The sequence below is a fragment of the Lathyrus oleraceus genome, chromosome 4 (genome assembly GCF_024323335.1).
Source record: "Lathyrus oleraceus cultivar Zhongwan6 chromosome 4, CAAS_Psat_ZW6_1.0, whole genome shotgun sequence".
Taxonomy (NCBI): Eukaryota; Viridiplantae; Streptophyta; class Magnoliopsida; order Fabales; family Fabaceae; genus Lathyrus; species Lathyrus oleraceus.
In genome coordinates this window covers 136279625-136351713 of record NC_066582.1, presented here as the reverse complement: position 1 = coordinate 136351713, position 72089 = coordinate 136279625, and the positions used below count along the sequence as shown (strand labels likewise).

Genomic DNA, 72089 nt, shown 5'->3' with positions numbered 1-72089 from the left:
TAAAAATTCATTCTAAGAGGCTTACAAAAACTAGATTACAATCAGCTATTTATAACCTAATCACCCAACTGGATTTGGGCCTTCAGAAAACTGCAGCAGACTTGTTCTTTGCTGTTGCAATCTCAGCAGAAAAATTCTGCTACAAACAAGGTCTTCAAGTTCCTAAACTCTCTCCATATATATCTCCATGTTTAGAGCCTATATATATTCTGATTTAGTCTTCAAGACCTCCACATGGGAGTTAGGATATTCACCAGATATCCTTGCTGATCCCATGACATATACTGAATTAATTAATTCAGTTTCCTACCCATGTGCGATGTCACAGACCTGATGTCGTGACATCGTACATGACATGTTGGTCCAGATGTTGAATTTCTTCAACCCAACATATTAAAACAACAGAGATGATTACATTATTTGTTTTCTAAAATTAATGCCAATCCTAAGGAATCAACACAAGACATGACTATGTTTTTTGCATACACGTGTGATCTAACAAACCCTTAGTTATATGGATCAACAATTACCACTGTCTACAAGAAGGCCATGGTGAAAAAGATCAGATGAAACTTGGTAAACAATGGAAATTTCAACAAATGTGCCCCTTCCCACTGCTTCTATAGCTGCGATGGTTGATCCATCTAAGGAACCGATGATAATGAAGACGTACTGAATTAGAAAATAGTTAGACATGGGATACATGATATCATGTATCAAGTTTATCAATAACTTGTTGACATTGGAATACATATGAGGAATGCACCTTTTCCCCAACAAGAATTCAAAGACCTGTTGTGGACATTTCAATTCAAATGTCTTGGGTCAATTTCCCATATGTATCAGTTGATTACACAACATACTCGTTACAACTCGACGTACTACTACCCCCAATGGGTTTGATGATACCTAGACCATTTGTTTGTTACATTAGTGAACTCACGTGGATCACGAATCCATATTACGAATGTAATACACCCGTGGTATTTAAAACTTGTACAAAAAGGAATGTAGAAATTAACCAAGAGTGTCTATGAGGGAATCCTTAACATCAACTTTAATTCCAACAGGGTCTTCCAAACCCCAAATAAAATATAGTACCCACTATCTATAGTAAAGGCTAGACCTCCTAGATAGTACTAGTTGGATCCTAATATCATAGCTAATACAATCAAGAGGTATTTTGTGATTTAATAATTTCCTATGAATAAGCCTATGTATAGGAAGTTTTTCTTAAGTGGGTGAATAAATTGATGTCTCTTCCTATAAGTTACATGAATCTAAACTTTTCTACTTTTTTAAGGGTAATATGGAAAGTAAAGTGTAGATAATATTGGAAGGTTTATTCCCAAATGATACAAGGAAAGAAGAATGAATTTCATAAACTATAACTTTTCTCTTTACTTATGTGGTATTCTTCTCTCCCACCAAGCTCAATACAAACATGAGAAACATCGAGACGTGTTTCTAAGACAGGTTTAATTGGCATTATGCTCAGGTTACAACAACCAGTCTAATAAACCTGAAACAACACGTGGATGAATTGGTAGCTGAATTCATCAAGAGGTTAAAAAAGGTTGGAAAATGCTCAATTCAATTTCATGACGTCGAATATGAATCATATGACCTCAACGACATGCATTAACAATTAAAAGAGAAATTAAATATACATACATGTCAAGCTTCCTGATAAGGGGATGACATAAACGACTATTGATGATTGTATTTCCCTAACCATGAATGTAGTTATAAAATATTTATCAGAGACTATAGCAATCATGCGGCTGAGAGGGATAAGCAAAGGGTGAATCAAGTATGGAAACTGATGACTTCTCAGTAAATGTACTAATAATGTCGTAGTAATAAAAAGATCGAATCCACAGGGGCTGCTATTTAACAAGATAATATTGTGTAATGAATAGAAGATAATAAATTAGGGAGGTTTCGAGTTTTAATTTCGAAAAGAGAATAACGCGTTCTATCAATATTACAAAAGCGGTCATATTTTGTATAGAATCCCTTATTTCTCTACTATTGATCTTTGGTGTATTACATGAATGATATCGTCACTATAATTCCACGAGAAAAAAAAATCGTTATACCCAATCCCTTGGTGTATAGATCACTAATATATACTCAAAGTTTTCTATCCCTAGTCCACCAGCGTAAGCACAATTAGGCAATGCAATAGAATGTTAATTCCTAAGCCATAACTCGAGGTCTCTTATCCTATTCAACCAGCGTAAGTACAACAATCGTCCTAGGTCCAACACATACACTAACGGTCAGTATTCCCTATGTGCCAAATTTAGATTAAAAGAGTATCTCACATAAAAAAACGTTAAGAATAATGTGCAATTGAATAGAGTTATAATTCAAATTATTCATGCAATAGAAAATCAAACATGTGTCCTAATAATATTAAATAGGTTCATCAAACACAACCTAACCTAAAGAGAATTAGCTATTCATGGTGCAAATTATAATACCAAATATAAATAAGAATGTCGCATGAGAAAGCCTTGAAGAGTTGGCCTCCAATGGCTTCAAATGCTTTCCAAATATGCCTTATAGTGTTGTAAACCCTTCCTTCACATGTAAAATTTCAGAACCCTTAAAAAAGTACCAAACTTCTCTTTTTAAAGCCTTCATAATGGATCAGAAACGCGTTAGAAAAAGCACCAAAAAAGTATCATTGCGTGTGTTATAACCAGCATCGCATGCATGATGGTGACTTTACTTTTCTATCATGTGCGTGATGCTGCACATGATTATTCCAGTAGCTGCACGCTTTTGCTCATTTTTTCACCTAATTTTCACTAAGCCATTATTTTTTCCTACTTAGTCATTTTTGCATCTTTCTTTGGCCTTTATTCTTCATTTTTGCTCCTCTTTAACTTGTTTTGATCCGTTTCTTCGACCGAAAACATGCAACGACAGAGTGTCATCACAACTCCAAACTTGAATCGTTGCTTGTCCTCAAGTAACAACAGAAAAACGAATTGCAATAATAACAAATGAACATGACAAATTATGTTACCCAATCATCATTCTAGTTCCCAACTTCAATTAATCCAATTTGGAAAAGTTCTTCAACCACAACAAGTACTCAACTTGTCTCTCAACTCACTAATTTTTCACTCGAATTGACAGAGTAATCACATAATCAACATACAAAAGTATTTTACCATAAGTTTGTAAAATTTCTAATAAAATCAATTAAAGTCATCTAAACACACACTTTTGGAGGTCTTTCAAGGTTGTAATTGGGCTTATGTCGTGGTAGGATACTTTGGGATAGTAGGCTTAAATATTTGGAGTTAGGTACATAGTCTTCCTTATTTTATCATATTCCTTTTCATATCAACTTTTGCTTAATTTCTTTGGTACTAGAGATTAATATTTTATGGTCCTAAACATTGCGTTTTTCATTTTTTTTGAAGAAGTTGCTTTGACTTCTTGATTTTTCTCATTTTTATTTTTGAATATTTGACTAAAATCTCTAGTACACCAACCCTAAACTTAAACTTTTCTCACTTTCAAGAGCAACCCCAGACTTATTCTTTTGTGTATGATCAATGAACTAAATTTTCTACCTAACTCCAAAGAGAGGGTGGAAAGATTTAATCTTTCAAGTCAATGGCTAATTATGTGGCTATGTCACAGAAAGAAAGGGCTTAGACTCAAAGTGGTTAGCAAAGGATATAAACATGATATATGAGTTAATTTGAAAAGGCTTAGAGTTGACCACAAACAAGTACCTCAGTGTGTATTTATCAAACCAATAGATTAAATCAAAAATAATGCAAATTCTAGAAAATAGCAATTGTACGGATACTCTCACAAGAAGGAAAAGTAAACAATGGAATATTTAGCTCAAACCTTACTAGTTAAGGTATCTAAAGTTACTTGGTTGTTCATTTCTTCCTCAACTCTCAATCCGCAAGGAAATTTATTGATGATCACCTTTGCTTTTGATCATGCTTATGATTCATCCGTCCACTGCTAAAATTGCAATTTTGAAAATATGAAAGAAACAACAACAAAAACTTGTTTATTAAAGACAAACATAAATTTATTAGTACAAAGGGGGACCAAGTATTGTAGCTAATACTCTATATTGACTTGAGATATTTACTTATTAGATGTAAAAGGGAATTGCATAAATTAATACGAATTCTGAAAAACTCAAAATTAACATGTCATTGGAGAGGAAAAAGTCTTGCACGTCTTTCATGGTGTTGTTGATGTCTTGGTTCTGTCTGGTCCACTCTGCCCTCGTCTGATTGTTGATGATGCTTGAGAGGAGTGGCTTCGTTTTGGACCCATTTCCTGAAACAAAAACAGCAACACTATAAAGTTCAAAGAGATTAGAAAAAATAGGATTAGAGAGAATTTTTAGTCTCTCTTTCTTCTTTCAATCCCTTTCTCAAGTCTTTGTCCTACTGCTCCTAAATGTGACATGCTACAAAACAAAAATAATTAATTAAAATAAATTTAAATTTAAATTTCACAAATGAAATAAAAATGCATCTGATGGGTTGCCTCCCATTAAGCGCTACTTTAAGGTCCTAAACTCGACCTTTCGTTTTTTGTGTTATAGTGACATATATGACACAAAAACACATCATCGTTCTTCTTCCTTTTGTTTGGTAGGAATTCCATCACTGTCAGGAATTGAAATTTTTTCTTCCATATTCTCTTCATCTTGATAGTATTGAATAAGGCATCAATCTCATCCAATACTTTATCTATTTCTCCTCTTTTATCAGCCTTGTTGTTAGAATTAGGGATATTCTTTTGTTGAAGATCTTGTTGTTGGATATCTACTTCTAGATAAATTATTGGATTTGGAGTTTCATCTAAAACTATACAATCCTCATATTGCATTCTTTCTCTTTTCCCAAATACTTGTTTCACCTTTGTTTCTTTTATTCTTGCTTTTATTTCTTTATCAGGTGTTGTCCACTTTTCTTCTTCTTTCTCCTTTCCAACTCCTCCTTCATCAACTTCCTTGCATTCTTGTTTGAATTCTCTTTCAATTTCCTTATCTCTGGGACTATTTAAAATTTTACCATCGAACTCCCCACTAGAGCTAAGTTTTAGTGCTAGTTGTCTAGATACTAAACCAAGTTGCATAGCTAAGTTCTCGAAGGATGCTCCATTTTACTTCGCACAATTTATTGATGCCTATTGATTTTCTCAAAATTGAGTTGAGTTATATTTATAAATTGAGTCAAGGTTTCTTCAGTTTAAGATGATGAATCCTCCTCCCATGAATGCTCAGTGTTGATGTAAGTTTCTAGCTCTAAATAATTTCTCTCATTTTTTTGAAGTAGAGTTTTTACTGCAAGTTCCTTTGAATAAGCTTCAAACATTGACAAGCTAGCATAGATTTCATTTTACATGTCTGTATTCACCTCGCTTACAACATAAAAAGAAGAATACCTTAGTAGCACTGCACTAGATCAAAAAAATTACAAAAGAATAAAAATAAAAAATATAAATGAAGATTAAAATTAAAAATAAATAAAAACAAAATAAGCAAAATGTTGCACATGCGTTTCCTTGTTGAAATTATCAACAGTCCCTGACAACGGTGTCAAAAACTTGATGACTTCTCGGCAAGTTTATCGATAATGCCGCAGTTGATCTGAGTCGTGACTGTATATAAAATATAGTTGATCGGATACTTGACTGCAAGTGCACAACCTAGTCGTTTAGTTTTAAAAGATATCGAACCCACAAGGATCGATGGTCAAACTAATGTTGTCGATGTTACTATGTTTAGCTAAGGCGATGATTTTTAGAGCTTCGGTTCAACAAAAATTAAATCTAAAGAAAATTAAGTTTTTAAGAAAATATTAATGAAGGGATATCAGTATGCAACGCATTAATTGTCAGAGATTCGATAAGTCACCGATGTATATTTTAATTACCAAATACCTTTCAGTAGAAAATACTCATTTAAAAGGCTTTATCTCTTACTCTCGTGATTGTTGACTCAGACTATACTTTTAAGTCAGAATGTACGCTCTCGCTGTCCCATTTGAAGTTAAAAATACTTTTTGAAAATAAATAAGTTCTAATTGCTTTTAAAGTGCTCTCGATGTTTTTAAAATCAATGCCTAGTCTTTACTATCCAGTTCGACCCTCATGCTCTCGCGATTGTCGATTCTAACCTTAGTTAATTTCCCACTCTCATGGCAAAGCCGTATTAAATAGCTTCTCACTCTCCTGACAAAGTTAATTAAATTCAAATTAAAAACCACATCCAGAAAGGTTATTTGAGAAAAGAAGTTTACCCTGATTATTATTAAATCCCGTCTAATTAAATTGTTTACATACCGATACCGGTAGTTTAGCCGGACATATTAAATAATGCAAACACAGACGAACAAAAACAATTTAACAATAAACCAAACATGATTATTTAATAATAAAACAATAATAATTGAATAAAAAAACCTGGAACTTTGATTAATTGAATAGGCTGAATCTTGAAGTACTTGAGCAGTCCTCCACAGGTCGGTAGGATTCTGCTTCTTCGAAACAAATGCTTAAACTAAACTAACTAAATTGCAGTAGTTCCCCAATATAGGAAACTACTACTTTTGGCTAAGTGAAAAACGGAAAGGAAAAAGGAAAAATCAAAGCTCTGAACGAAAGGTAAACAAATTGCAATCAAAGAAAATAATGCTTGCTGAAGAAAAATAACGTGAAAACAAAATTGCAGGAGCGAAAAAAGGCAGAGAGATCGGATGAGAGAGAGAGAGAGATCCCCGGAAGTTTCCAACTTCCATTCTTTTATAATCCCTCTTGGTCTTCGTGCTTGAGAAAAGTTAGGAGGACTTAGTTGAGTGAGGGATTCACGGGAAGGTGGTTTAAGGAACGAAGACTGGGTTGAGTTGAGGGCGACATGGACCACTTCTGTTTGAAACCCATGACGTTGATTTTGCATACGTGACGGTCGTGATGGACTTGTGGCTTTCGTCACACTTAAGGGTGGCGTGACGATCGTGATGGTGTGTGACGGTCGTCATGTTCACAAAGTTCATATTTTCTGCTGTTTCTTCTTCTTTTCCTTCCTTTTCTAAAATTTGCTCATTTAAGCATGGGAATTGAAATACCTGCAAAAATAACTTGAACACTTGCGGAATAATCGGAATATAAATGAAAATGGTACAATTTTTGAATGTAAATCAAGGCAAATATACGATACATTTTCGCGTTATCAAACTCCTCTATACTTGAATCTTTTCTTGTCCTCAAGCAAATAATCAGTATAAAATTCGAAACACTAGTTAAACGCGAATACATGATACATTTCCAATTCGTACGTGGTTGTTAGGTATTTCGTTAGAACGACAGATACTCAAGTAAAACACTAAAGATACAGTAACGACACAAGCAACAATCATTAACATAAATCTCTCTTCTATACAAACCAGTTCGAATCATGCTATTATAACTCAACCTAATGCTTCTTGTTTCTATTTCACCCAGTTTCATTCTAGCGCAAACACATTAAGCCCTTTGCCTTTACACGCACTTAGTGAAGTAGCCAGTTAGTGACTTTGATCCTTTTTTAGCACGGGGTCTAGTACACGAGTGTGGTAACCCTTTATATATCTCAATTGAAGGTTGTGGGGGATCGAACCGTAGTTCGCCCTACCGAGTCCAGTACCAGGTACCTCTGAACCAACCGACAACGAGTTTTTTTCTTTCCTTTTGAATATCTTGCAACCGTTTGTATGGTGCATTTTCAATTTCACAATAGCAAAAGCATTAAGGATCTTTTCAATTTATAGGTGATAACACGAAATTATATCATATTTTAGGACTTAATTCCACTAAACAGTAAGGATTCCTTCCCACACTTAGACCGAGCATTGTCCTCAATGCGACAAAATAAAGTGAGAAAAAAGGAGAAACAGGAGGATCACTACTCTTCGCCACGACGTTGGGCTCTACGTGCTCTAGCTCTTGCTCGTGCAGGTTCACTTCCACCATGCTGGTTAGGATCCAAACCCACATGCTGAGTGTATTCCTGGATGGCATCAACACGATGTGACAAGACACGCATTTCTTCGGATAGTTTCGCCATCCCTTGGTCATGCCAGTTTGCATAGTCATGCTGGTGTCTTTGTATTTGCTGGATCACTTGCATCATTTCAGTTTGGCGCTCTTCCGTCCTTTGGTTATGTCGCAACATCTCATCATAGATGTCTTCCATGGTGGCAGATTGGCGCTTATTTCTTTGTTGGTTTCGAGAAGATGTCTCTGCACCATGCTCAAGAGGTGGCTATGGGATCTCAGCAGGTATAGGCTGGGGCACTTGTCGGTCCAAATCTTCTTCAATTTCATCAGCTCCATTATTATTAGGATCTTCTTCAATAGGCTCAGGAGCATTCAGATCAAAAGTCCAATTTTCCATGTTCTGCGGATCTGTATGATTCCTGTTGGGAAAAATAACGCATCGAACTATCTTGTTCTGAACCACAGGGTGATATCTCCCATCGTCTTTGATTTTGATAAGGTGCGAGGAGCGGCAATAGTCGGTATTAAGGAACTCGGCCGACAAGGAAGGTAAGTTAGCAAGCCTATCTCCCATATTCAGGCCCAATGTTATGGAAGTGATGATTCCTCCAAAATAGAATGTTGTGTTTCCTCTCATGCAGTTAGCCTGGATGTTGGCCAATAAGAACGTGGTAGCATTGAACGCCACCGGAGTGAACACACAGCGAAGGAAGAAAATCTCCTTAGAGTTTACTTTATGGTTGTTGACTCTTCCGAAGACCGTGTGTCCTAAAACTCGATGGAAATATCTGATAGTCGGGTTATGAATGTATGTTGCGTTGAGTGCATCCCAGCTTGTGACGTTAACATTGATAAGACTGTGCCATACTCCAAACGCTATTTCAGGCCATCCGTCAGGGATACGACAGTGAACTCCATCTCCATGTCGGAAACCAAGTATTTGGGCTATTTGTGTTTGGTTCCAAGAATACTCAGTGCCGAACATTCTGAATGTGGCGAGCCCGGTGAGAAACTGAGTTGCAGCGGGAGGTGTTATGTAGGAGAATGAACTCAAGAATTTCAGGGTCAAAGCTTCATATGTTGGTTGTGGGTTGGTGCAGAGCTGCGTTAAACCAGAGATGTTCAGCATCCATCCCACGCCATCTAAAAGCCTCAACTCCTCCAGACAATCATTATCAACGTACCTCGTGGGTTGAATTGAGCGTTGATAGTACCCGAGGTAGTTGTCTCTTTTCCGTTCACCGGCCTCTCCCTCTCTGAATATGGTAGTTGAAAGGTTGGGAGAAGGTCTCTCTTGACGGGCCATGGTGTATGCAAATTGAGATTAGGAATAGAAGAAGTGGGTTTTGTTTGAGATTAGGGTTTCGTGAGTTATAGAAAACACACTTGTTTCTGTTTAAATAGGAAGTGATGGAAGGGGTTAATGGAGAAATAAATGGGTGTGAGTGGGACGGTTATGGTGTGGGTGGATGGTTAAGGAAACAAAAACGACTAGACGAGGAAAAAGAAAAGGATAGTGCGCCTTTGTTTTAATTATAACAGAGAACACGCATTCTGGAGGCGTGACACGTAACAGTCGTGACGTTCATGTGACGAGCGTCACATGCCAACAGTCATATTTTTGCCTAGGAAAATGGAAAAGCTGAATGCATGCTTTATGACCACTGACATTAATTTCTAACTGTTTGTATGTTATGAGTAAATCATAATGTCAGTATCATAGCAAAAATAGATATTATAATAACTAGAAGAATTTAAAGACAGTAACAGTATAGAAATAGAGTAACAAAAAAATAGCAGCAGTATTAGATGCCCAAAAGTGCTTAATTGAGCTATCATATGTGGGCATCTTTCACTCTATTTCCCTGCTAAAATTGTCAAAATCACCTTGGTTTTTGATGAAATGCATTACATTGATAAACAAGCTTGGTGCCTTTGATTTGTGTGTTATTGTGCAGAAAGAAGGCATGAAATAATTGAAATTGAAGACACAAGAAAGTTGGCAAAGGAACCAAAGCAAACAAGCATTCATCAGCCTGCTCGCTAGGCGAGGGCTGTGGCGAAGCACTGGTTCGCTAGGCGAGCGCCAAGCGAAAAGCTCCAGTAAATTGTCAATAAATTCGCCAGGCGAGCTGACAGCGAAGGTGGTAGCGAGTTCGTTCTGTTTTGGTGAAAAGCGCATCCAGCACTCACTCGCTAGGCGAAGCTCTAGCGAGTCCCCAGCGAGCATTCCAGTAGAAAAACCTCTCAACCTCGCTGGGGCGAAGGTTGAAGCGTGTCCTTCGCTGGGCGAAGGTATGTTCGCTAGGCGAACATGACAGTTCAGCTGACCCTGTTTCTCTGGGCGCAGGTGCCTTATGTGCCCATATTAGACCCTCTCTAGGCGAGCCATTCTGCTCGCCTAGCGAGCATGACAGCCCAGCAGAGGTCTATAAGTAGCAGGTGCCACTTTTGAGCACCATACCTAGTTTTACCTCATTTTTCCACTTTTGTACTTTTGTTAGATATTTTTACAACATTGTTCTTGGGAGCTTTTATGCCCTAATTTTCATTTCTCTTCATCTTAGAACCATCTTCTACAAAAAGAAGGTGGATTCCCATCCAACTTCGATTATCCGACTTGGATGTTGATCAACCTTCTTTCCTTACTTGCCGACCAAGCTACCATGAAAATGAGTAGCTAAGTCATCCATTTGTCAAGGTTAGATGTAGGTGATTACTAGCTTTGTGTGTAAATGTAAGGAGTTTATAAGATTGTTGACCGAGCAAATACATGCAAAGTGATCATTGAAACCTAACTTTGGCAATATTTCTCATTTATTCAAACCAAAACTTTTACCGCAATTTATTACTTTTTATGCAAGATAACTTGATTAAAACCAAAACCCTATTGTTACATTGAGCTAAGATTAATACAACCATCGAACGGCGGTGATATCTTACAATCCCTGTGGATACGATAACAAAAACCCGACACGAAATATACACTTTCAACAAAATGGCGCCGTTGCCGGGGATTGTAAATTGATATTGCGAGCATCGCAATGGTTGTTTAAGTTTTAGCTTGTGAATTTTTGACTTGTGCTTGTAATTTGTTTGGTTTAGTGTGCAGCTTACGTTTTATGCGAGGGCAAATCCCTGTGGACGAACTTCTTTTTGATCCTGAGATCGAGAGAACCGCAAGGAGGCTCAATAGCAAAACGAGACGTAGGAGGCAACAGGCTAGACAACGCCAAGAGCAAGGAGAAAGTTCTTCAACCACAAATCCACCACCATTCATACCAAACATGGAGCCACAACCACCACCACCTATTTCTACTCCATGCATCAATAGTCCAAGGAACACCGCTCAGTTTGCCAACCACACAGGAAGGCAAGCTGAGATGAAAACGGGAACTCTGAATTTATTATATGGGAGTCCATTCACCGGAATGGACCATGAAGACCCATTTGCTTTTCTCACAAAATTTTATGAGATAGCATTGGCTGCCGGAGTGGATCAGGCTCAGGAGCTTCCGTTGTTCAGACGATTATTTCCCCACGCTTTGCTCGGTAAAGCAAAGGATTGGTACCTAGATCAAACACCAGCCGTAATGACAGACTGGAACGTGTTAGAAGAGAAATTCATCGAAAGATTCTTCTCCCATAACCGGTTCATGGAATCCAAGACGGCCATCTCGGTGTTTTCACAAGGAACCAGTGAATCTTTGAATGAAGCGTGGGAAAGATTCAAGTCCATGCTTCGGAAATGTAAAGGGCATGGATTTGATGAAATGACTCAAATCCATATCTTCAGAAATGGACTTCAACCAAACTGCAAAACGTTGTTGGATGCTACCTCGGGTGGCTCTTTATTGTCAAAAAGTGCCAAAGAAGCCACGAACATTATAAATCGAATGGCTTTGAATGATCTTCAGAGTCAAAGTCGAGGAAATTCTTTGAAGAAGGCGGGAGTGCTTGAGCTAGGGACGAATGATGCCATCCTTGCCCAAAACAAGCTCATCTCACAACAAGTGGAACTCTTAACGCAACAAATCAAAGAGTTAAGAGAACCGTCAAAAGCTAAACAAATAGCTTGTTGTGAACTTTGTAAAGGTGAACATGACACCGGATTTTGTCCACCTCCCGGTTTTGACGAAGTAAACTACATGGCCAATCAAAGGGACTATCAACCGAGACAACAACAACAACAACAACCTTATCAACCGCACCCTCAAAATCAACAACAACAATTCCAAGGGAACCAAGGGTTCCAACCTAGGAGTAACTATTACCATAACCAAGGTTATGGAGGTGGTTCTTCTAGCCGTCAAAACCCTCCCCAAAATCCTTATCAACCTCAACCTCAACAACCGCCGGTCGTAACTTCTAAATTGGAAGAGACATTGACGCAATTCATGCAAATGTCAATGGCTAACCAAAAGAGCAATGACGCGGCCATAAAAAATCTTGAGACTCAAGTTGGGCAACTTGCCAAGCAACTCGCGGAACAACAAACCGGTCCTTCCTTTTCGGCAAACACGCAAACAAATCCTAATGCACATTGTAAGGCGATCATGACGAGAAGTGGGAGGGAGTTGGGTAGTGAGAATAAAAAAAGAGTTGAGAGTGAACAAAGAGAGAAAGAGAAAGAAATTGAGGAGGAAATATTGGAGGAAAATGTTGATGGTGAAGTAGGAGAGTGGAGTGAGGGTGAAGAAGTTGAAAAGAATAAACATAATGGTGAAGTTGAAAAAGAAAAAAGTGTGGAGATGGAAAAAAATACAAGTGATGAGGTAATAAGGGAGGTAGTGAAAAAGCCTAGATGGAAGAGTGCTAGAATTGCAAAGGGAAAGGAGGTAGTGAGCGCTACTCCAATCCAAAATCTTCCTTATCCTCATGCTCCGTCCAAAAGGGAGAATGAACGGCATTACGCCCGGTTCATGGATATTTTTAAACAGTTGCAAATCAACATTCCGTTTGCCGAAGCCTTGGAACAAATGCCTAAGTATGCCAAATTCATGAAGGACATACTAACCAAAAAGCGGAGGTATACGGAACCGGAGACCATCGTCCTTGATGCGAGCTGTAGTGCCATTATTCAAAGGACGCTTCCTAAGAAAGAGGTTGATCCGGGAAGAGTTACATTGCCGGTTAAAATTGGTGACGTGTATGTCGGGAAGGGACTTATTGACTTGGGGTCGAGCATTAATCTTATACCTTTGTCAATTATCAAGAGGCTTGGCAACATTGAGATTAAGTTCATCCGAATGACGCTGCAATTGGCGGATAAGTCGACGATCCATCCTCATGGCGTAGCCCAAGATGTTTTGGTGAAGGTCGACAAATTCTTTTTCCCGGTTGATTTTATTGTTATTGATATGGAGGAAGATGATGATGCTCCGCTCATCTTGGGCCGACCTTTCATGAAGACCGCGCGAATGATGATAGATGTTGATGACGGTTTAATGAAGGTGAGAGTTCAAAATGAGGAAGTGACATTCGATCTATTCGAGGCAATGAAGCATTCCAAAGATAGAAATGATAGCTTTCGCATCGATGTGATCGAAGACGCTATTATGGAGGTTTCAAAGCATATTCATGAGATATCTCCTATGGAGTTAGCTCTTGACGACTCATTGGAGGTTTTCACTGTTGAAGAAGAGCTAGCTCTTGAGGAATGCTTAAAGGAACTTGATAGTTTCGACGACCTACAACCATGGGAAGTAGAGGAGGAAAACTTGAAGAAGGAGGTCATTGACGAAAAAGCGCCAATTGAATTAAAAGTGTTACCTTCGACTTTGAAGTATGTGTTTCTAGATGAGACCGAGGCAAAGCCGGTCATCATAAGCAACCTTTTGACAAAAGAAGAAGAAGCCCGTCTAATCATTGTGCTAAAAACCAATCAAGAAGCTATGGGTTGGACTCTTTCCGATCTAAAAGGAATTAGTCCATCCTATTGTATGCACAAGATTTTGATGGAGGAGGATTTTAAGCCGGTGGCTCAACCACAACGCCGCTTAAATCCTACGATGAAGGAGGTTGTAAGAAAGGAAGTGGTGAAGCTATTGGATGCGGGAATGATTTACCCGATCTCGGATAGTCCGTGGGTTAGTCCTGTGCACGTTGTTCCGAAGAAGAGTGGAATCACCGTAATCCGAAATGACAAAGGCGAATTGATCCTGACTAAAGTTGCCACGGGGTGGAGAATGTGTATTGATTATCGGCGGTTGAATACCGCGACTCGAAAGGACCATTTTCCACTCCCATTTATGGATCAAATGCTCGAAAGACTATCGGGCCAACAATACTATTGTTTTTTGGACGGCTACTCCGGGTATAACCAAATTGCGGTTGACCCGGTTGATCATGAGAAGACGGCTTTCACGTGTCCGTTTGGAGTGTTCGCATACCGAAAAATGCCCTTTGGGCTGTGCAATGCACCGGCGACCTTCCAACGATGTGTCGAAGCCATTTTTGCCGATCTAATAGAGAAAACAATGGAAGTCTTCATGGATGACTTCTCGGTATTTGGTGGGACGTTTAGTCTATGCTTGGCAAATTTGAAGACGGTGTTGGAAAGATGTGTGAAAACCAATTTGGTGCTTAATTGGGAGAAGTGTCACTTCATGGTGACCGAGGGGATCGTGCTAGGCCACAAAGTCTCTAGAAGGGGGCTTGAAGTGGATAGAGCTAAGGTTGAAGTAATTGAAAAATTACCCCTCCGGTGAATGTGAAGGGCATCCGTAGCTTTTTGGGGCACGCGGGGTTCTACCGGCGCTTTATCAAGGACTTCTCAAAGGTGGCTAAGCCTTTAAGCAATTTGCTCGCCAAGGACCAGGTATTTCTCTTCACCGAAGATTGTTTGCAAGCTTTTGAGGTTTTAAAAGAAAAATTGGTTACCGCTCCAATAATAGTCGCTCCCGATTGGAATGAAAATTTTGAACTAATGTGTGACGCGAGTGACTATGCTGTTGGAGTGGTACTTGGCCAAAGAAAAGACAAAACTTTCCATGCGATACATTATGCGAGTAAGGTTCTTAACGAGGCTCAAATAAATTATGCCACAACGGAAAAAGAACTACTTGCAATAGTGTATGCGCTAGAGAAGTTTAGGTCTTATCTTATAGGGTCTAAAGTCGTTATGTATACCGACCACGCGGCGATTAAATATCTGCTAACCAAACCGGATTCGAAGCAAAGGCTCATCCGTTGGATCCTCTTGTTACAAGAATTCGATGTGGAAATCAAAGACAAGAAGGGGTCGGAAAACTTGGTAGCGGATCATTTATCCCGATTAGTGAACGTGGAGGTTACCGCGTCTGAAAAGGAAATCCGGGAAGAATTTCCTGATGAAAAATTGTTTAAGGTTCAAGTTAGGCCGTGGTTTGCAGACTTTGCGAACCACAAGGCTAGTGGTTTTGTGCCTGCCGACCTAACTTCGAACCAAAAAAGGAAGTTCCTTTCGGATGCGAAGTATTATGTTTGGGATGACCCATACTTGTTTAAGTTGGGTAGTGATAACCTATTAAGGAGATGCGTAACTGGTGATGAAGCCCAGAGCATCCTTTGGCATTGTCACAACTCGCCTTATGGCGGACATTATAATGGGGTTAGAACGGCCACTAAAATTCTTCAATCGGGATTTTATTGGCCAACTATTTTCAAAGACGCACATACCCATGCGCAAAGTTGTGACAGTTGTCAAAGAAGCGGTGGGATAGGTAAGAGAGATGAGATGCCTCTCCAAAATATCCAAGAAGTGGAAGTATTTGATTGTTGGGGCATAGATTTTGTAGGACCTTTCCCACCCTCTTATGGGAATGAGTACATGCTTGTCACTGTTGATTATGTCTCTAAGTGGGTTGAGGCGATCGCCTCACCTCGGGCGGATGCCAAAACGGTGATAAATTTTTTGAAGAAAAACATATTCTCCCGTTTCGGAACCCCCCGAGTGTTGATAAGTGATGGAGGGTCACACTTTTGTAATGCACCTTTGGAAACTATTTTAAAACATTACGGTGTATCGCATAGGGTGACAACTCCGTACCACCCTCAGGCTAACGGGCAAGCTGAGGTCTCTAATCGAGAGATTAAGAGAATCCTCGAAAAAACCGTGTCTAATTCAAAAAAGGAGTGGTCCCAAAAATTGGACGAAGCATTATGGGCCTACCGTACGGCCTTTAAAGCTCCAATTGGCCTAACTCCCTTTCAATTGGTATTTGGTAAAACTTGCCATTTGCCGGTTGAATTGGAGCACAAGGCCTTGTGGGCCCTAAAGTTTTTAAATTTTGAACATGAGTTGGCCGGTAACAAAAGGAAAGTGCAACTACTAGAGTTGGAGGAGATGCGCAATGCCGCATACCACTCAAGTTGGTTGTACAAGGAAAAGGCAAAGAAGTATCACGACAAGAAGCTCCGTAACAAAGAATTTGTGCCCGGACAATTGGTCCTATTGTTCAACTCCCGGTTGAAATTGTTTCCCGGGAAGTTGAAATCAAAATGGTCGGGGCCATTTCGGGTGAAAGAAGTAAAGGAATATGGGGCTATTGTCATTGAAGACATAGACCAGAAAGATAGTTGGACAGTGAATGGCCAACGATTGAAAATTTATCTCGGCGGTCATGTGGATCGCGAGAGCTGTGCTCTACCGCTCGATGCTCCTCTGTGAGCATCGCACCGTCGAGCTTAACCGACGTTAAACAAGCGCTTGTTGGCAGGCACCCCAACATTGTAAGTATTTACTGTTTTTGTGTTGTGTTGTGTTGGGTTACCTTATGATAAAACTGTTCTGGATAAACTTGCAAGTGCTGCATTTGAAAAAAGCACTTGCTGTCATGCTCGCTAGCATCTCGCTAGGCGAGGCAGAGCGAGCAGGTTCGCAAGCTGCTCGCTAGGCGAGGCAGCAGCGAGCGCTGCATGACAGTTTGTATTTAAATCTCAGCAGGGCAACCATTTTGCCCCAAACTCAAAAAATTTCTGTACGGCTCTGCTGAGGAATTTTTGATAAGCTCTTCACACTCTCTCATTTGCATCTCTATCACCAACACTTGCTCTATTCGGTCATTTGCAAACTCTACTCTCTTCACATTTCCGAATCCGTGTAACTAAGGTTTGCCTTACTACATTTTTCTTGTTGTTTGAATTCTAAATTTCCAATATGAATAGCAATTAGGATGAGTGGAGTATGGGAAACTTTAGCTTTGCATGTGGTATTTAGGGTTTTGCAAATTGGGATTTTAGGTTTAGGAATTGGGGATTTTTAGGTTTTGCATGCAAATAGGTAATCCCCAATAGCATAGAACGATTATTTGCTTGAGAAATCATTAGGTTCTAATGTGGGAACCAATTGAGTATGGGTTTTGGGGGAGAATCTCTGAACATGCTGAAAAACCCCAAAACCCGTAAGGTTCGTTAGCACTCGCTAGGCGAGCCTGGGGCGAGCGTTCGCTGCCACTTCGCTAGGCGAAGCAGCAGCGAGCATGGCAGTCTTTTAAATTATGCTTTGATGTCTAATCTGTTTGTTTGGTGTGTGTTGTTTCCTCTCATATTTTGCAGAATGGAGTCAAGGTCTGGAGCGGGTAAGAAAAGAAAGGGAGCGACTACTTCTCGGACAGTGCCTATCCAGTTTGACCAAGACAAGTTTGTCGGCCCGAAGCAGGCTGCCAGATACATCGCTCTGGAGAAGCGGAAAATACTTCCAGAGAAGCGATTTCTAATCAACCCACAGGGCACTTACAGAAATTTTGCCGGGTTGATTGACGCGAAGAATTGGGATCGGTTGATTAATCCCTTAGAGCATTACGACATAGCTACAGTGCGTGAATTTTATGCTAACGCCTGCCCGATGACGACGAGCCCTTTACTTGGGTATCTAAAGTGGCCGGGCGTCCAATTGCATTTGATCGGGATGCCATCAACCGAATCCTTGGGGAACCGCTCCAGCTGGGAGCTGAAGAGAGAGACCAATACCACACAGACCTACGGCTTCACCGTGATGTTCCTGCCATTACTGCCGCCCTGCTTTTACCAGGGAAATCGGTTGAGCTGAACCCATCTGGGGTTCCAATGAGGTATCACCGGGAGGACATGACTCCCATGGCTCAACTGATACTGCTCTTGGTTTTGACCAACATCCAGCCTAAATCACACACCTCTACTGTGCCTATCCCAGTGGCACATTTGGTCCATTCCATCCTCACCAATGTCGAGATCGATGTGGCGAGGATCATCGCAAATGAGCTGAAGTCCGTGGTCGAGAGCGGGCTTAAGTCGGGGGCTCGTGTTAATTGTCCCCTAGCTTTCCCGTGTTTGATCATGAGTTTATGCGTTCAGGCAAGGGTGAGACTTCCGTCTCGTGGGCAGGTAAGGATCCCGTCACCTATCGATGATCGGTATGTGGCCAAATATTGTAGAGTAAAGACTACCGGTGGCAGTACAGCCTCGGGAAGTACTCGGGCTTCTGATGGTCCTGGTACTTCTACTCCTAGACTTGATCCGTACGTTCGAGTTGTGTGCAATTACAGTTTGGAATGGATGGCGGCATCCCAGAGAGCCATGTTGGATATGCACGACTCTATGCAGCGGTTGCAGCTGCAAGGAAGTGGTGCCCATGCTTTGATGACGCATGAGCAGTTTCTGCTTCACTCCAACTGGCCTGTGGACACGCCAGTGTATAGTGAGGGGGTGGACGCTGATGCTGATGATGATGATGTTGATGATGAGGCTACCGGTTCTGAGGCCGGTAGCGAGGAGGAGTCCAGAGCCCTTAGTGGGTTAAGTTTTTGTATTTTTTTTAGTTTTTATGTCATTTCTATTTGTATTTTCGGATTTTGTATCTTGATTTTGGTGTTGTACTATTGGGGTGTTTTGTCCCCCATGAACAAATTTATATTTTCAGTTAATGTTATTTATTTATGTTTTTAATTTTGTGTGTTTAATAAATTTTTGGTTGATTGAGTGGCAAACCCTTCTAGATTGGTTGCTCCTCAAGAAGTACCCAATGAAGGTGCATCCGAGCTTGGATGGCAATGATAAGAATAAACAAGTGAATGAAGCTAAGGTACATGGTTACCTTCAGCTAGAATTTTAGAATGCATTAGGAACTCTACTCTTTTTGGTAAATTGAATATTGTCTTTTTGCAACATAATTGAATGAATGTTTCATCTAGAACTTAAAACCACAAATTGTGAGGAAACCTCCATTGTACACTCAAATGCTGGATTCTAATAAGTTTTGTTGATTCATGAGATTCATGCTTTGTCTTTTATTATTGTGAAATTGTGGAAGCAATTAGAAATGATCAAGGCACTTGTTTTCTTTTGAGCACAACTACATCCAAAAACAACTTACCTGTGAGCAGAGAGAGTATTTGTTAACCCCTTTGAGCTTAAACAGTTGAATCTCGGCTTGAAATAAAGCGAGATCTCAAAAATCTTTTTTTTACAACCCGGAAAATCTTGATTATTGTTCTTTTGCCGTAAAAAGTTAAGAGCATTCACTTAGGGTGAGTAAGAAATAAGTTGGGGAGAACGAAAAAGAATCGGTAAGTACCACAACTCTTGAAAAAGAAAAGAAAAACCGAGCAAGCATAGAAAAATATATGTATAGAAAATATAGAAAAGAAACATCTGTTTTGTATATATGATGTGAAAGAAAAGAACAAAAATAAAAAGAATGAAAATGAATGCTTGCTTGGAAGAAAAATACTGAAAAATAAAAATTGAGTTGTGGAATATGTGTTGTGAAGGTTTCAAATAAGAAACAAATGAAACAAAGTCGAGTAGTGTGAATAATACTGTTAATGTCTCTTTTGCATCGGCACTTTCGTTTCAATGGCCTTAGAAATGACCCTTGTTTGTTAACCTAACCAAGCTTCAACCGAAAAGCCCTTAGTGATCTTTATGCTTCCACAGTACCATTTATAATTGTTAGACATTGTATGAATCTATTTGATTTCTTCATTGTTTGTTAGAGAGTGAGATTAATCCCGCGGTTGCAAACGCGTAAAATCTTCATTCCTTATTCGAAGAGGAGAGATAGGATGATTCATTCAGAATAGTACTGTTGTAGATAGATAAATATTTTGCATTGCTATTTAAGTTTTAGTTCTTGTGTATTATTTTATTCAAACCGTTGGAAACTTGTATTTGCTGATTTCGCTTGTGTTTGAGCCGTTTATCCAACTTCGGAGAAACCATTTTCTTAAAGCAAATCCTCTTGTCCTTCAAGAGGCATACTTTGCTTGAGGACAAGCAAGAATCTAGTTGGGGAGAGTTGTTAGATGCCCAAAAGTGCTTAATTGAGCTATCATATGTGGGCATCTTTCACTCTATTTCCCTGCTAAAATTGTCAAAATCACCTTGGTTTTTGATGAAATGCATTACATTGATAAACAAGCTTGGTGCCTTTGATTTGTGTGTTATTGTGCAGAAAGAAGGCATGAAATAATTGAAATTGAAGACACAAGAAAGTTGGCAAAGGAACCAAAGCAAACAAGCATTCATCAGCCTGCTCGCTAGGCGAGGGCTGTGGCGAAGCACTGGTTCGCTAGGCGAGCGCCAAGCGAAAAGCTCCAGTAAATTGTCAATAAATTCGCCAGGCGAGCTGACAGCGAAGGTGGTAGCGAGTTCGTTCTGTTTTGGTGAAAAGCGCATCCAGCACTCACTCGCTAGGCGAAGCTCTGGCGAGTCCCCAGCGAGCATTCCAGTAGCGAAACCTCTCAACCTCGCTGGGGCGAAGGTTGAAGCGTGTCCTTCGCTGGGCGAAGGTATGTTCGCTAGGCGAACATGACAGTTCAGCTGACCCTGTTTCTCTGGGCGCAGGTGCCTTATGTGCCCATATTAGACCCTCGCTAGGCGAGCCATTCTGCTCGCCTAGCGAGCATGACAGCCCAGCAGAGGTCTATAAGTAGCAGGTGCCACTTTTGAGCACCATACCTAGTTTTACCTCATTTTTCCACTTTAAATCACCTTGGTTTTTGATGAAATGCATTACATTGATAAACAAGCTTGGTGCCTTTGATTTGTGTGTTATTGTGCAGAAAGAAGGCATGAAATAATTGAAATTGAAGACACAAGAAAGTTGGCAAAGGAACCAAAGCAAACAAGCATTCATCAGCCTGCTCGCTAGGCGAGGGCTGTGGCGAAGCACTGGTTCGCTAGGCGAGCGCCAAGCGAAAAGCTCCAGTAAATTGTCAATAAATTCGCCAGGCGAGCTGACAGCGAAGGTGGTAGCGAGTTCGTTCTGTTTTGGTGAAAAGCGCAGCCAGCACTCACTCGCTAGGCGAAGCTCTAGCGAGTCCCCAGCGAGCATTCCAGTAGCAAAACCTATCAACCTCGCTGGGGCGAAGGTTGAAGCGTGTCCTTCGCTGGGCGAAGGTATGTTCGCTAGGCGAACATGACAGTTCAGCTGACCCTGTTTCTCTGGGCGCAGGTGCCTTATGTGCCCATATTAGACCCTCGCTAGGCGAGCCATTCTGCTCGCCTAGCGAGCATGACAGCCCAGCAGAGGTCTATAAGTAGCAGGTGCCACTTTTGAGCACCATACCTAGTTTTACCTCATTTTTCCACTTTTGTACTTTTGTTAGATATTTTTACAGCATTGTTCTTGGGAGCTTTTATGCCCTAATTTTCATTTCTCTTCATCTTAGAACCATCTTCTACAAAAAGAAGGTGGATTCCCATCCAACTTCGATTATCCGACTTGGATGTTGATCAACCTTCTTTCCTTACTTGCCGACCAAGCTACCATGAAAATGAGTAGCTAAGTCATCCATTTGTCAAGGTTAGATGTAGGTGATTACTAGCTTTGTGTGTAAATGTAAGGATCCTCATATGTAAACTCTTTAATGGTAAATATATGATGAAAACTTTGTTTCTATTTAAAACTCTTTGTGTTGGTTTATGATCGAGAGATGTTTACCGACTCTTGACCTAGGTTTTCATCCAAACTTGTTTGTTAGCTAGAGATAGTAATGAATGATTTTGTTCACCATAAGGTTGAACCAAAAAAGTTGTCATTTTGATAGATTGTGTTCGAGAGAAACAATGGATCAAAATGGCAAAACTCACAATGTGTGTTCGAGAGAAACATATTGAGAGGACTTTGTGAAATGATTTATCATCTAAAGGAGTTTATAAGATTGTTGACCGAGCAAATACATGCAAAGTGATCATTGAAACCTAACTTTGGCAATATTTCTCATTTATTCAAACCAAAACTTTTACCGCAATTTATTACTTTTTATGCAAGATAACTTGATTAAAACCAAAACCCTATTGTTACATTGAGCTAAGATTAATACAACCATCGAACGGCGGTGATATCTTACAATCCCTGTGGATACGATAACAAAAACCCGACACGAAATATACACTTTCAACAAGCAGTATGGAAACAAAATAACAAGACAGTAACAACAATAAAAGTAACAAAATTGAACAGAATTGATCATAGAAAAAAAATTCATAAAAGTAAGGAATAACAATTGTCATTTATATTAAATGTAAAGACTAAAGTTAAAAGTAACAGTAAGCATTAAAATAATAATAGCAGTAAAGTGCTCCCTCCCCACACTAAAACAAAGCAGTGTCCTCATTGCTTTAATGTGAGTAGGAAAATTCAGTGATCGATGTATTTAGCCACGGTACTGTCCCAAAGAAGCTACAGCCTGGTTCAAGTGATCAAACTATTCGACGGTGACATCCATTAAGCCTAAGACATCAAGGCGCATGCTTTTTAGTTCATCTTTCACATTAGTAATTTCAGTACGGAAACCATCCAAACGGGTAAGAATTGTGGTCAGATTTTCGGCATAAGATGGAATTTCTGGTTCATTCAGATTATAGTAGTTTGGAGGGGTTTCAGGGTCAGATTCATCAACAGAGATAGGGTCATCAAAATACTCATAAATAGGTGGTGTCTCAGGAGGTGATGGTGGAGCAATGTGATTTTCATCTAAATCATATAGCCAATTGTTACGGTCATGAACACTCGTTCTCTCATGGTTTGGTAAGGTAAATAGCTGGACAACTTCATTATTAATTAGGTAGTCAAAAGCGTCTGGTCCAAGGTTTCCTAAAATTCTTCGTTCGAAGCAAAAGTCAATATCCATGGGTCGGATGGGTCCAAAAGGTGTACACTTGTTAAGTGGGTGTCTAAGTCCAATAGCATCAACTATCATGGTTACTAGGTCGCCTATTAGGATTGGGGCACGATTGTCCTGTGCAAGGTAAACAAATATTTCCATCATGAATGTTACAACATTTACATGTCGGCCTTGGTCGACACAGAGTAAGATGAAAAGTCCATCGATTGACACTAAGGTGTTGTTCTCTTCTTTTCCAAATAGGGTGTGGGCTAGTATTTTTTGGAAGTAGCGGATAGCAGGGTTGTGTATCGCATCAGAGTGCATATGGTGCGGGTCAGGGTGGTGATCTCCAGTTAAACTACCCCAAAAGTAATCCAAGTCAATGTCATTGATTAATTCCTCCTAGCGGGTAGTGAATACAAATGGGCCACTAGGAAATCCTAGAAGGTCAGCAAGGTCTCTACGGTTATAAGTGAAATCAATACCAAACAGCCTAAAGGAAATCAACCCTTTGTTGAGTCTGTAACCATGCTCGGGTATGTAAATTAGGGAGCTAATGAATTCTAGGGTAAGCTCACGGTATGTGACATACCTTCTCTTAGTAGCAGTATTCTCCCAACCTAGTTGGTTAAACAAAAACAAGATACTATTGTGGATACCTAGCCTATCCATGGCAGGTCCATCATAATATATGGATAAATCCATATCCTTCTAAGCTAAATAATCATAACGCCTTCTCTGAACTCTGTCTCTGAAAACTGTATCTACTTGTTGCATGATGAAAATTAGTTACTAACTAGTTTTAAGTTTGCCTGTTAATCAGTAGCCAATATTACTAAGTTAGTAACGAAAAACAACAAGTACATTACTGCATAGAATCAAGGAAAGGGAGCAAAAATAAAAGTAATAATAAAAGAAAGAAAACCTATAAAATGCAAAACATAAAAATAACAAAATCAATAACAAATTAAAAAGAGGCGGGTTGTCTCCCACCAAGCACTTTGTTTAATATCGTAAGTTCGACAATAACGTCGCGATATATCAGTTTTGGGGTTGAGCGGACAGCTCTATAAGTCTTAGACAATTTGAATAGTCTCTATTGTCAATATTATGATAATTCTTTAATCTCTTCCCGTTTACAATGAACGATTCACTATTTCTACCCTTGATTTCTATCGCACCGCTTCTAAAAACTTTAGTAATTTCGAAAGGACCTGACCACCTAGATTTAAGTTTTCCCGGAAAAAGCTTAAGTCTTGAATTAAATAGTAACACTACGTCGCCGACATTAAAGTCTTTCTTATATATGCGTTTATCGTGCCATTTTTTAGTTCGTTCTTTGTATATCTTGGCATTCTCATAGGCGTCTAGTCTAAGTTCTTCCAATTCGTGAATGTCTAGAATTCACTTCTCGCCTGCGGAAGTATAATTTAGATTTAGGGTCTTAATTTCCCAATAAACTTTGTGTTCTAACTCTAAAGGGAGATGACATGATTTACCATAAACTAATTTAAAGGGTGTGGTCCCTATTGGGGTCTTGTAGGCTGTCCTATATGCCCATAGAGCTTCATTTAGTTTAGATGACCAGTCTTTTCAAGATATTCCGACAGTCTTTTCTAGAATTTGTTTGATCTCTCTATTCAAAACTTCGACTTTCCCACTGGTTTGTGGGTGATAAGGTGTTGCTACACGGTGTCGGACTCCATACTTCAGAAGAAGTTTTCCAAAGATATTTGATATGAAATGGGAGCCACCGTCACTAATTACTAGTTTTGGCACACCGAATCTAGGAAAGATTATGTTCTTGAACATCTTAATCACTACTCGTGTGTCATTTGTCGGAGAAGCTACAGCCTTGATCCATTTGGAAACATAATCGACAGCTACGAGTATGTACTTATTACCAAAAAAAGACGGAAATGGTCCCATGAAGTCAATCCCCCACACATCAAAGACTTCCACTTCTAAGATGCCTGTTTGTGGCATTTCGTCGCGTCTTGAAACGTTACCAGTGCGTTGTCACAAGTCGTAATTTATAACCGCATTGTGGACATCTTTCCATAGAGTAGGCCAAAAGAAGCCAGATTGTAAGATCTTAGCACAATTTTTTTAAGTGCTTGCGTGCCCACCATAGGGAGTAGAATGGCAATGAGAGATTATATCATTTATTTCATCCTCAGGAACACATCGACGGAAAATGCCGTCGGCACCTCTCTTGAAAAGCAGAGGTTCATCCCACTAGTACTGTTTTAGATCATGAAATAATTTCTTCTTTTGTTGGTATGATAGGTCCGGTGGAAGTGCTCCAGCAGCTAGGTAGTTGACAAAGTCAGCATACCATGGCAGAGTTATATTCGTATGAATTTATTCCACGGATTCTTCTATTTCGGTATCATTTAAGGTTAGCCCAGACATGTCGCTTTCCATTTGGGCTATAAGTCGTTCGTAAGGGAAATCATCATTGATTGGAACTTGTTCAGGCTTATTCCCTTCGATGCGTGATAAGTGGTCTGCTACTACGTTCTCAGTATCTTTATTATCTTTTATTTCTAAATCAAATTCTTGTAAGAGTAAGATCCATCTTAAGAGTCTTGGTTTGGAATCCTTCTTACTTAGCAAGTATCTAATAGCAGCGTGATCAGTATAGATGATGATTTTCGCTCCTACTAAGTAAGAACGGAATTTGTCTAAAGCGAACACAACAGCTAGAAGTTCCTTTTCAGTGGTGGCGTAGTTCATTTGGGTATGATCTAAGGTTCTACTTGCGTAGTTCACATGAAGTTTTTTATGCTTCCTTTGTCCTAGCATCGCGCCTACAACATAGTCACTCGCATCACACATGATTTCGAATGGTAATCTCCAGTCAGGTGGTTACATGATAGGTGCGGTGATTAAAGCTATTTTTAATTGTTCAAATGCTGTTAAAAATTTCTATTCAAAGATAAAGTCAGCGTCTTTCATTAATAAACCAGTCAGTGGTTTGGTAATTTTCGAGAAATCTTTGATAAAGCGTCGGTAGAAACCGGCGTGTCCTAAGAAGCTTCGTATTTCTCACATGATTTTCAGAGGTTGAAGATTTTCTATAATTTTGATTTTAGCTTTGTCTACTTCAATTCCTTTATCAGATAATACGTGTCCTAGCACGATTCCTTGTTAGACCATGAAATAGCATTTCTCCCAATTCAATATGAGATTCACCTTTACGCATCTTTCAAGTACCATTTCAAGGTTTGATAGACATCCTTCAAAGCTCTGCTCACAAATAGAAAAATTGTCCATAAAGACTTCCATAATGTCGTCTATAAAGTCAGTGAAGATTGACATCATGCATCTTTGGAATGTTGCGGGAGCGTTGCATAGTCCAAATGGCATTCGTCGATAAGCAAATGTACCATAAGGGCATGTGAAGGTTATTTTCTCTTGGTCGTCAGGATGGATAGGAATTTGAAAGAATCCTGAATAACCGTCTAGATAGCAGAAGTGGGAATGCTTAGCCAATCGTTCAAGCATTTGATCAATGAAAGGCAGAGGAAAATGATCCTTTTGAGTGGCTTTGTTCAGTTTCCTATAGTCAATGCACATTCTACTTCCGGTCACAGCTCTTTGTGCTATAGATTCTCCCTTCTCATTCTTAACAACTGTAACACCCCTTTTCTTGGGTACTACATGAACGGGGCTAACCCATTCGGAGATCGAATATATGATTCCTGCATCTAATAACTTTTTTACTTCATCCTTGACTACAACACTTAAGATTGGGTTGATCCTTCTCTGGTGTTCTCTAGAGGTTTTACAATCTTCCTCTAGCATAATGCGATGCATACAGATAAAAGGACTTATTCCTTTTAGATCAACGATGTTGTAGCGTAACGCAGTTGGATATTTTCTTAAGACATCTAGTAACTTTTCAATTTCAATCTGTCCTAAGTCTGCGTTTACTATTACTGGTCTTTTGAGATCAGTGTCTAGGAATTCGTATCTTAGGTTCTTGGGTAGTGTTTTTAATTCTAAGTATGGTTTCTTCGGGCATGGCATGTGATTGGGTGTAAGTGCTAAGCATTTGCTTAGACTGTCATTTTGGTATGGTTCACGCCAATTATCATCTTCAAATATTGGAGGGATTTGGATTTTCATTATATCAAAATATGTGGTTTCTTGCATCTCCATCTCTCTTACGCACTCATCTATGACATCAAGTAGATAACAATTATCATATATAGCTGGCGCTTGTAAGAATTGTGTCAAGATGAATTCAACTTTTTCTTCTCCAACATCGAATGTTAGCTTGCCTCTTTTCACATCTATTATGGCTCCGGCGGTAGCTAAGAATGGCCTTCCTAATATAATAGGTGTAGTGACATCTTCTTTGATGTCCATGATTATGAAGTCGGTAGGAATGTAGAATTGTCCTACACGTACTGGAACATTCTCTAGTATACCAACAGGATATTTGATTGAGCGGTTAGCTAGTTGAACATACATCTTTATTGGTCTTAGTTCTCCCATGTTTAGCCTTTTACAGATGGATAAGGGCATTACACTAATGCTGGCTCCTAAGTGGCATAGAGCTTTGTTTATGACGAACTTTCCAATGACATATGGTATGGAGAAACTACCCGGGTCTTTCAGTTTGGGAGGCATGTTGTTTTGGATTATTGCGCTACACTCAGCAATAAGTGTAATTGTTTCGTTATCCTCGATCTTTTTCTTATTGGATAGGATCTATTTAAGAAACTTGGCATATGAGGGCATTTGTGTGATAGCTTATGTAAAGGGTATTGTGATATTCAGTTGCTTCAGAAGTTCAACAAATTTCTTAAATTGCCCTGCAGTTTTAGAATTTACGAATCTTTGAGGATACGGAATGGGTGGTTTATAAGTTAGTGGAGGTACATAAGGTTTTTCTTTCTCTTCGGCCTGTTGGGTATTATCTTCCTTCTCCTTCGGTTCACTTACCTTCTCAGTTGTTGTTTTGTCAGGTTTTTGGTACATGGCAGGATTTTGAAGTCTTGGATCTACGGGTCCGTCTAGTTCTTTTCCACTTCTCAATATAACGACATTTGCATGTCCTTTTGGATTAGGTTGTGGTTGTCTAGGAAATGTGCCAGCAGGAGCAGCAGTAGATGATTGTTATTGAGCCACTTGTGAAATCTGTGTTTCAAGCATTTTGTTGTGGGTGGCTAAAGCGTCTACTTTGTTTGGTACTGATTTCGTACATTCCACCTTTTGTTTGGGACTTTTCTACTGGAGTTCTTTCACCTCCCCATTGGCAATGGTTTTGGGCCATGTTTTCAATGAGTTGATAGGCTTCGTTGTATGGCTTGTCCATAAGTGCACCGCCCGTGGCAGCGTCTACTATCAATCTTATGTTGTACGTTGGGACATGTGTGAATGATCACCCAGTCTTCGAGACCGTGATGTGGACACATCCTCATCATGTCTTTGTATCTCTCCCACGCGTCGTAGAGAGATTCTGCATATTTTTATCAAAATCCGTTTATTTGAGCTCTCAGCATAGCAGTTTTGCTCGGCGAAAAATATTGGGCTAAGAAAACGTTCTTCAATTCTTCCCATGTAGTGACTGAGTTGGATGGCAAGGATTGTAACCAAGCCCAAGCTCTGTCTCTTAGAGAGAAAGGAAAAAGACGTAGTCTTATCGCATCTTGAGATACACTATTCACCTTCACAGTATCTGCATACTGCACAAACTTTGTCAAATGTTCATTAGGATCGTCCGTTGGATTTCCAGCAAATTGATGTTGTTGGACAGCTGATAACAATGAGGGTTTCAACTCGAAATCGTTTCGATCAATAGCAGGGGAAGCAATGTTGTTGTGAGGTTCTTGTTGGGACGGGGTAGCGTAGAACTTAAGAGGATGATTCTGATGTCCCACTGCAACCATGGTTGGTTCTTTAACTAGTTCAGTAGTAGGAATGATGATAGCAGGAATATTGTACCTTCGTTGGTACTCTAGTACTCGGGGTCTTAAATATAAGAAATGCTCTAATTCTGCGATTGGTAGTACTAAGTTTTCGCCTTGTGAGCGAGTACTTGGCATAGAATCGAGAAATAAGGGAAAGGAAATTAGTTTTTGCCTTAGTCTATACTACGCAATGAAAGAATCGCACTATTTGACTAAATCGTTCCCCGACAACGGTGCCAAAAACTTGATTTGAGTCGTGACTGTATATAAAATATAGTTGATCGATCACCATTTGCACTTAGTTTTCATCATCCATCCAGCATGAATCTTCAAGAATCGGTAACACTTTGTTCTTTCTTTTAGTTGATTTCCTAAGTTTTATCGCATTTCATAATTTCCTTCTTGTTTTATGTTGTATTAGTGGTTCATCTCTTTTTGTCGCATTTTATGCATTTCCGTGGTAGTTCTATTTGGTTTCCAGGTCCAACAATAAGCCCGAAAGATGCGTAAGGGAAGAACGGGAGTCAAAGACAGTGTGCAAAGCAAAATAAGGCAAAAACAGGGTGCTGACACGGGTGTCCGTGTCAGTTGACACGGCCCGTGTCAGCCTGTGCAGGAGTGGAGAGTAAGGGAGCAGAAAATAGGGGGATGACACGGGTGCCCCTGTCAGCTGACACGGCCCGTTTCAGCAAAGGCTGAAGGCAAAGAGTTAACAGAGAGCCAACACGGGCGCCCGTGTTGGCCAATTCGCCCCTTTTGCTGATTTTTATTGTTTAAGTCTCTATGTAAGTCCGGAGGGCAGTCTTGGTATTTCACTATGCTTTTAGATGATTTAGAACTATTTAGTCCATTATTGGTAAAGAGAAAAGATATATTTTTTGGATCGTACGAAGAAGAGACAGAAAAGAGAAGAGAGCTTCCAAGGAGTTTGGAGAAGAAGAGATTTTCAAGATCGGAAGAGATTGAAGATCAACCTTCATCACCAAAGAATTATAATGTCTCTATTTTGTAATTTATTTTCTTTGAATACTATGAGAAGCTAAACCCTCCAAGGCTAGGGGGTGTCCCTGAACTGCTACTGTATGAACAATATTTCTATGTTTTCATGATCATCAATGTTGTTATTAATTCACATTATTATACAAAGTTCTTAAAGCTTTATTGTATCGGGCAAATGGAATTTTGATCTATGGTTAAGGTTTAGATTGGACAAACCACCTTATCGCTTGTTGTATAATAATACTTCGGTATAATCGCTTAGGAATAAGGATCATACCGGAGTAGTCGTTAATTCTTGTTCAATTTCGTATTTCTTAACGTCATTTTGAATAGCTAAGGTATTAGGATTGAAATTAACTGTTAATGGTTTTCGGCTAAGGAATTAGAGAAAACAAACCTTGAGAATCGGCTTTGAATAATTACAACGTAGATATCGTATAATGTGGAAGTAGTGAAGTACAAAGCAATTCATACATCTTGCCCTAGCATGCTTTCTCATATCGATTAACTGATTTTTATACGCTTTGTGTAATTTATTCTCGTCTTATCATTTCGAAAACAATCAACAAACCCCCTTTGATCTTTTGTTCATTGGAATTATTGTAAAGACTTGTACTTAATACGCAGTCCTCGAGATCGATACTCGGGATAACTCCCATTTTATTACTACATCAGTGCAAATAGTACACTTGTTATTTTACTGATCAATAGTCTATCGGATACTTGACTGCAAGTGCACAGTCTAGTCGTTTAGTTTTAAAAGATATCGAACCCACATGGACCGATGGTCAAACTAATGCTATCGATGTTACTATGTTTAGCTAAGGCGATGATTTTTAGAGGTTCGGTTCAACAAAAATTAGATCTAAAGAAAATTAAGTTTTTAAGAAAATATTAATGAAGGGATATCAGTATGCAACGCATTAATTGTCAAGGATTCGATAAGTCACTGGTGTATATTTTAATTACCAAATACCTTTCAGTAGACAATACTCATTTAAAAGACTTTATCTCACACTCTCGTGATTATTGACTCGGACTATACTTTTAAGTCAGAATGTACACTCTCCTGTCCCATTTGAAGTTAAAAATACTTTTTGAAAATAAGTAAGTTCTAATTTCTTTTAAAGTGCTATCGCTGTTTTTAAAATCAATGCCTAGCCTTTACTATCCAGTTCGACCCTCACGCTCTCACGATTGTCGGTTCTAACCTTAGCTAATTTCCCACTCTCGTGGCAAAACCGTATTAAATAGATTCTTACTCTCGTGACAAAGTTAATTAAATTCAAATTAAAAACCACAGCCAGAAAGATTATTTGAGAAAAGAAGTTTACCCCGATTATTATTAAATCTCGTCTAATTAAATTGTTTACATACCGATACCGGTAGTTTAGCCAGACATGTTAAATAATTAAACACAGACGAACAGAAACAATTTAAAAATAAAGCAAACATGATTATTTAATAATAAAGCAATAATAATAATTGAATAAAAAAAACCTGGAACTTTGATTAATTGAATAGGCTAAATCTTGAAGTACTTGAGCAGTCCTCCATAGGTCGGTAGGATTCTGCTTCTTCGAAACAAATGCTTAAACTAAACTAACTAAGTTGCATAGTTCCCCAATATAGGAAACTACTACTTTTGGCTAAGTGAAAAACGGAAAGGAAAAAGGAAATATCAAAGCCTTGAATGAAAGGTAAACAAATTGCAGTCAAAGAAAATAATGCTTGCTGAAGAAAAATAACGTGAAAACAAAATTGCAGGAGCGAAAAAAGGCATAGAGATCGAATGAGAGAGATAGATCCCCGAAAGTTTCCAACTTTCATTCTTTTATAATCCCTCTTGGTCTTCGTGCTTGAGAAAAGTAAGGAGGACTTAGTTGAGTGAGGGATTCACGGGAAGGTGGTTTAAGGAGCGTAGACTGGGTTGAGTTGAGGGCGACGTGGACCACTTCTGTTTGAAACCCATTACGCTGATTTTGCATACGTGACGGTCGTGATGGACTTGTGGCGTTCGTCACACTTAAGGGTGGCGTGACGATCATGATGGTGTGTGACGGTCGTCATGTTCACAAAGTTCATATTTTCTGTTGTTTCTCTTCTGTTTCTTCTTCTTTTCCTTCCTTTTCTACACTTTGCTCATTTGAGAATAGGAATTGAAATACCTGCAAAAATAACTTGAACACTTGCGGAATAATCGGAATATAAATGAAAACGGTACGATTTTTGAATGTAAATCAAGGCAAATATACGATACATTTTCGCATTATCAGCAGTAATAAAAAAGATCGAATCGACAAGGACTTCCATTTAACAAGATAATATTGTGCAATGCATAGAAAATACTAAATTGGGGGGGGGGGGGGGGTAGAGTTTTAATTTTGAAAAAGAGAATAAAGTGTTATGTCAATAATACGAAAGCGGCCAGGTTTTGTATAAAATCCTCTATTTCTCTACTGTTGGTGTTCGATGTATTACATAAATGATATCGTCACTATAACTCCAAGGCAAATTAATAAAACTGTTATACTGAATCCCTTGGTGTATAGCTCACTAATCTATACTCTGAGTTTTCTATCCCTAGTCAACAAGCGTAAGCACAATTAGGCAATGCAATAGAACTTTAATTCCTGAGCCACTACTCAAGATCTACTATCCCTATTCAACTGGCGTAAGCACAACAATTTCCCTAGGTCCAACACATATACTAATGGTCAGTATTCCCCATGTGCCCAAATTTAGATTAAAAGAGTATCTCAAATAAAAAACCTTAAGAACAAAGTGTTCCCTATATGTCCCAACAATATTAAAATAGGTTAATCAAACACAACCTAACCTAAAGAGAATTAGATACTCATAGTGAAAATTACAATAACAAATAAAAATAAGAAGAATCCTCATTCCTTAACTGCTCCCAATCAAGAGAATCCTCTAACAGGACGTCCAAAGGTCACCCCAATGCAAGCTGATGTGCACGACTCCATGTCAAACATTTCTCTCAGTCAAACAAAAATTCTATCCCTCAAGAGACTACATAAGTTGCGGAGTCTGTCAATGGATACCATGTTGGATCCCTCCTCAAATTCTCCACTGGCTGATACTCGCAATGATGCCATCAATCTTTTCACCCAACAACTAAAAGCTAACATCTTTGAAGCTGACCTTCTTGCTGCTATGGAAGAAGATGTCAACCTTGGAAATGACATTCAGAAGCTGCTACCTGAACTCAACAAACAACGGGCATATGATGCCTTGCTTAAGTTTCTCTTTGAATTTGAGTCCTTCTTCGGTTAAGTTTGCAGGGACATTGATCTCAAGCGCTCGACCACTTCCAACCTTCAAAGTGTGACGAGTGCCATTGCAGTGGCTTGGGAAGCAAGCGATGTGGATTCCAAGAAGGTTGGTCAACTTGAAGCACAACTCCAAGAATACTATGCGAGATCCTATTCGATTGACAAAAAGATTACTTAGCATCGTGCCAAGATCCTGGAACTCTCTAACGAGATTAATAACCTGGAGAAAGAGAAAGCTGAATTGGCCTTGGGATAGTCAGTCCCTACAAAGGAAATGATTGATTCCTAAGCCATAAAAGGAGTCAAACACGCTGAAATTGTGCTTAAACTAGGGCTGGAGATCCCTCATCTGAAAGAAATTCACAATCGCCTCTGTGTTAAGCTCGACCTCTCCAAGTCCAAGCTGGAAGAATTTAAAGCACAATTTCCCATTTGACTTGTATTTTTGTTGATCTCTTTTTGCCCTTCACTATTTTGTAATGACTTTGCCATTCTCACACTTTTAATACCATTGTGCCGACTTTATTAGAAAATTATTCTTGTTTAATTCGAATTTCTTGTAGCATAGGCCTATACCATTTAAGGTACTTACCATTTACCCTTAGAATTCGTTTCTTTAAGGCTAATTCTTCAATCTCGTAAGCGTTGTTTGAAAAAACTTGAAGTATTCAAAATGGCCCCTCCCAATTTGTCGACCACTTGCCTAGGGTTCGATCTCTCTGATCCATAGGCAGAGTAACTTTCCAAACGTAATATCCACTTGAAAATTCCTTGGACTTAACCTTTTTATTATAGGCTTTGGCAACTCGTTCTTTTAGTCTTATCAACATATTCAACACTGCCAGCCTCTCTTAGTCTAAATCAACCATCTCATCTAACATCATCCCCCAATATCGATATGATGGAATTTCGTGTTGGCGTTGAACCCGGACTGATTGTAAATAAATCTCTATAGGCAAAACAGCTTCATGCCCATAAGTCAATCGAAATGGAGTTGTGGTTGTTGGCTCTTTGAGAGACGTACGACATGCCATAGGACTTGGTCTAATGTTCGATCCCAATTCTTTGGCCTCTTCCCAACATGTTTCTTGATCAAACTAATAATGGTTTTGTTAGCAGATTCGACCTGCCCTTTCTCCTGAGCATAATAGGGTGTTGAAGTTAATAATTTAATCCCTATTTCTGATGCAAACTCTTGCATATTTCGACCAGTAAACACTAACCCTTGGTCTATGGTAATAGTCCCAGGAACTCCAAATCTGTAAATAATGTTCCTTTCAATGAACTCAATTATAGCCTCTTGATCACTCTTCACTAAAGGTATTGCTTCTACCCACTTAGTAAAGTAATCAATACCGACCAATATATACTTTTGGCTTTTAGAGGGCGCAAGTCGAATTTCACCAATCAGATCTAAAGCTCATCCTTTAAACAACCAAGGCTTAACTATTGCATGCAACTCGCTTGTAGGGACATGTTGTATGCCTGAATGGACTTGGCATTCCTGGCAACATTTAGCGAAGCCAATGCAATCCTTCAGCATCGTAGGCCAGTAAACACCCTGGAGACATAATAACCATTTCATTTTGTGCCCCACTTGGTGAGAACCACATGCCCCAGTATGGGTGTTGGAAATAACCAAATACACCTCCTCTTCACCAAGGCATTTGAGTAACACTCCCTCAAGGGCCTTTTTAAATAACTCATTACACATAATTACATAATTTAAAGATCTATATTTTACCTTTCGATCTGTTAACCCGACAGGGTTCTTCAAGTAGTAAACCACATGTTTCCTCCAATCAGTATTGGATGGATTTTCAACGGTGCAAATCTTAAAGATCTCTAAGTAATTCTATTACTTCTAACCTCATATTTAGATCAATGTTGGCGCTGATATAAGTCGGCCTTCTAGTCGATCCGTGACCTAAATTTATTTCCTCCAATGGATCTTGAGGTTGCATCTTCGTAGTAGACGCCACCGATCCTTATCAAAACCTAAAGGCTCGTCATCATAGACACAATCAAACACGTGGCTCTTTGACGAACCGTGGTTCGATATTTATTAGATCATCCACGTCGAACACTTCTATTTCATTGGCCTCAATAGCCATGTATGGTACCTCAGCTTCCAAAGCCGTTTGGAGTTTGTTCTCTGCCATGTTGGGCGTGATTTGATCTAATGGGTTAAACTCAGTCATCATCACCAAGTTCGTTTCCCCCTGTTTTTCGGATTGCATCTAAGTCATATAACTTCTCTCCCATAATTTCTTGCCCCCAGGTAAACCCATGGGTTAGGTGAAGGTTCAAAGAGAAAAGTTCCTCCTCAAGAGGCACGTAAGCCAACTCTGTCGGTGCGCATGGCACTATATTTTCCAGGTTCCTGTCAAAATTTCTCTTGTCTACATGGTTAACTTCATCCATGTAGTAGCCTTGGTCTGCTTCGACGTTTTCAACTATACCATCTTCGCGCCAAATTGCTATTATTTGGTGTAGGGATGAAGGGACTGCCCCTATTCCATGTATCCACCCTCTTCCTAATAGTAAATTGTAACTAGCCATTGAAGCCATTACCATGAAAACCGTAGGTCGAGTAATGGATCCTACTGTTACATCCACCTGAATGACCCCCATGGTTTGGCCAGTCTTCCTTTCATAGTTAGAAAGGGCCATATTGTGGGGCCTGAGGTTAGTATCATACTTCCTTACTTCTTCCAGCAAGAAATATGGAATCAAGTTTACCGCTGCCCCAATGTCCACCAATATTTTATTCACGGTGGTATTTAATACCTAAGCCCTTATGAAAAGAGGCTTTAGGTGGTTCTTCATCCCTTCATGGGGTCTCTCAAAGAATTCATTATGCTCTTCGATACACACATTATCACAAAATAACAGGCTGGCTTGTGCTTTGACAGCTTCTCTTCCTCATAATCTTCATTCTCAGCAACCTCAATCACGCGGTCGTACTCATAAGGGAGTACAGAAACCACATTGCATAAGACGTCGAAATATCCTTCCGACCTAGAATCAAAGTTGTATGTTATCAAATCATCTTTACTTTCCTGCTCATCTTCCTTGTCCCTTCCTTTCGTCAGGCTTATCTTAGTTGAGAACAACTTTCTTCCTACTGGTTTTTTCATCTGATCAGTCGTTGGCTTCTAGTGTTGCTTAGTTTCACTCGACTCAGTAACATCTCTTTCTTCTTTCTTCTTCCTTTGAAACCTTCACCACTGTGTCCTCGTCATGGGATTCTTTCCCTTATAATTAGCACTGGGCCTGTAAGAGCACCTTTTTGACATTTCGAATTTTTTTTATAGATCATAGAAGATCCTCGACCAATATCGAAATTCCTCCACTTCAAGTTCCTGTCATGCTCTCCTCAAACAGGTTTAGTCCATTTCTCCTGAGGTTTGGCTGTAGGCTTGTTAGTATTGGGCCTAGCCTTTTGAAGTCCAGGCGTCAGTTCCTTTCTCTCTAGCACTCCTCTCTTGTTGAAGTAGTACTGAGGCCTGACCTTCTTCTTATTTTCCTTCTCCTCGGCTTTTTAAGCACTCTCAATCTTTTTAGCAGCCCTCTTATCAAACACACTGCTGCAACGAGGGCATATAATCACCTCGGAGTCGTCAGTTTGACACCTGTATAGGAATCCCACGACACTTTCACCAACTTTGGGAAAGACAACTTCAATTTGATTGTCACTCTCTTCAAATTCATCCATGTTGAAATATTTAGTGATTTCAACCATGTTAACAACTGCAAGCTCCACGTAACTAGCATTTACAACCTGCAATGGGTCAAAATCAATCTTCATGGGAGCTTTTCCCTTAGCAAATTTAAGTTTGCCTTCATTCACTGCATTATGCACAATATCCCTGAAAAGAAAACATTGTGAAGTTTTATGTCCTAAGAAATTGTGATACTTACAAAATCCTAGTTTCTTTCTTTGTTCTAATGGTGACACTTTTGCACCCGGAGGCACCAGTACCTAGCCATATGAAACTAACAAATCTAAAATCTCATCACATTTGGTCACGTCGAAGGTGTAAGTTTGCTTAGGGAATTTATCATATTCTTTAGGCTCTGCAGGATTCTTCCCATTTGTAGGTGTAAGCAACTTACACACATATGGGAGACCTGGCTTTAACTCAGCCACGTTAACCTCAGACTCTTCGACATGACTAAAATTGACCTCAGACACTATGTCTTAGTCTTCCATGTCAACATAAGATATTCGCTCCTTTTTAGCCTTACTCAATCTGGCCTTCTCGACCTTCAATCTTTCTACCTGTCTAACTCTGTGTGCCAACTGGGCCATATCTCTTAAATATTCAGTGTCTAATTTCTTCCTAATGGAATAATCTATCCCTCCAGCAGCCATTTCGACAAGCTCATGTTTAGGAACTTGGGTGAAGCACCTCGTTTTTTAGTAAACAAAACCGATTCAGGTAATCATCAATTAACTCAGTGAACTTTCGCTCGACGCTTGACAATTCCTTCAAGCTAATCTTAGATTGTCCCATGTATAACTAATCATGGAATAACCTCTCTATATGTGCCCAATCATGGATTGAATGAGGAGGTAAAATGGTAAACCATGTGAAATCATTCTTTGTTAGAGAACTAAGGAAGTATCCCATCCCTAGGTTCTCACTGTTAGCAATGTCACCTGCGTCAGTCAGATAACGAGAAATGTGTTTGACAGTAGATTCGTTTGTGTCACCAGTGGATTTTGTAAATTTAGGGACTTTCCATCCCCTTTGTAATTCAATTTGTAACACATAATCTGATAGGGGAGATATATAGGTTAGCCTTCTTAAGATGGTTCTGTTGGCGAAGTCTTGGATGAATCTTTCTTCTTGTTGTTGAGAGGTAAAAGCATCAGAGAAAGGACTAGAGGTAAATATCATCCTTCTAGGAGCCATGATGATGATTTTGAAGGAATAATCTCACACACACAACTAGAGAGAAGTTAAAATATGCAATGCAAAAGAGTAAGGAATGATTACCTATTTATAACGATGATTCTATGGAATTTGAGCGTGTAAATATTTCAGAAATCAATGGAGATTATGCATATTCAAAATTAGATCAAAATCATTCCAAAAGTAGTGTCCCAATCGATTGGCTTAGGGCTCTAATTAGTTGGGTGATCAAAATTTCCAAAATATTAAGCAAGTTTTATCAATGTGAGGATCTGATTAACTTGGAGAGAAGATTTCACTCATATTGGATTTGAAAAGATGCACGCCAAGCTGCTCCAATGGATTTCCTCAAGGCTTCATTTGATTGGGCTTACGTAAGTCAGCTTTCTTGGTGCTTTTTGGGCCTTGTGCTATATTTTCTTTGGCTTTTTCAATTTTTTACACCCTACACAACTTGTTTGCACCTCTTTTCTATAAACAACTAAAAACTCAACCATGGGGTTAGAAAAACTATTTTAATTGATGAGAACAAATTAAATTCACTATTTTAAAGGATTAATTGTAGTTTTTCGATCATTTCAACTTTAAAACAGCGATTTACCTCAATTATTAAGAGGTACTGATAAAAACTTCACTTCTTTAAGGGAACACCAACACATTGTGGTGTGTCATTATATATAGATAGTTAGATGCGAGAGTTGGTTAAACAACGAGATAGATATGTCCACCATAAGCATATCTACTCAACTTACTATGAGGTTAGCTAATCACTGAAGATCAGAGATGTTGAGATATCCGCAGCGAAAACTTTGCTTTGATCACCATCATTGATTAAATTCACAAACCATTGTATATAATGAGTATGATTTTTTTTCACAACTTCCTTTAATATGCGTTAAAGCTTCGAGCTACAAAGCATTATAGTAAAACATATCAGGGTTTCACCTTTGGTTCCCAAATTTTCTTAGGTCTAGGTGTGTTAGTGCTTCTAGAAGGTATAGAGTTATCACCTTTAGACCTTTTCAACTTATAAAATTAAAAGGATTTTAAGTGGCCAAATCTATTGAAATGTGAACATTTATAAACATGATGATTCATCTTCTTCCTAATTATCTTTTTTTTATGTGTTTTATCGGATTTAAACCCTAATCAACTTTTATTTAAGGAAGACCTTAAGATTTTATTTTCCCATAGTAAATTTACCTAGGGATTCTTTCATGAGAATTTGTCACTTCCTTTTTCAACGAGACACAAGTCTCACATGTTTCTGCTAAGTTTCTAATATTAGCCATTTCTAACTTAAGTGTTTTATTGTTTTCTTCGAGAAACTCCAGGCACTCCTTAAGTTATAATTTACATTTCTTAATCTTATAATTTTCTTCAATTAATATAGCACTTATTTTAAGCAACTGCTTGTAAGATGGCTTTGTTACCTCATAATCATCTTCCTCATGAGATACTTTCAAGCAAACTTTATTCGAAAAGGATTATACTACGGTTCTCCCTGAGGTTGACTCTTCTTCATTTGTGGAGGCTTCATTTTCTCTTATCATTTTGAAGGTTCCACTTGATGGGGCTTCTTTCTCTTGGTATCCTTTAACTGACGAATTTCCTTCATTTGATATTGAATTCTCCGAAGATCATTCAACTACTGAGTAATGTTCTTTCAAAGGATATCACATGAGTTGTTTTGAAGGTGTTTGATGAAGTTGTTGAATATTCTTCAGTCTTTGAGCTTATAACTTCATCTTTAAGTAATTGAACTAATTAGTTCAATTTTCTATGATATCATCATTCTTTGATTTTTCTTGAAATTCATAAACACTCACATCTCTTAATTTAAGAATTTGATTAAATTTCCAATTCTTAACTCTTAGATATTGGTTAGTAACGAATGATCCAATATAATTTATAACCTTACTAGATCTAGAAAAACATTTATGAATAAAACCATTTTCAAAAATGTTTTTAACAATTAGCAACAAAAGGTAAATATGCGGAAAACAAAAAGTTAAAGGTAAAATAAATGACACCAGAGATTTATATATGTTCAATCAAGAATACTTAATTATATCTTCAAGGTTTGATCTTGAGAGTATCTAGTAATTCTTATGAGGTTTTAGTAGGTTAAACTCCTAAATCCCCTTATATAAGAAAAATTGAAGTTGCAGACTAACTGTCAACCAAACAACGAGTAATGAAGAAAAACAGTTAGTCTTCCTTCCAAACACGAATTTGAAGTAGTTAGTCCCCGAGCTAAACCGAGATTTTCTACAGACTTATCTCAAACCAAGGTGAGCTTTTGACTAGGCTGAACTCACGAACCGAGTCGGGTTTTGATCAGGCTGATCAAGAACCAAGATGAGATTTTAAATCAGTCTTATCTCGAACCAAAGCGAGCTTTTAATTGGAATGAACTCAAGAACCTAATATAGATTTAGAATCGAGTTGATCTCGGACCAAAGTAAGCTTTTAAATGGAATGGGCTTACGAATCGAACTGACAACTTTAAAACTAAATCCACAAACCAAAGATTTTAAAGGGTTTAGCCTTGAACCAAACAAACACTCCCTTAAGAATAAATTATTCAACCAAGATAAAAACATCCTTGGTGAATTTACAATAACACCCTTTCTAGAATAAAAAAATTGTCACCAAACAAAAAGACTTTCATAAAGCACTATGCCTAAATTAATGTGATAAAGACTGACGTTTCTGGATATGAAAATATGAAAGGAGATGTGTAGCGGGGTATTCGTTACCATTAGAGATATTGACTAAATCCAAGGTAAACCATACAAGTCGAGTCGCCACTGCACTTCTATTTATCCAAAGGAATGGTTAGAAAGCGAACAAAAACCTAAAAGTTTTAACAAAAACTAGTAAAAGAAACAGAGATCTGGGTAAGGGGGTTGGTTATGCAATGGGAAGGTGTTAGGCACCCAAAACATCCTAGGTACTCCTAGGGAGCCCTTTTCATACTTGTTGTAAAGGTTGTTGTTTTGTGAAAATTTGTTTTGTGCAAACATGATGGAAGAGATGAGAAAAGAATATACAAGTTATTTACATTTTGTGTTTGAATGGATGAACCCATTGCCTACGTACCATCTTAAAAAAGATTAGGATCAAAACCTCGTAGTTCGGGGTAAAAATCTCAAAAGTGAGTTGGTGAATTGATTGGTCCAAAAGCCTTAAGGTCTTTTGTTATCAAAGGGAGAAAACTCAACCAAGCCACAAATCCACCATGTGAGGATAACTTCAACATGCTAGTGAGGGGTTAACCCTATAATAAGCATGGAAGACTCATTGTCCATCACTAAGGATATAGGTGAGTATTACATCTACCACAAGGATAACTCAAACCTAATAGCTAAAGGTTATGAAAAATTTGATTAAGGAAGTGGCCATTGGAACCACAAGAGGCATTTGAATGGGTTATATTTACCAATTAGAAGTATATACAAAAGTGGTCAAAGTTGACTTAAAGATTCAATTCAAGAATAAGTATTATGAAAAGAAAGTTTGGAAATCAAAAGCATAAGGCTTAGGTTTCTAATGTTTGAAAACAATAGTTAAATGTTTGCACAAAAAGTTTGGCTTGGGTTAGAGTGGAGAGAAGAAGAAGAAGGGCTAAGGTCCTAAGTAATGCAAAAAAATGTGAGGGATAAAGAAACAGAACCACAATGGAGTTCCTCTCTTGAGATCATATAGATGATCCAAGTAGCTCCTATCCTTTGTAATAAGCAATCACAATAAAGCATAAGCAATCATCAAACAAGCCTCTTAAGAGATCTTCAATGTGTCTTGTATCTTTCACTTTGGATGAACATAGCAATGGTCCTTCAATTTGAGCTCATAGAATCCCCTAGCACAGAAGCACACATATCAAAAGTTTCATGAAGTAAACCAAGAATGGACAAGAGTGAGTTTAGAGCTTTGGTCCCTTTAATCCATCTTCATCATTAAGGTCCATTTACTCCAATTTTGCATAAGGAAAGTCCTAGAATCTAAGTCCAATTCTCCATTCTTTGCATAGGGAAAGTCCTAGAAACTAAGTCCATTTCTTTGCATTTGGTTTACAACAATCAAAACAAACACAAGCATAATAATATATACACAATTATGTGCTCAAGTGAGCAAAAGGCAAATGGCATTAACATAAACATGTGCTCAAATGAGCAAAAAGAAAAGCAAATGGATAATATGTGCAAGAATAGTAAATTGCATAAAAGTAAAGAGCAAAAAGTAAACGTTAGTTGTTAGTGGTTAATAGTTAGTGTGCCATAAGGCAAATTTAGCGCTATGTTAAGCAATCGTAATTGGACTTATGTAGAAGTCACAACTATCTAAGGCCGGTCAATAATAATGTAGGCACCAAACACAAGTTAGGAGTCTTGATTAGTGAACCAAGTCCCAACAACTTGTCATGCCAAAAAGAAGAAGAAAATTGATCTTGTATTGGTTTAAGCCTTTTGCATGATTTAGGAAACAACCTATCCTTAATGCAAAGCCATTCACTTGATCAATTGATCAAGATGAATTAGGTTTGGATCAAGGAAGATTAAGTCTCCCTAATCAATGCTAACTTATCAACCTTCAACTCATTGATCAAAAAGAAAAAAAAGAAGAAGAAAAAGGAGATGAATAAGAGAAATGAAAATGGCAAAATTAAAGTGCATTAAATGAAGTAACATGTACCAACCCACATATGTTGACTAATGGCATTGAAAGTCAAGGTCAAACAATCAAAAACAGAAGTGAGATGAAGATTGGAAGTCAAGAAATGAACAAAATATTTTTTGGCATTTTTAATATTAAATAAACTTGAATTAAAAAATAAAAGAAAATGTCAAACTTCAAAATCACTTCAAATCAACTTTGAAAGGTCCAAGTGATTTATCCTAAGTTCAACAAGGTCAAACAAAGTTTGACAAAAAATTTCAGCATTTTTAAAAGTCAGAAACTATTTTTAATCAATTAAAAATGAATAAAAATAACCTAATTGAACTAAAATCTCAAATCAATTAAAAAATTGATGAGAATATTTTTCAAGGATTCATCATCATTCAAATAGGTTAGGAAAATATTTTTGTATTTTTTGAATATCAAAAACTATTTAAAATGAATTAAAAATAACCAGAAAAGAGAAAATTCACAAAAAATATCAAATGACAAAATAAAAAATATTAAAAATCAGAAATAGAAACTAGAAATTATTTGGAGACTAATGTAATTGGTCCCATAATTTTTGGATTAAAAATGAGAGAGATATTGATTTTTGAAATAAAATGGAATTAAAGAAAATAAAATGGAAATTAATAAAATCAGAAAAAGCCTGGCGCGTTGGATGAGATTCATTAAATGATGTGGCACATCAGATGGCTCACAGGCGCGCGCGTACCAAACACACTAGTCAACTGAAGCGCAGGGTGCATTAAAAAAAGTCATAACAACTGAAGGTCCAGATTAGATCTGGAAAAGAGGTCACACGGTCCAGATTTGATCTGGAGTTGGGACGGCCACCGGAGCCACCGTCTTCTCCGGTGAGACCTCCAGTTCCGGTGAGAATTGCAGACATGGCAATCTCAACCAAATGGAGCGATCTATATACCAATCGAAAGAGGAAGTGATGTACATCACTCCTATACCATGCACTTCCACTCTAGATCCCTATAAATGGAGAAATCAGAGCTGGAAGTATGATGGTGTTCATCATGAACTTCATGTTTTTGCAAAATTGAAAGCATAAATCAAATGCCTCTATTGAGAGGACTTCAGCCAGACCAATGAGCACAAGAAATAAGCAAGGACCAAAGAGTTTCAAAGAGAAAGAGTTCTGTTATCCACCTTTGAAATGCAGGTCTTGAGAGCACGATTCTTCACAACCAAAGCTTGCAATGAGATCTAGTGATGAAGAGGAAGCAAGGCTGAGGAATTATAGGTCTGAAAATCAACCAAGGTAGTTGAAATTCAGATCTGAATTTTTTAGAGAAAAGTAAAAATTCCTTTAGTGATGGTTATGGAGAGAATTCTGCAGCATTTCAGGTTGAATCAGGGTCAAGAATGAGAGCTTACATGCCATGTATTTATAGCCAAAGCCATGCTGAAAGTGTGATTTCAAATTTGCATGAATGGAAATGGCCTCCATGCATGGGCCTGTACAGGCGCATGGAGGGCCCAATTCCACTTGATTTGCCAAAATGAGATTACAAATGAATGAAATGGACGTGCAACATAGATGTAATCAGCTCATGCATGGCAATTGAATCAAGTTTCCCAAAAATGCACTAAAAGTTCTCCTCTTCGAAAATGATATTTGCCAAATCCAAATATGGTCATGTGAGTAATGGTTGAAAAGGTCTTGATGTAAGGAACAATTGTTATGTTGGGAAAAAATCCATTTGAAGTGTGGAAATTTATGAAATTTGAGTTTAAAGTGCAAGGTGCATGACATGTCAAAGCAAGGTTTCCAAATTTGGCCAATTTTCAAGCCCCTTTGTTTTGATGATGCAAGCCTCAAATGAAAAAACCTTCAACATCAAAGTTGTAGATCGTTTCAAGAAAATCAAAATGGACTTAAATTTTGCATCATTTGGATTTTTTATGAAGAAGTTATGGGCACTTGAAGTTGGACTTTTTTGACTTTTAATGCCTTTGGTCAAAAAGGACCTATAATGTCTTGCATTATCACATGTATTTCCTTTGAGATTTTGAAATTTTATCCAACATAACATTTGAATTACACATCTTTAGCTTTCCAATGCATTTGATCCCACCTAAAAATCATAAAAAATGAATGAGTTATGTCCTTGGGAAATTGACCCAAAATTAGGGTTTCAGTCAAAATAACCTATAATGTCTTAGAATGGATGATGATCTTCCAAGCTTCAAATCAATTTTTTATGAACATGAAAGTTGTTCATATTGTCCTTACGAACATTTTTGATTTTGGAATCATCCCCATTTGACCAACACATTAAAAGTTAGGTGTCAGTGCATTTCAAAGTAATTAGATGAATTGACTGATCAACTTCTCAAGTCCACAACTCATACCTTGATGAATTGATGATTGAGAATGCTCAAATAAGTTCAAATATGCATGAAATGATGATTTATAGAACTTCCCTTGATTGTATTTGACCATGGGCTGAGGTTGCTTCATGAGCAAGGCATTGTGGTGCACAGATGAATTAGGGTTTCTCTGGGGAACAAACATCAAATCCTTTGACTTGCTTTGATAAAAATGATAAATTGAGATACTAGGGAGGCATATTTCATGAATGAGAGCTTTGGGACCCATTACCATGCTTGCTTTCATCTTCTCTTGGCTATGTCTTTGCTCAAAGGATCTCCTAGAAGCTTTTGATCTTGTGATTGCTCAAGCTACAAACAAAAGATGTTAGTGACATATTTTTGTGCTTTCGGGTTAGTAAACAAAATAAGAAAAGCAATGATATACAATTCAAGCATGCTTGGTGATCCCAAACCACTCATAAGGAGTCCCACCCAAAGGCAAGGGGAATCAAGATGCTTATGATCCTTGAGGCTATGCAAATGCAATGTTATGATGTCATGAGGGATCTTAGGGCCAAAATTGGGGTCTTACAAGATGCCTCTAATTATGGGCAAAAGATTGAAACTAAAAAGGAAGAATCCATGGGCCAAAATTTATGTGTCAATCGATTAGCTTCTTGCCTTAATCTATTGGAAGCACAAAATTAAACGATTATAAATATTTATAAAGGAAATAATGGATACAAAATTGTTTCCCTTCATTAAGACGCTTATTAATCGTTTAAGGAAAAGATATATGCTAACCCAATCGATGGGGTATGAGTGTCGATCGATTGGACAATACAAAATCTTTTCCTAAACTTTTTGACAGGTCCTGAAACAACTGACACGACTCTAAAATATTTTTAGGGATGTTTTCTTAAGAAATAGAAGCCTACAAACTTGTTATAGTGTGCGTGTGTGTGTGTGTGTGTGTGTGTGTGTGTTTGTGTATGTGTGTATGTGTGTGTGTTATTTAGCCGTCTAACTTACGAAAAAACCTAGTGTTTTTACAAACACAGTTCACTAAGACACGATTGGGCGAACTTTCACACTTCCTCTCTTTCACACTTTCAAACTTCAAGACTTTCCAAGTAATCCAATCATATAGATACTTGTTTGAATTTTCTTGGAGATGAGACTTGAGATTTCTTCAAGTTGAATGCCATCATTAAAGGATGTTTGCAGTGATCACCAAACTCTAGTTCGTGTGCTTGTATCTTTAACCGCTTGTCATACTTAAATCCTCTTAGGTTGTAAAGGTTGTTGTGCAAGTTGGCATACAAGATATCATACAGGTTGCATCATGAAAAGCTCCTTCTAGTTGCCATCATTAAAAGCATATTATAAAGAGCTTTTTGAACTACTTCTTTGAATAACGTGCAAAATATGGTTCCGCACATCTTACCCTTCCACAAATGGTAAATAGTATCATTCAAGCTCACCATCTTTATATTCAAACCATCTCCTAAATAAGAGTCCTGATGCCAATCAAATGAGAATTACACAAAATCACAATAAAAACAACATGCAGCGAATATATAATTCCTAACTTGCAATAATTTTTTAGGAGCAATAAGAAAGCAAATATAACAATTGAAAGCGGAAAAAGAACACTAAATATTTAATGTGAAAAACCACTCAAATGATAAATATCACAAATTGTCTGAACCAAAGAAATAACTTCCCTATAATAAAATGAGGTTACAAGAGAGTATAAAAAATAATACATAAATTGTGCCAACAACCCAACAAAACAACAAAACTTATAATTTGAAAATGAGAAGATAAAATATTCTCCAAAAATAAATTTAGTGCCGTACTAACTTAATACATCTCTACTCATACTATGTTTCAATGTAAACGGTAAAAAAATTGTTGCGCTACGTTTCACCTTCTATTCTAAAGTTAACCCGATCCAATAGTCAACGATTTTAGAATTTTTTTTTGCTAAAGACGGGAGAATAAGTTTTTTTAATTTTTTTCTCATTAATGGATGATATTTCTTTTCATTTTTCTCTATACTCTATCCTTAGAATGATCATCTCCGCTTATAAGTGGGACATAAATGTGCTAACATATTTAGGTTAGGTAGTAAGAGAGAATAATACCTAAGGAAAAACATTCAAGGGATGTTCTGAGGGTGAGTGTGTGTTTATTTCATTCCTTGTTAATATTGAGGTTCAGTGTTGTTTAACGGAAGGGTGTGTATTGTATTGCATACTGGTATTGTTATGAAGGCCATATACTGTTTTTAGTATTTCAGCTAGACTTGATAATGGGTACAGAGTGTAATGTTATTAAATTGATAGGGGTGGTTCTTTAAATGTAGCGAAAGATGAAAGCTAATTGCTAAACTTTTATTGTATATGTTGTAATATGTTTTTGGCTAATTCTCTTTGAATATATTATGGTTGAAATTTGGGTGTGACTAAAAAAAGTACATATTTATCATTCAACTTTCTAGCAAAGCAACTAAACACGTCTTTTCTAATTTTTCCATCTCAAAAAATAGTCTTCCCCTATACATATCCATTTGGTTTTGTCGTCGTGTTGATAGTTTCAACTTTTTGTCTCAGCCTTCTACTTTTCGTCACCCACTTTTTGTCGGCTATTATTACTTTTTGAAAATCATTAATCATGCTATATATAGTAGTATAGTATATTAAAGAAAAGAAAAACTCTGGCACCAAAAAACTCATGACTCATATATATTATAAAAACGTAAAAGAAAATTCGGATACAAATGCAACCAGGCCTAAACGAATTGATCCCAAAAGCATCGAAACACACACAAACTCTCTAGCTAGTCATGAACACTTCCATGCATGCTATCGCCAGATACATTTTCCTATTCCATATGTATGTTATATATAGAGAGGGAGAGTGTGGTAGATCAAAAATGGTTCCACAAACTTTGTCCCATAGTGTAATATTGATCATATGAGTAATCAGAGGGTGGTGGGTTTATTCTGGGAGGTGAAAGCATCATTCCCTCCGCCATTGCTACCATCAAACTTGGCATGGAGAATATAGCTTCTTCATCAAGAAACTGATCCGTTTGATACGAAGGATTAACTTCAAAACCAGCACCATTGCTGAATTCAGTGTTCATGAGTTCGGCTGCAGCAGTGGCAGCATTGCGTATGTCATCGGAAGAATTGGACGCCGGCACTGGATACATGCTAGACCTGTCAGGAAAGTTTAGCACTGCGTCCCGACCTTTGAGAGCCAAAGCCGCAACGTCATACGCTGCAGCTGCCATATCAGGGGTGGGGAATGTGCCCAGCCATATGCGGTTTGTCTTTCGGGGCTCACGGATTTCAGTCACCCATTTTCCTCCACGGCTTCGAATTCCGTGGTATATTGGGTGTCTTTTGGAAGAAGAAGCAGACATGGTTGTTTGAAATAATGAAACTTGTAGAGAAAAGGGTTAAGTGTATTATTAATATAAGAATAATGGAAATGATTGAATGAACTAAGAAGAGGAGAATGGTTTGAATAAAGATAGTGAAGATAGTAAGAGTAGATATATGCATGAGGTTGAGTAGGAGAATGCGCGCAATAAAGGAGAAACCGTGGCCAGTTCGTGGAGCAACTGAGTGGTGCTTTTTTGTTTGTACAGCAAAATGGTGGCGATTGGTTATGTATAATGACAAATGGGAACTGTATCGGGTATACTATTATTTTTAACAACCAATAGACAACTCATTAAACGAAATCGTACAATTTCTCTCAAGGCTAAATGCAATTAATTGATGTAGATGATAGCCACGGTTTGTAACTCTTTGACTTTACTCTCATGCTTTATTAGTTCGTTATTGATTATTTTTTGGCTTATAGTATGTAGATAAAATTGCACGACTGTGATACTTGACACCCGAATTTGATGTCAATACCTATACTGTATATACATAGTAAATAGTGTTTTTTATAAATAAAAGATATATTATTTTAAATATATATATATATATATATATATATATATATATATATATATATATATATAATATATATATATATATATATATATATAATATATATATATATATATATATATATATATATATATATATATATATATATAAATAAATTATAATATAAATACAAAATTGTATCATTAACTAACTTCACTATTGAATTAACTAAAAAAAGAGTATGTTATTAATTATTTATTTTACTTATAATTTATTAAGGAATTTTAATACTTTAATAACCAATAAAATATATAATATTAACGTAGTTCAGTTCTGTCATTAACTTATGAAATATAATGACCGTGAACTGACATGCATGGGAATAATGTATGTGAACAGTGCATGGACCGTGAATTTTAATAGTAAAAGAAAGTTGATTAATAGAATGATGAAGTTGCTTGATAAACGTCAAGATATTAAAAATAAAAAATATTAATAAAATAAAGTTGGTTAATTAAAAATAAAAAGTTGGTTAATAAAGTGATGAATTTGATTAATAAATATTTATTTATTAAAAATAATTTTTAGTAGTAAAACAAAGTTGGTTAATAAAATGTAAAATGTTGGTTAATAAAATTATGAAATTGGTTATTCACAATTTTATATTGGTACCCATTTATCTATATAAAAAATATATTTTATAAAAAAATTATTTATTATTATAATATTTCAGTGTTCAGCGTATTGATGAACAGTGTAAAAGTCAATGTAAAAATATCATTTCTCATTGTGATATTTGGACCAAAAATACAGTTAAATTATTTTTTTACTATTCGGATGTCAAATTGACTACATGATATCAATTTTAATTCTATTTAAAATTAAAAATAATTAAAATATAAGTTGAAATTGGTAGAATTACAATTTGAAGGTTAGTCGAGGGTTCCTAAGTTATGGCAAGGTCCGACAAACACCGTCATTGTTGTAAATATAATCCAAGTTAGTTACTTGGTCTGACCCAAACCCAAAAGTTAGTTAGAGTTCGGCATGTATATAAATAGATATAGCTTGTAATTCAATTGTACACTATTTTATTCATTCAATAGTAATAATTTTGTTTTCTCTATTCTTCTCCCTCTCTTTCGACACAAACTCTTCTCTCACACAAGTGTCTCACGCACTAACAAATTGGTGTATTTTGAAGAATCACACGTTGATGATCGTGTTTTTGGGATTGTGGGTTGTTAATTGATCGCTGCAAAGATGAACGACAATAATGGTGATGTTCCAAACTCTCTTCCGGTTCTTGACAACAAGAATTGGATTCGGTGGAATAAAAAAATATAATCGTTGTTTGGCTTCCATGAAACTTTTGAAGTTGTTACTAATGGCGTTCTTGTGCTTGCTGCAAATGCAACTGATGCTTAAAGAATCAGCCACAAGGATGCCAAGAAGAAAGATTGTAAGATATTATTCTGCATTCAATCGGCGGTAGACTCGACGAATTTTGATCGGAATTCTTATGTTGAATCAGCAAATGAGGCATGGGATGTTCTAGTGAAGTATTATGAATGCGGTGAGACAGTTAAAGGTGTCACGCTGCAAGCGCTTCGACGGCAGTACAAATTACTACAAATGGGAGAATACGAAAAAGATTGCAGGTTATGTTGCTAAGATGCAAAATCTTGTTCATCTCATGAAAGGTTGTGGTGAAACCATAATTGATAAGATGATAGTTGAGAAGGTAATGCGTACGCTAACCTTTCACTTTGATCTCATTATCGTTGCTATTCAAGAATCCAACAATCTTGAAACACTCAAGTTGGAAGATTTGTTTGGTTCGTTGGAGGCGCAGGAGTTGAGAATTGTTGAAAGAAATGGCGTTCAAGATTTGATACAGGCACTACAGGCTCAAACATGGAAGAAGTGTGGTGGTTCTAACAAGTTTAGTGGCCAAACTCAGAGTAAGAAGCCTTTGTCGAACCCTCAGAAGCATAAGGTCGATTTTGGATCCTCCAAAAGAGGAGCAGGAACTTCGACTAATAAAGAAGAAAAGAAAGGTGTGTAGTGTTACAGTTGTGAAAATGGGGTCACTTGGCCAAGCATTATTTGTTCAGAAAAGACAAGGGAGCGACAAAAGGCAAGGATGAAGGAGAAAACCTTGGACGTCAAGATTCAGATGATTACGAAGATTTTGTGTTTATGATTGTCGTTGCAGAAGAACATGTCGACTCCAAGATCTGGTTCCTAGACACAGGTTGTTCGAACCAGATGACTGGTCGAAGAGAGTGGTTAGCAGACTTCGACGAATCAAAGAAAAGCAAGATAAAACTTGCAGATAATAGCTCGTTGTAAGTAGAAGATACAAGCTACATAGTTATTTATAGGAGAAATGGTGGAAAATCTCTGGTCAAAGATGTACTCTACGTACCTGGAATGAAGTGTGATTTTCTTAGTGTTGGACAACTGGTCGGAAGAGGTTTCTCAATCATGATGAAAAATGGAGCCTTAGAACTGTTCGACACAAAGAATAATTTGGTCTTAAAGTCTCCGATGTCAAAGGACATGACATTTAAGATCAAGATCTGCTCGACAGAGATACAATGCTTGGAGACAGTTGTCGACAACAAGGATAATTGGTTGTGGCGTTTGAGGTTTGGCCATTTGAATTTTAGGTCACTCAATCAACTGATTACTCAAGAGATGGTAAATGGCATACCAAGTCTTGTGATGCCCGACAAACTCTGTAGGGAAGCAATCCATAAACTATTTTTCTTTGACTGTACCAATGAGATCCTCTTGCATACTAGAAGTAGTACATTCAGATGTATATCACCCGTTCGAGGATCATACCATTGGTGAAAACATGTATTTTGTTTCATTTATTTATTAGTATAGTCAAAAGTTATGGATCTATGTGATCAAGCAAAAGGATGAAGTATTTGAAATCTTTAAGAGATTCAACAAGCTTGTCGAAAACTAGAGTGAAAAGAAGATCAGGGTTTTACATACAGATGGAGGTGGTGAATACACATCCAAGATGTTTGAAGAGTTATGTGAAGAACACGGTATTGATCACGAGGTAACTACTCCTTAAACGTCTCAACATAATGGAATAACAGAAAGAAGAAATAGGACAATATTGGATATGGCAAGCTGCATACTAAAGCAGAAGAATTTTCCAAATCCTATGGGGTGAAGCAGTCACCACTGTTGTTTACATTCTGAACAGGGGCCCTACCAAGAAGTTAAATAACAAGTTTCCTTAAGAAGTATGAAGTGGAAAATGATCGTTAGTGATTCATATATGAAGGTGTGAAAAACACAAGAAATTGGGGTTTGAATTGAGTTTTACAAGCAAAATCTTTTTCCAAAACAAGAACACCACTAACAATTTAATAACAAAGAGATAAAAACACAAGTATTTTTATCCTGGCTCGCTTGAAACTCAAAGTTAATTCAGTCCACCCGCCAATGTGATTTTGCCTTATACACAAGGACTTAATCCATTATAATCAATATATTACAATAATCACAAAGAATAACCTACTCTGTCTTCTCAAGGATCCAACTATACCCTAGTCTCCTTAAGGACTCACAAAGAACAACCTTTTTTGTCTTCTAAAGGACAACCTCCTTAAGGAATCAAACAAACAGTTTGAATAATATTTTGTGTTACAAGATGCTTCTATACAAGCAGATTTTACACAAATGAATAACAAACACTTAAAGAAAAACTGTGTACAAAGGAATGATAGCTTTTCACAAAGAAATAAACTTTCAAAATATTGTGTCACCGACACTTTTCTTCAAGTCTCCAAGTCTTACTTATATAGCATAAGAAACAGACACGTGTAATGTATAGTATTGTCCTTGCTCATAAAATCAGGTAGTGGAAAGGATGTTTGATTTGTACTATGTAATATTTGATCATGTACCCATTTTGATCTTATCTTCAAGTTTCTTGGATTCTGATAAAAGTTGATGAAGTATGGAATGAAGAAACATAAAGATGGATTCAGAAACTTCAGAATCTTTGGTCAGAACCTGGACAATGTATGTAGTCTACCTTGAGATCTTCAGAGTCTTCAGAATCTTTAGTCAGAACCTTGATAACTCCAATTGTCTAGCTTGAGATCTTCAGAATCTTCAGCTACATAACACAACTTCAGAAGCTTGTCATTCTTCAGAAGTTTTATGATCAAAGTCACGTCCATAAGAATGAACTGAGAGAAAATTGCAGCAGCAACATAATGTCTCCTCAGAAGCGTCTCATGAGTGAATCAATTCAGAAGTAGAAAGATCATTCTAGCAACAATATTGAACATCTTTCAGAACTTCTAAAAGTTGGTGCATAAGCAGATTTGGAACATATAGTTCAGAAACTAATGACGTTGCACATCATATATTCAGAATTAGAACTGGTTGTTAAAGCTACACAATAACAAACCATTAGGTACAAAATTGTTCTCACCCAAATACAATATTGTTATCATCAAAACTCAAGGTATAAATGCAGAACCAAATCTTGTTATAACAATCTCCCCCTTTTTTATGATGACAAAACATGTATTTTGATGAAGAGTTTGGTACATGGTAATCACAGAAGAATAAATCTTACAGAAGCACAAAGCTCCCCCTATGATGTATAATTCAATAAAGATAAAATCAGAATGAAAGAACACTTTCCCGATTAACCTTTCTGAAATACCAGAGTGAATTTTCTATTAGAATATGGTTTATCTTCAGAAGTTGATTGATGTTATCCAGAGAACTTGTTTGATAACATCATCATTCTAATAAGGTTCACTTCATAAGCTTTGTTGATTTCTTTTGAAGAAACTTTAGAGCTAGTTATCTTCTTAAAAGAGTTGGTTTTCTTATAGGGACCTTGAATTTTCAAGTATGATTACTATAAAGGAAAATCTCCCTTATAGCTGGATTCCAATTCCATGATTTTCAGAAATAACTTTTCAGAAACACTTTGATGCTAAGTACTCAATGTTCTAGGTTCAGAACATGAATATTAGTTTCTTGAACCTGATATTCAATCATCAACATGAAGGTGTACATACTCAGATAGAAGACCATTTCATTAGAAACTGGTAACTTGTATTTTGTTCTTTGATACTTAATGACAACTTCAGATGCTTGATTTTAACCATTCTGATTCTTGAGATATAACCTTACAAAACACTTAACAAACTCTTTTTCGAAGTAGTTGTTAGCAGAAAACATTAATCAATATTTAGATTTTTAAATAATAAATTTAGATATCAAAATAAACAATAATTCCTCCCCTTAGATACATTATGTTTTCTCCCCCTTTGTCATCAATCAAAAATACATAGACAAAATAATAAAGTAAATGAAGAGAAACAAACATATTTTCATTCAAAATGCCAAAAGGCAGTGAAAAATACAATCAATAAAACAAATTTTTTTAAGAAACTAAAACGGCTAGGGATTCTGAGGAGGAGGGGGCGGAGGACATCTTGAGAGAATCAACTAAAACATGAGGTCCTATTTGTCTAGACGCTTATTGACCCTCGTATTATCAACCTTGATTTCCTCAATAGTCTTCAGAAGTTCAACATGAATAGGTTGAGAGGCAAAAGATTCAACTTGATGAGTCTCAAAAATAACAACCTGAGCAGCAGCTGCTTCTGTAGCACATTCTTGAGGTTCAGAAACAGTATCAGTTTCTGAAGCAGTCGCAACGTGCTGAAAAACTTCAGTTTCTAGAGCAGCTTCCTCTTCAACAACTTCAGGAGTAGCTTCCTTGACCTCTGCAGCAGGAAGACATAGTTGGGAGTTTCTTAACTTCTAGATTTCCATTAAAGGAACAAACCCAGAACGGAATTTTCTTTCAGCAAGTTTATACCTAAAATCCTTCAGCTTAGAGATCTTGGAAGCAACCCAGCTTTTGTAAGTTTTCCATGCAGAATCACCCGCACCCAAATTTGCTGAAGAACGACTGATAGTCATTGGTTCATGCAGACGAATTTTAGATTCTGACTCAAACTTCCTTAGAATCTTACTAATGTCAGGAGAGGATTTTGGTGGTTTGGGGTAGTTAATAATGGGGTTGATTCTAGACTCATCAAAGTCAGTACCGTAGACTGAAGGAAATGATGGGAAAATGATAGGAGGTGAAATTGGTTCTGGCTCTGGTTCAAAGTTGAATATACCATCAGGAGTTCCATTAGATACATGTCCATCAGAAACTCTTGAAGGAGATGTTCTAGGAGTTCTGATATTTGGATTTGTTGGTTGGAGAGAAGAAATACATGGTGGTGAAGTGGGTGAATTTCGTAACTATGAAGGAGATGAAGGTGATGGTATATGTTGTTGTTCTTACAAGAGTTCAAAAACTAAAGGAGTTTATGTGGTAGGATTTATAGTGGTTGATTGAGGTGGTGGTGGAAGTGGGATAAGTTCAGAAATAATAGGTTGAGATGAAGGAGGGAGTTGGATTGGTAAGATCCTTTCAGAAATAATGGAATCATAAGTAAATTGATTTTTATCAGTAGGAAGCTTACTATATGCAATGTTATAAGCTCTTGAAGATGACTGGGCAACTCTAGAAGTATCCTTTAGAAGCATTTCTTTTTGGGGCTCTCTGAGAGGCACCTCGTCTTCATCTAGAAAGACAACAACCTTCTTCTTCTGAGACCTAGAAGATCCTTATCCTCTAGATTCCTTCTTCCTCTTCCCATGGATATCAGGATAAGTCTTAAATAGGTTGAAGAGATCCACTATTGGGTCAATTCCATCCCTCAAATAACTTTCCAGATATGCCATAAGAACCTATGGAGGATCAATCTTAGTGAAGATTGGGTAGTTGTCAATTGGATTACTTGTTCCACGGATATCATCCTTAGAAAGAATGAAATTTGGCCTTTGAATTTTGGAAACGAGACCTAAACTCTTCAGATTCTTCCCCCAGAATACCTTTCTAGCATCCTTCACAAGTTCATCCATTAATCTACTAACCAGAAGGTCATCTACTATACCATTCTTAACGAGAATGTCAGAAATCAGTCTGCCACTGGGAATGAACTTGCACTTAGTCTTCTTTGAAGATCCACCAGTTCTGGATTCTCGGATAGAATCCTTCATGAAATTGAACAAGATGGAGGGAAGTCCCAGCTTGACACCCTTCTTCGGATAGAACATCATGAACTTCTGACAAGTTGATGTAGTTAGAACTGTTGGTGTTAGGCCTATGATGAATACAACCCAAGATGATTTTGAACCAAACTCTTAGATGTCTAGTCAAGTCCTTAGCATTGGGACCTTTGTCATCCTCAAAATTTTTTCCTTCTTTGAATATAACTGGAGCAATAACAACTTCTCTCCTAGCATTAATCTTGACACTATGGATTCTTTTGCCTTTACCATCATGAGGGATTAAATCAGCGATGGATTTTCAATTATAACTATTTTCCTATTCATGACGTAGGAAGTAATAGTTTATTTTTCAACAATGGCGTGCACCCAGAACTGCTTCACCAACACTGGATATACAGGGCCTGTAAGTTTCTCAAAGAAGGTTTTCCAACCTTGAAGTTCCAGAGTTTCAGAAAAATCAAAACCATTTTATTTCAAGTTCTTGAAATCAACAATGGTTTCGTAGAGCGCCACTAACTCATTAGCAGGAGTGTGAAGAGTTAGTTCTGGTATCCCTTCCAAGATGGGGTTACTTTCATCGGTCATTAATCGACTGGGAGATTATTGTTGAGCATCCATTAAAGATGATGAAGATGAAGAAAAATTGCAGAGAGAGAGGGTTGTTTTAGGTTTGAAAACTGAAAGCGTGAGAGTAATGTGCGTGTAGTGTGAAAATGTGAGTCAAGTGGGTTTATATAAAAAAAATTGCAATGATGACAAAAAGGAAATACACAGTCATAAGGGGAAGAATAAGAGTTTAAACCTGATTCCAAGAATTGTGAAACCCAATGTGGCACGCTTTTATCATGCATGCTCAGAAACTGGGACAACTGTCGCCACTAAGAACCATATGAAATCAAACGACAAGACAACCATTTAATGCAATAATTGTTTAGAATCAGGAAGACAAATCGATAAGATTGCTTCTGATCAGAACCTTTCTGATTCATGAAAACTTCCTTACTTCAAAAAGCTCATGTCTTAGAGTAAAAAAGAAAACATTATGAGAATCTAATATAGAGTTCTGAAGACTTAAACATTCTGAAATACATCTTTTTATTCTGGACATAATTTCATAAATAAGTTTTTCAGAATGAACATAGATCTATCTTCAGCAAGGGGTTTTGTGAAAATATCAGGCTATTGATGGTCTGTATCAACAAATTTTAAATGAAAAATACCCTTATGAACATAGTCACGGCAAAAGTGATGTTTAATTTCAATATGCTTAGTCCTAGAATGGAAGTTAGGATTCTTAGATAAACAAATAGACGAAGTATTATCATATAGAATATGAATGTTACTCTCAGATATTTGATAATCTTTCAGCTGACTCTTCTTCTAGAGTATCTGAGTGCTGCGTTCAGAAGCTGCAATATATTATGCTTCGGCTGTTGAAAGCATGATTGTTGATTGTCTCTTGTTGGACCATGAGATCCCAGAAATTGGCAACTTCTAGAATTACTTTTCCTTCCTATTCTATCTCCAGCATAGTCCGCATCACAATATCCTACTAATTTGTATTCACTTTATTTTCTATAAAACAAACCAACATTAATAGTATCTTTCAGATACCTAAAGATTCTCTTAGCAGCAATTAAGTGAGTTTCCCTAGGATTTGATTGGAAGTGAGCACATAAGCAGACACTGAATAAGATATCAGGTCTAGAAGCGGTTAGATATAAAATAGGGCCTATCATACCTCTGAATAGCTTCTGATTTATCTCACTGCTTACCTCTTTTTTCTCCAGAATACATGTAGGATGCATTGGAGTCTTTGCTTTCTTACATTCTGATAAGTTAAACTTCTTCAGAAGTTCCTTTGTATATTTACTGTGATGAATGTATGTTCCTTCTGAACGTTGATCAATCTGGATTCCAAGAAAGAATTTGAGCTCTCCCATCAGACTCATTTCAAATTATGTCTGCATTGACTGAGCAAAATCCTTGCACAATGACACATTAGAAGAACCAAAAATAATATCATCAATATAAATTTGCACAACCAGAATATCATTCTTAAAGGTTTTGCAAAAGAGAGTTATGTCCAATTTCCCTTTGGTAAAATTAATTTCCAAAAGAAAGTTACTTAGCCTATCATACCAAGCTTTGGAAGCTTACTTCAGACCATATAACGATTTTTTAGTTTAAAAACAAAATCAGGATTTTGTGAACTTTCAAAACCAGAAGGTTGATGCACTTATACTTCTTCACAAATATATCCATTCAAGAATGCACTCTTAACATCCATCTGATAAAGGATAATGTTATGAATGACTGCAAATGAAATTAAAAGATGAATAAACTCTAACCTGGCAACTGGAGCAAAGGTTTATATATAGTTTATACCTTCTTACTAACTATAACCTTGTGCTACCAGTCGAGCCTTGTTTCTGATAACCTCGCATTTCTCATTCAGCTTATTTCTGAAGATCCATATGGTTCCAATGACATGGAAACCCTTTGGTTTCTGAACAAGATCCCAAATATCATTTCTGGTGAATTTATTCAGTTCTTCTTGCATAGCCAGAATCCATTCATTATCCAGAAGAGCTTCATCAATAGATGTGGGTTCTATCAGAGATACCAAACCTAGAAGAGTCTCTTCAGAAGGTTTGAATGAAGATCTTGTTATGACTTGAGCATTCTTATCTTCCAAAATCAGTTCTTCAGAATGAAAAGTTCTTGATCTACTTTTCTTATGATGAGTTGGATCAACGATAGCTTCTGGTTGAATCGTTTCTTCAGATTCTTTGGATTTGACTTATGAGTCTTTTTCTCCATAATCAGTATCCTTGGATTCTGAAAGATTAATCTTTAGATCTGCAAAATTCTCAACTAGCTTTGACTTTTCAGGTCAAGCTTATCATTGAATCTAACATGAATTGATTCCTAAAAAAATCGTGTTTTTGTGTTAAAGATTATGTAGCCTTTAGAGCGTTCAGAATATCATAACAATAAACACTTATATACTTTAGAATCAAACTTGCCAAGATTCTCTTTAGTGTCTAACATAAAATTAGATTCTCTTTAAAGGGTGAAACTAAGATATGTTGGACTTTCTGTTCTTCCACAATTCATAAGGAGTCTTACCCAGAATAGGTCGGATAGAAATCTTGTTCTAAATATAACAAGTTGTGTTAACTGCTTCTGCTAAAATATGCTTAACCATATCAGTTTCTTGAATTATGGTGCGCGCAATTTCTTACAAAGTCCTATTCTTCCTTTCTACAACTTCATTCTGCTGTGGAGTTCTAGGATAAGACAAATCATGGGAAATACCATTTGAGTCAAAGAGATTTTCAAAATGTTTATTTTTAAAATATTTATTGTGTAGGTGATAACAATCTTATTCATCAAGATTGATTGAAATTCTCCATAAATTTTGATGGATTTTCAATTAAAACTTGGGTGTGATTAAAAAAAATACATATTTATCGTTCAACTTTCATGCAAAGCAACTAAACACGCCTTTTCAATTTTTTGCATCGCAATAGATATTCTTCCCTATACATATCCATTTGGTTTTGTCGTCGTCGTGATGGTTTCAACTTTTTGTCTCAACCTTCTGCTTTTTGTCACCCACTTATTGTCGGCTATTATTACCCTTTGAAAATCATTAATCATGCTATATATAGTAACAAAAGAAACTCATGACTCATATAATAAAAACGTGAAAAAAATTCTGATACGAATGGAAACAAGCCTAAACCAATTGATCCCAAAAGCATCGAAACACACACAAACTCTCTAGCTAGTCATGACCACTGCCATGCATGCTATCGCCAGATACATTTTCCTATTCCATATGTATATTATATATAATAATACGGTTTTGTTTTTTAAAATATTTAATCATTATTTTTTTCTTTGTTCCAAAACAAATAAACGCATGGCCATGTTTGTATTGGATCCAGTGTCAGATTTTTGGTGTAAACATTTCAACCCTCAATTACAAATGGGAACTATTTCAGGTATAATATTATTTCCAACGATCAAAAGACAACTCATTAAACGAAATCGTACAATTTCTCTCAAGGCTAAATGCAATTAATTAATGTAGATGATAGCCACGGTTTGTAACTCTTTGGGTTTACTCTCATGTTTTATTAGTTTGTTATTGATTATTTTTTTCCTTATATATATATATATATATATATATATATATATATATATATATATATATATATATATATATATATATATATATATATATATATATATATATATATATATATATATATATATATATATATATATATATATATATATATATATATATATATATATATATATATATAAAAGGAATCAAATTGCTCAAGGCGTCAATACCTATACCTTATACACATAGTAAATAGTGTTTTTTTTATAAATAAAAAATGTATTATTTTTTAAAAATATATATATTTAAAAAAAAAATATTTTATAATATAAATTTAAAATTGTGTCATAACTAATTTTACCATTGAATGAATTAAAAAAATGTATGTTGTTAACTACTTATTTTACTTATAGTTCATTGTCTTAACGTTCAAATTTAAATTTTAAAAATTGATATGCGAGGTGAAAAACACCTCTCAAACATTGATTTAAAATTTTTTATTTCCCTTGAGATAACTTGCGAGGTGATATATTTAAAAAATTATTTTTTGCTTTTTTTTATTTGAATAAATGAGTTGCGAGGTGATTATCATTTTGCAACCATTATTTTTTTTCGAGGTGAAATTCACCCAACAAAATTATTCAACTAATATTAGTTTTTCTTGTAGTGTTCATTAATCAATAAAATATATAATATTAACTTAGTTCTGACATATTTATGAAATATAATGACCGTGAAGTGACATGCATGTGAATAATGTCTGCGAAAAGTTCATGAATAATGATTTTTAGTAGTAAAATAAAGTTGGTTAATGAAATATAAAAAATGGATTAATAAAAGTGATGAAGTTGTTTAATAAACGTCCAAAAATTAAAAAAATATTTAATAGTAAAATAAAATTGGTTAACTAAAGATAAAAAAATAATTAATAAAGTTATAAATTTGATTAATAAAATTCATTTATTAAAAATAATTTTTAATAGTAAAGTAAAATTGATTAATAAAATGTAAAATGTTAATTAATAATAATTTTATATTGGTATTTATTTATCTAAATAAAAAATATATTTTATAAAAAAAGTTTATTATTATAATATTTTATTGTTCATCATATTGATAAACAGTAAAATACAAAATTTAATATAAAATGTCAAAACATCATTTCTCATTGTGATATTCGGGCCGAAAATACAATTAAAGTATCTTTTTATTATTTTGATGTCAATTGACTATATGATATCGATTTTAATTCTATTTAAATTAAAAATAATTAAAATATAAGACAAAATTGGTAGAATTACAATTTGAAGACTAATTTCCCAAACTGTCCCATTCTTGAAAACTTTTTTCCACAATGTCCAATTCTGAAAAAAAAATCCCAAACTGCCCCATTTTTTTTGGGACTCGTCCATTGATTAGACGAGAGGATGAAGACTTTTGAATGATGACTAGGCTCGGCCATTGGTTGGCCGAGCTAGTGAAGGAAGGTTTTTTTTAAAAAAAAAAAACTATTATATAATTAAATAACTTTATTAAAATTATTATTAAATAGTTTTCTAATTAATTCTATATTTAAATAATAAAATTGATTTTTTTTTAAATAGTAATAATATTTTTATAAAATACTAATAATAAAATGTTAATAATAATATTTTTTTTTAATAATAATAGTTTTTTAATATTGTTTTTTAAAAATATTAATAATAAAAAAGAATATTTTTTTAATATTAATAATAGAAATGATTTATTTTTTTTATTACTTATTATACAACTATAAATATTATAATGAGGCATATAATGAATTGTAAGGATTAATAATTATTTTATTGATATAAGGGAAGAAATACATTTTATTTATAGTGACCGCCTGTTCCACATCTTGTGCCAACTTTTTTGCGTTTTCCCTTGCCCAAGTCTTCTTGTCTTTGTCTTGCGGGAGACGGAGATGAGTCGGAAGACAATTCATCATGGGCGTCTTGTTGTTGATGTTGTTGTTGACTTTGATGTTGTTGTGATGTGTTTGGAGGCATATCCATATTGTCGAGATCTTGAATGCAAAAAGAAGATATATTCATTAGATGATCATCAGTGAGGTCATAGTTGGGTAGTGAATGTGGGAGTTGTGTGTAGGTGCTGGGTTGGGTGTGTTGGATAGGAGGATACTAGACATCATCAGGATTGTATGTAGGAGTGGGTTGTGCGAATGTGGTGTTAGATGTTTGGGGTTGAGAATGAGGGTTTGAGTATTCAAAGTTGGGTTGAGGAATTGGAGTGTATTGTATGGGTGGGCGTAGGTTGGTTTGTTGTTGATATTGTTGGTTGTAATAGTAGTTTGTTTGAGAGAATGGAGTGTGGGGATTATGGTGTTAGGTTAAGGTGGAATAAATTGTGTGTTGTTGTGTGGTTTGGGTGTGTTGGTAAGTTCGTTGAGCTGAGGATGATGGTTGGTTATATTGTTGTGGGGGTGATGTTGTTTGTTGGGTTGAAGAAGCTACACGTTAACGGGGATCATTCAAAAACTGTGTTGGAGCAACGTGCATAAAAGGAATTGATAAAAACCAATTCATGTATTCTCTACCCGGCTTAGACTCACCAATTATCGAGTTTCCTTGTAACACCAAATGCCTTCTTCTTTTCCATTCTTTTAGCTCTTCTTTGTTTAAATCTTGCCAATGTGTGTCCCAAGCTTGGACCATAGTCATGTTATGGTGTTCACTTAGACATCTTGGCTGAGACGGTATTTGTTGTTCAAATCCAAATTGGCGTTTGACTCGATCCGTCTGATGCATCTCAACGGTAAACAAACATACCATATATGTTGTTGCACTCCAAACTCGGCTGTCACTATAATCAGGCACTGGATATTGTATGTACGGCCTCCAAATAAACTGTTAAAAGAAATATAACTATTAGAATGTATAAAATAAATTTAAATAAGTTGAATATTATAATTAATCATTCTTACATCATTTTCTTCCATGTGTTCTATTGCAACACGGTACCTTCGTAGGTGATGACAGGGATTATTTCCGTAATTCATACCTCGTTTGCACCATCTTGCATATTTAAAAAAATACCTTAAAGCGGCGTATAAATAATTTTGAGAAATATAAATTGCATTTATATGAAAATCGTTACCTTAATGCATAAGGATGTGATGGAACCTCGTTACTAACCGGGGCTAACAAGGGTATGCGTGTGAATGCCCATACAGTTAGTAATACAACATAACCTCATATGCTCTTGACTCCTTTATGGGCTGCCTTGCACATATGTCTATATAGTGTCGCCAGACAAGCAGAACCCCAACTGTATGTGTTACATTTTTCTAGGTCTCCTACTAAAGGTAACCAAGAAGAATGCAACAAATTGTGACTCTTATCTGGCATTAAAAAAGTAGCAATTAAAAGTAAAATATAATTTTTTGAATGAAGAATATTTTCTGCCTCAGTCGGGTTAGGGTTATTTTTCAGTTGTGTTAATACAGTTTCTAACCAAACAATTTTGACAGAAGCCCTATTTTTATCTGAAGCTGTTGGTTCGGTGCCCAAATTCTCCATGTAAACATCATTGGTTACGTTTGTTGGGTCATTAACAACTTTACCATTGATTCGGAGACCGAGTAACATACTCACATCCTCTAGTGTGATAGTACATTCACCCATTGGTAAATGAAAGGTATGTGTGTCGGGTCTCCATCTCTCTAACAATGCAACAATTAATTTAGAATCTACTTTTAGACTTGCAATCTTGGGCACATTTGCAAAACCGGCTAGTTCCAAATACAGTATTATAACCGCACTTGGTTGAAGGTATGTATGCGAATGGACCCGGAACCTACCGTCTTCCTGAAATTCAAATAAAAATGGTAATGAATATTTGATGTGATATTTACATATTGAATTTGTGAAATAGATTTGAAAGAGACTTACGTATTCGACAATGTTTGCCGCCGTCCCACAGTGTGATTCGCCCATCCACAACAAAGACATTTTGGAATTGAAGATAGTGAATATTTGTAGAGAGTAAATATTTGAAGAGAGTAAGTATTTGTGAAATAGAAATTGTAGGAAGATGATGAGAAAGAATTATAGAGGAAAGGTTTATTTATAGTGATAAAAAATATTAAATATATAGGTTAGAATTATACAGGGTGATTGGACAAGTAAGGGAATACATGCAAATTTTTTGTGCAAGGAATCCCTGCAACCACGAGATTCCCATGCTGATTGGAAATCACACTGCAAAAAAGCATGTGTGCAGACTCGTCCCTTTGATGGCCGAGTTAACCCTTGTAATGTGTTGGCTCGTCCAATGGAATGACGAGCTTAGTCATGTGACGTGTTGCCTCGTCCAATGAATGGGAGAGCTTGTTCTTCTAGGGTTATGACTCGTCCAATGAATGGGCGAGCTAGTGAAGGCTAGGGTTTTCACGTTTTCTCTCTCTTCCAATTGAAGGACGAGCTGCATGTGATTTATATAGGGTTTGGTTTACTAGGATTATGTTTTGTTGACTATAAATTGCATTAATATCTTCATTCATTCTCACCAAACCAAATCTACTACATTTATATCTTTACTTATTTTCATCAAACCAAATATTCTACATTCATATCTCCTTCATCTTACCAAATATTATTCATATCTTCAACCATTCTCATCAAACCAAATCAACTACATTTATATCTTTACTTATTTTCATCAAATCAAATATTCTACAATCATATCTCCTTAATCAAATCAAATATTCCACATTCATGGCTCAAAGAAATTTAATTGTGTTTATCCATTCCGAAGGGTCCCTTTTCACAGATGCAAATGAGGGATTCTCATTTTACAATACGAATTTGCATATGTTCAAAATCCACATCAACTCCGACTTCCATCATTTAAAAGACCGTATTGAAAAAAAGTTACAAAGTTATGTTGAAGACATCATTTATCGCCATCCATTATTTAATGGAGATGATAACACCGTCTTTTACATAATGACACCCATTGAGACTGACGAAGATGTCAAGTCGATGTTTCAATGTCGTATAACATTATCTCAATTACCCACCATTGAGATATATGTTCGTCTAGTCAAAAATCTTGAAGAACAACCGAGTCACAATGAAAATCTTGAAGAACAACCGAGTCACAATGAAAATCGTTGTTATCCAACGCAATCTGTACAGTCACTCGAGTACGGAATGAGTCAAGCCATTGACGAAGAACCGGCTCAAAATAATGAACCTTTCATACCAAATGAAGAGGTAGGAGAGAATAGTGAGGATGATCTTGATGAGGTTCGATTTGAAGATCTATTTGGTGTTAGCGATGACGATGGCAATGAAGACATCTTCGACACACCGACCGTTGCACTAAGAGCGCAACCATATAGTTTGTACAACCCACCTGTGCACATGCAAAACATAAGTTCGGATGATGCTGAACCAATCTCCATTTTCGGAAGTTTCATACCAACTCACAATGCTGACGAAATAGAGGAGGGCATCAAGTATGAAAATAAGGAAGAGTGTGTTATGGCGTTGCAACAATGGCATATAAAACGTAGTCTAGGTTTTTCTGTGGTTAAATCTGACAATGTACATTTTGTCATCAAATGTAGAAATTCAACATGCAATTTCAAATGCAGGGTCTCTTTGCGTAAGGGCAACTCAAGGTGGATAGTTGGTAAGTTTGGTGGGCCTCATACGTGCACAACCACTTCCATGTCACAAGACCATACAAAACTCAGTTCAGAGATGATTAGTAAGAGCATAATGGAGCTTGTAAATCGAGACGCTTCTCTTAAGGTGAAGGTTATCATCGCTCATGTTGCTGAGAAATACAGGTATATCATATCCTACAAAAAGGCATGGATTGCAAAGTGTAAGGCAATTGAGTCGCTGTATGGAAATTGGGAGACATCTTACAACGATCTGCCGTAGTGGATATTGGTAATGAAAACATATCTACCAAGTACCATTATAGAATTGCAATCCTTACCTATGATTTCAAATGATGGTTCACATTTGGGTGACCAAAGGATATTTCATCGTCTGTTTTGGGCGTTTCGACCATGTATACGTGGTTTCGCGTATTGTAAACCTATTGTGCAGGTTGATGGAACATGGTTGTATGGCAAGTACAGAGGGACTCTGTTGATGGTTGTGGCACAGGATGGGAACGGGAACATATTTCCGATAGCGTTCGCATTGGTTGAAAGTGAGACAAAGGAAGCTTGGAGTTTCTTTCTTAAGAATTTAAGAATACACGTTACTCCCTAAGTGTAAGACCCCAATTTTGTCCCTAAGATCCCTCATGGCATCATATCATATCATTTCATTGCCTCAGGGATCATTGTACACCTTGCCTGCTTTCCTGTGGGTGGGTTATATTTTTGAGAGTGATTTCTTGATCACCAAGCATGTTTTGCATTTGTATATCATTGCTTTTCATTTGTTTACTAACCCAAAAGTACAAAAATATGTCATCTAACCTTGTTACTTGCAGATGAAGCAATCTTAGGTCAAGGCAGTCAAAGGCATTCATGGAACAATAGATGGTGGCCATTCTTGAGAATTTGGGTACCATGATCATTCACAAGAGCTTATATGAGCCATGATGTTATTTTGAATCAAGATCTCAAGTGGTAGAGGCTTGAATCTCATCAAGGCATTCTTCAGTCAACTGAATCCCTAGCCAGTCAACACAAGTCAACTGTGCATTCAATCATGGATTTGAAGGTGGGAGATGGTTAGAGAGGCCTCATTCATGTCCATACAAGTCTCATTTGACATTTCAAACATCAACAATGAAGAATTTGAGGTCAGATGAAAAGTTTCCAAAAATAGTAAGTGACCTATAATTTGAAATTGCCAAAAATGGAAAGGTCTTCTCCTCAAGTTTACATCATCAAGAAAGCTTCAAATGAAATTTTGTCCAACATGAAAGTTGAAGATCTTGCTCTAACCTTTCCAAAAAGTCCAAGAACATTAATGTCTCATTTGTGGTTGAAGAGATATGATCAAAACATGGCAAAGTGTGGATTGAACTTCAAAAGGGCATAACTTCTCAACCATTGCTCCAAATCACATGGCTCTTTTTGCTAATTTCATGTCATGACCTATAATTTCATATTCTTGCATAACATTGCATCAATTCTCATTTCATGAACATTTGCAAAAATCTTGAATTTTGGAGGGAATTTTCAAAGTTTAAAATTGGTAATTCATTTGAACATTCTACAATTGCCAATAGCTCCAAAATGATTTTTTAAGTGAATTGGATCAGCATCACGTGCACTGTTCATTGCCATGCACATGCATAAGGTGTTTTTGCAAATTGTCCAAAACACCTTGTTTTCACTAATTGCAATTACCAATTGATTAATCATGATTAAGTTTGGTTAATTAGGAGTATATAAGTGAAATCATAACAGAAAAACCCTAACCACAATTCATTTTTTCAGATCTCAAATTTTTGCTCTCAATTTTCTCTCAAATTTTTCTCCCATTTCTTCATAGCACTTGTATAATCCTTGCTCAGTTCATCATCTAGCATCATCACTGATCAATATTCAAGCCAAGAATCACTTGAATTCGTGCAAATTTGGAGCTGCTCAAAGTAAGAACAACAATGGTGAAGTATTGAATCTGTGGAATCGTGCATAGCTGAGCTTCGATCTTCCTTCTAATCATCTTCATAAGCATTGTAGACGAGTTTTCAAGCATCACCAGGCCTCGATTGCAGCTGAATCAAGTTCTGTTTCTACAAGAGGTTACAATTCGACCTTCATAATTTTGTTTTTAGTTAACATAATATGATAGATCTTTGATTGCTGGTTGTTATGAGCTTTGAATCGTGTTGATCCATGCCAAAATGAGTGAGAATCGATGATTTGAAGTTTTCATGATGATTTTTATTTTGCTCGATTCATGCATGTTGTGATGTTGTTTGATTGAATTGTTGTTGATTATTGATGCCTGATGTTAGATCTACATGATGCAATGCTTAATTTGTGTTTCTGGAGAGGTTGATTTTTTCTGGAAAATTGTTGATGAAGATCATGAAGATCTTCATCGTGTTCTTCAATTGCTGCAGATTACCTGCAAATTTCCATGCGGCCTTCATAGCCTTTCCTGTGGATTTTCCCGCGTGTTCATCCGCGTTACCTGCGGATTATGGATTTGCATGCGCCTAGGGCTTGGTCCAAAACGACCGTGTTTAGCCTTGGCGCGCTTGGACATTTGAATCGTGCATCCATTCGATCCTGGCCTACAACATTTCCATTTAGGCCTTTAGCATTTTATTTCATTTTCTCATCCATTCATATTCATGCTTCAACATTCATTTTTTGATTTTTCTCTTCACTTAAAAAATCATAACTCCATAAATAATGATCCAAATCATGTGTGGTTTTTTGCACTTTGTTCCTCATGATGTCTGCTATTTTATGAGTATTTTTCCAGAATTTGTGCTCGGTTGGAATTTAAATTTGCTTAGGGTTTGTGTATGCATATGCTATCATGTACCTTGCTTGCCATTTTCTTTGTGAAATAGTGATGGTTGATCCAATAAATGTGAAAATTGACATGCTTAAACTAGACATCTTTAGGGACCTTTTGGTGTTGAGTTTGAATTTTTCTCATTTCTGGATATTGAGATATGATCTGGTTAATGTAGGTGTGACAATGTGTGTCACACCATTGCTTGCTCAACTTGTTGATTTTCTTTACCATGCCAATTAAATGCCAAATGATGTGATCTTTTGCATGATGCTTCTTATGGATGTTAGGATTGATCATGAATTTTTATGGAATTTTTGGATTCATTTCTGATTTGTTTGGGATTTTCCTTTCTGGCTTGTCATTTGTGGACTTTTGAATAGTCATGAACTTTCATGCTTTGTGAAATGCTGGTTGTGTATCCTATGATTGTGAAGTTTTGCACATTGTTTCTAGACACTTTGAAGTTTATTATGGCTTTGGTTTGAGTCATTTATCATTTGTCATCTCTGTTTTAGGATTGCCTTAAGTTGATGTATCAAATTGTGCCTCATTTGAGTTTGTTTGTGCTTACCTTGACTTGATGAATTTGATTTCCATGCTTATACTTGTCCAAATGCCATGATTTTTGGTGTGTTGATCATTTGATGTGTCCTGTTTAGCCATGATTTTTCTTGAGATTTATTGAGCCATTCTGGAATTAATGTGCATTTGATCATTCTGTTGCCTCAATTGAGCTTTTAATTTGCATGCCTTGCCTTACTTGATGTGTGAAATGAATTTGTTAATTGATATTGACATGAGACTTTTTGGAATAGTTTCTTATTTGATTGAAGTTGATTCTTGTCAATTTTCATGTTCTGTTTTGAATTATTTCTCCCCCTTTGACCCTAGGCCTTGTCCTAGTGGTTTGCCTCTCATGTTTGAAGCTTTGTTTCAGGTTGCACATGCAAGTTACACAATTGATGATGCCTCATCTTGAGAGCATTTGATATTTGCTTTTGCTTACTAATGTGTGTTTTGTAGGTTGATGTTGACTCTATTGAGATTGACTTGTGGCTTATGCCTTTGCCTATATTGGTTGTCTGTTGCATTAACTGTTGGTTGTTTGTCTGTAAAGTATACTGATCTGTTTGATGTTTCCACAGGTACATTAGTTGCTTAAGTTCACTTTGAACTTGCTTTTGCTTGGTTGCTTAACCACTTTAGGTATAATTTCTCTTCTTCATGTAGTCTGGAAGACCTGGCCTGTTATGTGGTCAGGCAACTGTCTGAAGTCCTCCTTAAGAGGCGATGCTTGTGATTGTTTATTCTTTGTGCCAAGCAGGAAAAGTCCTCATTTGAGGCAATTGGTAGATAAAAGAGATGTGTAGTCCATCTCCTACTATTCTGTGTGTCATCCCTTTGCTCACATTACATGTTGATGCATTGTGGATCTTAACCCAAGATCTATAGAGTCATTCACTTGTGGAGAGAGTTCCAACTTTCTGAACTCCCACACCTTCTATTATTCAAAGCTCTCCCAGGCCAGGGATAGAAGCTATGAGGCACACCCCTCATCTCCATTTCATCTACTTCACCTTAACCCTCAATGTTAAGGTTAAGAGCACAACTTACCCCATTCCAGTTGACTGTAAAGTCTAACCTTGTTTGAGCCTAATTGCTTGTGTATAGTGGATGCTAATTGACTTTGTTTGATTGATTGCTTGATTCATCTGTACATGTTTGCTTGTTTGCCTTTGTGCATTTATCATCATTAATTGTTCATTATTACATGATCATCATTTCATATCTCTGTGACATCTTTGTTTGTCCATTGAGGAATCAGTTGTAAGTCCAGTTGTTGGCCTTTGATCCTATGATTTGGAAGGGATTGAGTGTAAGACCATTTGTTGGCAACTAGTATCCTCTTTGCTTATTTGCTTTTGTTTGTTTGTTGTATGTGAGGATTCAATTGTAAGTCCATGTTGTTGGCATTTGTTTTCCCATGATCATCTGTTGGAGATTAGAGTAAGCCCAGATAGATTGGCATCTGATATCCATATTTTGTTTTGCCTTGTGAGACTAGTGTAAGTCCATTGATTGACATCTGGTATCATTGTTTTGTTTTAGGAGATTGGTGTAAATCCATTGATTGGTATCCGGTATCTACCTTTGTTTGTGAGACTAGTGTAAGTCCATTGATTGGCATCCGGTATCATTGTTTTGTTTTAGGAGATTGGTGTAAATCCATTGATTGGTATCCGGTATCCACCTTTGTTTGTGAGATTGGTATAAGTCCATTGATTGGCATCCGGTATCACCTTGCTTTGCATTTGTTTACTTGCATTGTTGTTTATTCCAAAGGACACACTTGAATCATCTTCCATATGATTTCAAGAGGTGAACACCTAAGAAGTTTTACTTCCTCACCCTTCCATTTTTGTGTATGTTTCCAAAACTCCCTTTTCACATTGTTAATTCAAAAACTTTGACATATTGTGAAAACATTGTCATCTCTTTTTAAATTAGAAACCTGGACCCTAAGTCCTTGACTTTTCAAACTCCATTTCATAATACCTCTTTGAATTGAATTCTAATCATACTTTGACCACTTTTTTGTGAATAAATCCTAATTGGTTAATCCAACTCATTCAATTGTTTTGTGGCTTTGTCCATTCTTGTTAAGTTTTCATACATTAGCCATAGGTTTGATTTATCCTAGTTGGTTGATATTAATCTCACCTTCTTGTCCTTAGTGATTGAATTGTAAGACTTCCTTGCTTATTATAGGGTTAACCCCTCACTAGCAAGTTGAAGCTGTTCTCACGTGGTGGACTCGTTGTTTGTATAAGGTCGAGTTTTCTCCCGTGGATAACGAAAGACCTTAGGGCTTTTGTTTTAAAATGAACCCACTCATATTTTTTGGAAATCTTTTAGCCGAACTACGGCGTTTTGATCCTTACCTTTCATGGAAGGTACGTAGGCAACGGGTTCATCCGTTCAAACACAAAAATAATAAAATTGTATATTCTTTTCTCATCTTCCCAATCATGTTTGCACAATATGTCATAAACAAATAAACTTTTTATACAACAAGTGTGAAAAGGGCTCCCTA

At 36.8% G+C, this 72089-nt stretch overlaps 2 protein-coding genes and 1 non-coding gene across 3 annotated transcripts; 2 read left to right on the top strand and 1 right to left on the bottom strand.

The window, feature by feature from the left end:
• The first annotated feature begins 28520 nt into the window (after positions 1-28520).
• LOC127077516 (small nucleolar RNA R71) lies at positions 28521-28627 on the top strand. Its single transcript, XR_007787315.1, has one exon. It is a non-coding gene; the product is annotated as a small nucleolar RNA R71 (small nucleolar RNA).
• A 19362-nt stretch (positions 28628-47989) lies between these two features.
• Positions 47990-48823, bottom strand: LOC127074087 (ethylene-responsive transcription factor ERF026). The gene has a single exon (XM_051015368.1). It carries the CDS (start codon positions 48700-48702, stop codon positions 48202-48204), a length of 501 nt encoding a protein of 166 aa, XP_050871325.1. The 5' UTR covers positions 48703-48823; the 3' UTR covers positions 47990-48201.
• A 16662-nt stretch (positions 48824-65485) lies between these two features.
• Positions 65486-66433, top strand: LOC127136400 (uncharacterized). The gene has a single exon (XM_051062958.1). The coding sequence runs from the start codon at positions 65486-65488 to the stop codon at positions 66431-66433; it is 948 nt and encodes a 315-aa protein (XP_050918915.1).
• The last annotated feature ends 5656 nt before the right edge of the window (positions 66434-72089 follow it).

What these genes read in the sequence shown, in the direction of transcription:
- LOC127074087 (XM_051015368.1), bottom strand. Translation starts at nt 48,702, where the DNA reads ATGTCTGCTTCTTCTTCCAAAAGACACCCAATATACCACGGAATTCGA.
- LOC127136400 (XM_051062958.1), top strand. Translation starts at nt 65,486, where the DNA reads ATGACACCCATTGAGACTGACGAAGATGTCAAGTCGATGTTTCAATGT.